The following is a 72,089-nucleotide window of genomic DNA, read 5'->3' as shown; positions in this document are numbered from 1 at the left end:
TAATTCGGTTAATTAAAGATTTCCCATACCCAAACTAAAAACTGAATATTCGAAATTATCCAAATCTCAAACCGAACCTATATATATTACCAAGCTGAACTGATCGAACTCGATCGGTTAATTAGGTTAAACTCAAATTATGGTCACCCCCATCTAATACTGATAGTAGCTCAAATTCCTTATTTATTTTTCTTGGTCTATTTTTTTTTTTCTAAAATTTTTTATTTTTATTTTTTGTATGATTCACCGAAGTCTTCGTTAGACATGTAACTCGTTTTCTATTTTCTTTTTTTTCTCAAGATTTGAACACAATACCTTTTACATGAAAACCTCAAACTAAATCCTTTTTGTCCCAAAAAGTATTAAAAATTATTAAGACTATCTTATCACATTATATCTTAAACAATTAATTAAAATTTTAATTATTCTAGTCATAGGAACAGATATATCGTGTGACCTCATGAATTAGTGAAGAGAGAGAGAACAAAAAGAAAAAAGAAGAAAAAAAACAGTAACCACTGAGGGGGTTTTACATTGTTGTCATTATTTTATTATTATTATTATTTTCTTGGGTGGAGAGGGATGAATGTGGTAGGGCATAAGCCCATCGAGTAAATAACCTCATATACCACAAACACTAGGAAGGATAGGTGGGTTAGGTCCTTACCCAAATAATGTAAATGGAGTGGAACAGTGGGACATCTCACTACCCACCATGATTTCAGTTACATTTATTTGGCATTTGTGAGGGGTCGGCTCACATTCCCATTATTACTTACTAATAATCAACAATTTAAAAAAATAAAGCAAAAAGTGCGCATTCAAAAGGAAAAACAGTGAGATCTATACCTTGTTCCAATTGCAGAATTGAAGCGGAAAGACTTTAGTTTGTAGGAGATTTTACTAGAAAAGGGGCAGAGAGATGGGCATTTTTTTTTAGGGTACCCCATTCTCTTTGTTCTTATTTCTAATATGTTTTGCAGAGCATATGAACACATATATGAACAACATACATCTCAAGAACAAGCCCACCACCCCTCCCCTACTTACATCTCTCTCTCTCTTCATCTTCATCTTCATCTTCATCCTCATCCTCCCCCCTACAACTATAATACTATCTATAAATACTCCATCCCCTATTCATAATTTAAAACCCTAATCCAACTTAGGATAAAGAAAAGAAAAAAAAGAAATTAAAGGAACAAAGGTAAGAAAATTAATTAAAAAGCTAAAATAAAACCATTTTTCATGTATAATACTGCAACAGAAATTTCAAAGGAGCTAACGGCCGGCACAAACCCAACAGACTAAATGTCAAATTAAAGGAGGGGAGGGGGTGGTGGAACATTCCGGCGACTTCACATCACATTGCAACTTGAGGTGTTCTCGTCGCTGAAGAAGTGGGTGTAGTTGTCCTGCGGGGGCGGTGGCGGGTGGACATACGGGTGGGGCTGCGAGTACGGGTATGGGTACGGCGGCATGAAGGTGGTCGCCGGCGGTGGCCGCGCGTACATCATCTGCTGGAACCTCTCGTTCCCGTTAGCCCGTTGCTGGTTCATCATCATCGCCGCCATCATTTGCTGCTGCTGCTGCTGTTGCTGCTGTTGCAGAGGCGACGGCTGATGGTACGGGTTTCCGGCCATCATCTCCGGTCCCGCTCCTTGGAAGTACCCGCCGCCACCGCCGTTCATGGCCGCCGCAGCCGGAAGGCCCTGAACGGCCGGGATATTGCCCATTTGGCCCATATTGGGCATGTTTCCCATTTGGCTCATTGGAATACCGCCCATCTGACCAGCGCCGGGACCCCCACCTATGTTAGGGAACCCGTTCCCTAAAGGTTGAGCCCCTCCTCCGCCCTTCTTCCCGCCCGCACCGCCGGCACCACCACCGTTGCCGCCGTTACCATTCTTGCCACCATTTTTAGCATCCTGCGGCGCCCCGCCACCATTTTTGCCCCCGTTTTTCGCAGCTTGATTCTGATTTCCCCCTCCGTTGTTTCCATTTCCGCCACCCGCGCCGCCGCCTTTCTTCCCCCCATTGGCATTAGCCTGAACAGGGGCACCACCGCCCCCACCGCCACCGCCTTTCTTACCATTACCGCCAGCGTTACTACCATTACCACCGCCCTTCTGAGCATTAAGGGCGTTCATGAGCTGTTGATTTTGGGCATTCATCATACCATTAAGCATCGCCATATTAGGGCCCGGTCCTCCATTACCCACGGCGGCCGGCGGCTTCATCTTGTTAGCGGATGGAGGAGGAATATCATCCAGGTAGTCATCATACTCATCATCATCATCAAAATCATCATCATCAAAGTCATCGTAGTCATCGTCGCTCCCATCGTCATCCTCAGGCACGTTGAACTTGACGGATTTGGGGTTAGGATTGTTAAAGGGCATTTTGAGGTCCTTGAATTGGGGCATGTTCTTCAGATCTTGCAGCCCTTTCATCTGTTGCTGAAGATGCTGAAGCTGCTGCAGCTGTTGCTGATTCGGAGGCTGCCCGCCGCCCTTGGGCTGCTGCTGCTGCTGCTGCTGCTGCGGAGCGTTTCCTCCGCCCTTCTGCGGCTGCCCGCTGACCTTGGCCTGATTGTTGCCTTTTCCATTCTCAATCTGCATGTTCTTGAACTGGGCATTGAGATTGTTCTGCTGATTGTTAGCGGGCTTTTGAGCACCCCAAATCTCCGCATGCTTGCCGGATTTTGTGAGCCTCTTGATCAGAGTCGCCGGGTCTACATTTCCTGAGATAGTCACTTTCCCTTGTTCTGCGTCTATTTTGGTAGTATAAACTCCTGATAGGAGCAAAAGAAAAAAAAAAAAAATTTACATAAACAGGGTAAAATTCAGTAAAAAAAAATTAATTAAACCATTTCAGAAGCATGATGACAAGAACTAATTTTTGGGCAAGGACAAAACAAAAACAGGACCTCAAAACGAAGAAAATAGGATCTTGGAATGGGGCATACCATCAATTTTTTGCAAGATTTTCTTCACTTTTTGCTTACATCCGTCACAGTGTATGTTCACTTTAAGAACACAAGTCTGCATGCAGAGGCAACCCAGAAAAAAAAAATCATCAATGAATTAAGAAGAACAAAATGCAGAGTTTCAGAGGGTGGATCCACCGATTAAATCATGCAAAAAATAATTACAAGGGAAAGAAAAGTAAGAAAGAAGAGTGGAAATCCGAGTGGAAATCCGCAGAGCAGAGGAGGAAGCCAGTGAATTGAGGAGTGAAAATGGGGTACCTGGATCTTCAAGAACTCTTCTTTACTCATGATTAACTATCTGGAGCTGAAATAGAAGAACCGCAAGGAATACAGTGAGAGAGAAGGGAGAGAGGGACAGAGAAAAGCCGTTGCAGATCGACAGCTAGGTGTGCAGGTGGCTAGATCTGTGGGAACAGAGGCAGCTAAACACCACACAGAAGGCTAATTACATAAACTCTCCATAAAGACTTCTCCTGTGCTCTTCCTTTTGGGCCTTTCCCACGCCCCACTAAACAAACCAAAAACGAAGCACAACACGGCAAATGGGCCTCTGAGTCTTTGCTGCGTAGAGAAAGTGTAGCTGTAGAGACCACAAGCCTCAATCAATATCCAAGACAGATAGAAAAACAGAGTAAGAGAGAAAAAGATAAGAGAGATAAGAGAGCTTCAGAGGCGATGGGTGAACATTAAACGCCTCTGAGTAGTGTATCCCCTGCTTCCTCTATTTCAGGGAGAGAGAGAGAGAGAGAGAGAGAGAGAGAGGAGCTCCAAGCCTGTGAGGCGGGGTAGAGCAGTGGAAAGCGTTCCAAGGCCAGCACTCTTTGTTTTGGCCTTTATTTATTGATTTTTCCCCCACACAAATTTTTTCACGCTTATTTTAATCCCTCCCATTCCCCATTCCTTTATTTATTATTATTAAAATGAATAATAATTTTGTAAAATGCCAAAGTTCACAATTAGGGGATGCCCCCATGTGGCTCCGGCTCCGTTGCTCGGCTCCAAGCTTGGATTTGGCTCATCTCGGACTCGAATAGGCATGGTAAATTAATTAGCCGGTAAAAAAAGAGAGAAAAAAGAAATTTACAGAGTTAGTCAAGTACAAAGGCTTGCTTTTATATTTATTTATTAATAAATTTATAAAAGAAGTTGGCATTGAGATGTAATAATTGGGGGCGATGGGGGGGTGGAATTGGAAGTGGGTGTCAGGGCAATGGTACAATTTAATTAAGTCATTTAATGTACCTTAGTTGGACATTTGTATCCCTACATCTTACTACACTTGGTTGTCTTCCTAAATTACCATTATGCCCCCCTCTTTCCTACGCCTGTCCTTTGAATATGCATCACCTATAAAATAATATATACTTATTTCAATTTAAATTTTTTTTAAAATTATTTAAATTAAAGTGCCATTTTTTAAGGAAAAAAATTAAAAAGATTCAAAGTGAAAAATATAGCATGACCTTAATGCTCGTTTAGTTGTGAAAAACTATTATTTGTAATTTTAAAAATAATTATAAAATATCAACTTAATATTTAATTTTCTAGCATTTGTATATAAAGTTCAAAATGTCATTTAATTGTTTTTCCACTTTTCTATATAAATAAGGAGGCACTATTGGTGAGAAATTCTTGTCAAGTAGTAAGTATTAAAGAGTATCGATTTCAAAAATTAAATGTGGATTTGTATGAATTTGAAAGAAACTAGGTACAATTTTATATTAAACTTTGTCCAAATCGATCCAAATTCAAATTCAAGTTTCAAATTTTATGTTCCCAAATGTAAAGATAGGCGCGACCCTTTGTGCAAGAGTTGAACCCAACAATTACAAAATCATGTGTTAATGGTTGCACCTAGTAAAGTTGGGGAAGAAAAAATTAGGTCCTCAATCATGTTGGTCATTCTGTTAAGGTTTCGTTCTATGAAATCACTCCAGTTAATAAGTGTTAGGGTTTCGTTCTATGAAATCACTCCAATTAATAAGTTCCATGTGATAGGGCTTACGTGTCGTTTGATGAGCCCCACTATTTGGAGATATTTCATTACACTGGGGACCATGCTTAATTTTTCTCTTAAAGTTGATGATAGACTCACTTCATTAGGACTCATACCAATATCACATGGATTCAAATGTTTAATGTGAAATTTGCAATTAATGATTTTAAATCTTATGTGAAAGGACCATCCCTTGCAAATCTTTTTGACTTCTATAAATATCAATAGCACTTTTACTTTTAGGATAAAAGACATTGACCTCTCTTGAGGTTTGACAAAAATATACTAACCTCCACTGAGGTTTCAAAATTTTCAAAAATCTCCCCTATACTTTAAATAATTTTGGGGACCTCACTTGAGATTTCCCAAAAGACAAACATTCCCTTGTATTTTACAGAAGGACAAGTATTTTAAAAGAATTTTTGTGTTTTTTTAACAAATTTTAAGGAATGGTTGTGATATTTTTGAAACTTTTAAGGAGGTTAATGAAATTTATGAAATCTGGTCCTTATTTTTTCGTCAAATCTCAAGGAAAGTGAGTACCTTTTATCCTTATTTTTAAATACATTAATGACATCCTTATCGATTTTGCATTTATACGAGGAACCCTCACTTTTGGATGATTTAACATCAATGCCTTCATAGTATGGTACTAATTACATGTTATCATTATATTAAAATAATAAGTTATTAATGCAAATGTAAGTATTATTATTAAAATATGGAAATTGTATTGCCCACTCGTTTAGTGTTCAATTTTTAAATTTATGATTGTTGAAAGTTTTATGGTATGGTTTTAATAATGCACATAATTTTAGTATCTAGGTTTTTGTTTTAAAAATACAATTATTCTTTACATTTTTATTTATACATATTTCAAGAATATAATGATTATCTTCTTTTAAATGTATTAAGATTTTCATAAATAAAAATAATAACATAAATATTCTTTACACATTCCTAAAAATCTTAAAGACACAAAGTGAATCATCTTATTACATTTCTAAAAATATCACACCCAAACGCTTCATTTGGGATCAATAATTTTGTTTGAGAAGATACAAAAAATAAGAAAGAAATACGTATTTTATTGTTTATATTTTATTTTTCTTAATTTTATCGCCGATTAAAAATGAAAAAACAAAATTTGTAATATTTTTTTTTTTCTAGTCTTCTTTTGGGCTCTCAATGTATCCAAATGGGTTAGACATATGGGTCTGAGACCCAAATAGCAACCCATTTAGGGAGGGAGGGAGGGAGTAGGGATAGATTGGTAAAAACACAGAGCAAAGGACCCGAGATTTTCGAATCATGTCTCAGCTAAATATTTGAAAACAGTGATATAGAAAATTATAAAAGTTTCTTGAAAATGATAAAAACCACTTTGCATATTTTGTGATAGGGTAGGAATAGGCGTAGGCTAGTGCCACTGAAAATGAGTCCCCTCTTTGTCAACCCTCCGCACCCCCCACTACATTACTTCATTGGAATTATTGGTTCAATAGATCATTCTCAAAGTGGAAAAAAGAATTTGGCCCTGTTTTACTATGTAGTCAATAGTCATATATTGAACTACTTGATGATGCATGAAGTTCATCACCATTCACTAAGATGTGGTGTCATCATTTCACACATGAGGATGTTTTTTAAATTATTATTTTTTCCAAATCAAACTATGAAGATCAAAATAGAAATTAAATGCTCCATTATATATTTAGTTTTGACGGTGTAAAAATTACTTGTATATTGTTGAACATTTCATATTTAGGTTATCTTTTAGGTTGTTTTACAGCCTGATATCACATTTCGGCTATTATTTTAGGCTATTTTACAGCCTAAAAGTGAACAAAGTTGAAGTGATTTTGGGCCGCCAAAAATGAATCAAGTAACTGTTAATTAAACAACTTGCTTATTAATGTGAATGAGTGAAGATTTGCAAAAGATCTCTCTCTCTCTTATTTGTGGTGTAAATTCATCATAATCTAAATAAGTTGCATCATAAAAGTGAAAAATCATGAGGTGATTGACTTAAAAAATTTATAATTGCGTTATATTTTATATCGTAAAGAGACAAATAAACTCAAAAAAGAAGAAGATGACTGGGCCTTCTCTCCTTTTTTTAACAATTTGACAGTGAAGGGTTTTGGACTCTTTGTTATAAACGTATGAACTTTGCTCGTAGTTGTACCCGCGCTATTATTTGTCTGTGTTTGTATTTGTAAAATCATCAACTACTCGGGTCATTGGGTTTCCATCTTAACTTATAATGACTCATTATTTTTTTAAATTAGTATTCTTTTAGGAAAAATATCATGGCTAAAGCTAGCATTGCAAGGACTCGTGCTAAAATTTCAAAGTCAAGCATTGTGCCATAACAAAAAATAAATTCAAGAAATAAGGATCATAGCGAGGCTTTTCTCCCTTCGTTTTCATATTCTGACAGCAAAGAGCATTGACTCTTCATTATAAGCTTGAACTTTGTTTATGGGACATGTTAAGGCAACCATTATTGCAAATGAAGATTCTACCAAGACCTCCTCAAAGACAGCTTTGATCTATAAGAATATATCATCAAAATCAAAAATGTCCGGAAGGATTCCATCTAACAAGAAATGTTGATATGTCCTTCCAGGTGTCATATGATTCGAATATTATAGAGTGGCTACGTGAACTATATATATTGTGTAATGATTGTAATAGTGGATATACAATAAAACAGAAATAAAAAAGATGAATGGAAGAAATTCTATCTGAGGCATTTTAGTGAAATCCTTCTTCGTTTTCTTTTATTTTTGTTTATTTACTTCAACATGGTATCAGAGCACCCTAAATACCTACGTCTGCTCTAGTCCAACTGCCATGGCAACTCCAGAACCTCCAATACCCCCAGAGAAAACCACCAACACCACAAATGCCTCATCGTCCACCATATCTCCTAACACATCCATACTCACCTCCGCCCCTCATTTTGTTACTCTTAAGCTCACCATTGATAACTACCTCCTTTGGAAGGCACAAATTGTGCCTTTTCTCAAAGGTCACCAGCTATTTGGCTATGTTGATGGATATATTCCCATGCCGCCAACTATGATCGATGGTAGCATCAATGTCGATTATACAAAATGGGCATTACAAGATCAGCCCATTATCTCCACTATTAATTCTTCTCTTACTGATACTGTTTTGGCTCAAGTGCTCGATTGTGCAACATCTCACCAAGTTTGGAGTACCCTTCATAGCTTATTTGTAGCACAGTCTTCTGCCCATATTATGCAGACACAGTACCAATTGGCTACTCTTAAAAAAGGCTCCGAGTCTATTATAGAGTATTTCCACAAAGCCAAGTCTCCTGCATCTACTTTGTGAGTTGCAAGATAGCCGCTATCTTCTTCTGAATTCATTATTTATCTTCTTGCAGGTCTTGGAATGGACTATGAGTCCATTGTAACCTCGATTACTACTCAGCCAGAGCCATTGACGTCTTCACAACTCTATAGTTTTCTTTTGAATCATGAATCGCAACTTGCCCATCAAGCTCAATCTTTACTTTCTGGCAATCAACTCACAGCTAATACTGTTTCTGTTCGGCATTCGACATCACCCTCATAGGGTCGTGGTCGAAATTTATCCTATCATGGTTGGAGAGGAGGCTGTGGTGGTAATCACGGTGGCCATTCTCAAAATTATTTTTCTCAACTCTTAGATAAACACCCAGTATGCCAAGTTTGCCAAAAACCTGGTCACACTGCCATAACTTGCTATCATCGATTTAACCACTCTTACCAGGTGTCTGCTCCTCTTGCTTTCTCAGCTAATTACACAGTCATGCCTCAGTCTTCACCCATCTCTGCTGCTTGGTTTCCCGAAACAGTGCTACGCATCATTTTACACCTAATTTGTCACATCTTAATTTGGACTCTACCAATTATCAGGGCTCTGAGCAGGTAAGCATCAAGGATGGCTCTACTATTCCCATCCAAAACATCGGCTCTACACACCTTCATTCTCCTTTTGGAAAATATCTTCTTGGCAAACTTCTTCATGTCCCTTCTATTGCACGCAATTTACTTTATGTTCGTCAATTTTGTTTTGATAACTCTATGTTTTTGGAGTTTCACTCTTCTTTTTTTTTCTTATGAAGGATTTGCATACCAGGGCGGTGCTCCTTAAGGGCCACGTTAAAGACAGTCTTTATGTCCTACCATCAGATGCTACAACTGCTCCAGCTGCTCCTTCCTCCATGTCTTCCTCCTCACCATAAGCTCTTCTTAGTGAAACCACTACTCCCCAGAACTAGCATTCTCGTTTGGGCCATCCTTCTTCTCGAACCACCTCTTACACCATTCGTCGCTTCCAGCTTCCAGTCTCTCATGAGGATGCTGTATCTGCTTGTCTCGCTTGTCATCAAGCAAAATCTCATGCTCTTCCTCACCCTCCCCCCCCCCCCCCCCACCCCTTCTTCACCTCGTTCTTTGCATGCCTTTGAGCTTTTATTTTTAGATGTTTGGGGACCAGAACCTGTGTCGTCCTCTTCTAGTTCTCGCTTTTATTTATCTATTGTTGATGAATGGTCTAAATATATATATGGCTTTTTCCCCTTTCTTCTAAATTTGATGTCTCCTTTGTCTTTCTTGCTTTCATTCAGTATGCCAAAAATACTTTCTCTTCTAATATTATTTTGGTTCAAACTGATGGTGGTAGTGAATTTCGTTCCCTTCACAAAATTTGTCAGTATGCTAGAATTACACATCAAGTCACTTGCCCTCACTCTCATGCGCAGAATGGTTCTGTCGAACGGCATCACCGTCATATTGTTGAGACTGGGCTTTCTCTATTGGCCCATGCATCTATTCCTTCTCATTATTGGGTTGAGGTTTTTTGGACTGCAGTTTTTCTTATTAACCGCATGCCCGCTCCCATCCTCCATAATATTTCTCCCCATCAACTTCTATTTTCTTGTTCCCCAGATTATACATTTTTGCGGACCTTTGGGTGTGCCTATTGACCCAATTTGCGGCCCTTTAATCATCACAAAATGGACCTCCAGTCTAAGCTTTGTGTCTTTACAGGTTATAGTCCGGATCATAAGGGTTATTTTTGCTATCATATTCCCACAGGCTGCACCTTTGTTTCCCGGGATGTCCTCTTTTATGAATCCTCATTTCCTTTTTCCACGTTGGGTTCTTTTGCAACTCCCTCTTCTTCTGTGTATTTGATCCATCTCTTCTTCCTGAGCCTTCATCTCCTAATTCTTCTATCTTTCCTCCTGTGGGTTTCCCTTCTATGGACTCTTCCCCTGGGCTTCCCTTTTCCTCCCGATCATCTGGGCCCTCCTCCCCACTTCGTTCTTCTCCTTCGGCCCATTCTCCTCAATCCTCAATTTCTCACTTGAGCCCACCCCATCTCCCTTCCCCGAGTCCTCTTCAACATCTCGTGGATCTTCTCACACTTCGCCGCCTCCGTCATCTTCTACTCAGCCTCTTTCTCTCCATCATATGACCATTTGGTCCAAGGCTAACATTTTATGCCCTCTTCTTCATTCCGATGGTACAATACCTTGGCCTTCCTCAAAGACATCTCTTTTCCACCCTCTTCTTTGTTCTGATGGTACAATCCCTTGGCCTTCCTCAAAGCCATCTCTCACTCTCACCACTACATCTCCTTCATCTGATTCCTCTGTTCTTGAAGAACCCCACTCCTTTTCTGAAACTTCTAAATACCCTGCTTGGCACGACGCTATGGCAACCGAATTCCATGCCCTCCTTCAGAATCAAACCTGGGACTTAGTACCTTACACCTCTGCTCTTAATGTTTTTGGTTCAAAGTGGGTTCTTCGTACCAAACGCCATGCTGATGGCTCTCTGGAGTGCCGCAAGGCATGTCTAGTGGCTCAAGGCTTTCATCATTAGCCTGGGCTTGATTTCAATGAGACCTTTAGCCCTATCGTTAAGCTAGTCACCGTTCAGCTTCTCATCTCCATTATTGTCACCTCCACATGGTTGTTACATCAATTGGACATTCAGAACGTGTTTCTTCACGAGGGCTTCGAGGAGGCTGTTTACATGCAGCAACCCCCTGGCTTTGTGAATTCGGACTTCCCCAACCATGTCTGTAAGTTGCATAAATCCCTATATAGCCTTAAACAAGCTCCTCGCACCTGGTTTTCTAAGCTCAGTATTAAGCTGTTGTCTTTTGGTTTCATTAGTTCTAAATCTGATTCTTCTTTGTTTATTTTATGCACCAATTTTGCTTCTCTTTATGTCTTAATTTATGTTGACGATATTCTTGTTACTGGTTCTAGTTCTTCTTTAATTTCTGATTTTATTGATGCTTTGCGTGCCTTATTTCCTGTCAAAGATCTTGGTTCTTTCCATTATTTCTTAGGAATTGAGGTTTTTCGTCATAATCATGGTTTATATCTGTCTCAGTCTAAGTATATCTCTGATTTGATTAAGTGTACTAATATGCACAATTCAAAGCTTGTTTCCACTCCCATGGTTTCTTTTGCTCACCTTACTACTATTGATCATGACCCTTCTTTTGAGGATCCTCATCTATATTGTAGTGTGGTTGGCAGTCTACAATATTTGGCTTTCACTCATCCAGATCTATCTTTTGCTGTAAATAAAGTCTGTCAGTACATGCACTCTCCCCGCCAATCTTATTGGCAAGCTGTTAAACGAATTCTTCGTTACTTGCGCTCAACTCAGCATTTTGGTATTCATTTTTCTAGCTCTTCCTCTTTCACTTTTTCTACCTTTTCTGATGCTGACTGGGCTGGGTGCCCTGATGATTGCAAGTCCACCGGAGGCTTTTGTGTTTATTTTGTTTCACACCTTGTCTCTAGGGGCTCCAAGAAACAACCCACTATTGTCCGATCTTCTACTGAAGTTGAATATAAAGCTGTGGCTAATACTACGTGTGTACTTCTTTGGCTTCAATCCTTTCTAAGTGAACTTGGTTTTTTTTTTTTACTGATTCTCCTAAAATTGGTGTGATTATCTTGGTGCTACATATCTCTCGGTTAATCTTGTTTTACATTCACGTACAAATCATGTTGCTACTGACAATCACTTTGTGCATGATCGTGTGACTGCCAAGGCGCTTAAGGTCTCATTTGTTTCCAGCAAGGATTAATTGGCGGATATACTCACTAAGCCACTTTCTACTGCTTGTTTTCATCTTCTCTGATCCAGCCTCACCCTTTGTCATGTGCTGCTTGGATCGCAGGGAGATGTTAAGGCAATCGTTATTGCATATGAAGATTCTACCAAGACCTCCTCAAAGGCACCTTTAATCTATGAGAATATATCATCAAAATTAGAAACGTCTGGAAGGATTCCATCTAATAAGAAATGTTGATCTATCCTTCCAGGTGTCATATGATTCGAATATTATGGAGTGGCTACATGAGCTATATATATTGTGTAATGATTGTAATAGCGAATATACAACAAAACAAAAATCAAAAAGATGAATGGGAGAAATTCTATCTGAGGCATTTCAGTGAAATCCTTCTCTGTTTTCTTTTATTTTCTTTTATTTACTTCAACAGGACACACTACTAAAAATGGACAATTGTCATGTACATTTCAAATTATGTTGCAATTGAATCATTAATTTGTCAAATTAATATGTATACAAACACACATACACACACATATGTAAAGGAAATATATATAGGTTTTGGAAAACAAAAACATTTCCATTGAAAAAGTAAAACAAATGAAAACCTTTTTCAAGAGATACTTTGGTTAGGGAGCACCGTTGTGAATAAGGAAAGTAGGCCTTTAAATTTTTTTTGGGTAAGGTTCAAAAGCCTAACACCCTAAAATACCTATTCTATGCAAGGTGATTGCACATACCTTATGTGAGTGAGTGTGTGTGTGTGTCTTCGATTTTGAAGTTTATTTTTTTAAGAAAAAGATTAAAAAATAGGGAAGAAATTAGGTTGCAATAATTGTTGATCGACCGCTTGTAGAGAGCTGGTTAACCTTTTGCTACTAATTTCCCTCCCTTAATAAATTTTTGCAAAAAGAATTTTGAACCTTTAACCACTATTGAAAAAGATTTTGTATAATTTATACAGAGGACTTAGTCTCATGGAAACTGTACTACTTTATGTTCTTTCAAAAACTACACACATTCACCCCCCCAAAAAAAAAATGAATGAAAAGAAGAGAAGAAGGTATGTTTCTTTTTCATTTTCTTTTTTCCTTTTTTAAATTTATCTCTAACTTTACATTAAAGCGCTTGAAACCACTTGAAAATATTTGTTGTTTTGATTGAAAACCTTTATTTTTGTCCGCCGTAAATAAAATGTGAAATTCTTGAGTAGTCTACTTCCCCTCGAATAAAAAATTCCCTTAAAGGAGTACCTTGGAATTCATAAGGGATTTACTTTTCTATGTATAGTTCCATTTGCTCTTTTAGATCCTGAGATTTTACCATGACGGTTGTGCTATGATGTCCTAAACCCTGTAATGAGCACTTTGTAAAACAGATATTTAGAATCAAGTTTAACTTTAAGAAATCTCCTTGTTCACTCTCAAACTACGTCATTGGTGATTACTTTGAAAAATGACATTTATTTGTTTAAGCTTTAAGAAAACGTAGATTTTTATGAGAGAACCACAAATTCACCTTAAAATGTGATTTTAGAAATCTAAAAGGTTTTACAAAATATCCAAAATCCACATCATGGGCAATGACTCTAGATTTTGTTGAAAAGTGTTGCAAATATTTGAAGGAAACATCTTGGAAGTTTTTTAAAAATGAATTTTTTTTAATGAAAAAACTATGAAAACATTTGGAATATTAGCAATCAGACTTGACTAATACACTCTACAGAGTGTTTAGACTCTATTACAACATATCTCCAAGAAAAATTCACAAAAAAAATGAAAAAAATAAGGCCTCTGGATTTATCAATTGACTGCTTATAGCAGTCGATCAATTATTGCCTGCAACCTAATAGCTACTTTTTTTTAATAGAGAAGGGGGCAATTGATCGTGCTTGCAAGCTAATTGACCATTCGCATGTCAACTTTTATAAGAAAAAAAATGTAATTTTGCTATTTTAAACAAAACTCTTTCACAAATTCATCTAATATCCCTAAAAGACATATTATCTACTCAAGGAAATATAAGAACATGCATGAAATAAATTTTAACATCACATATGTACAAACATGCTTCAAATGCAAAATACAAACAAAAACTTAAAAATTAATGGAATAATAGGTTTATAAGGTAGACCTTATATTGTAGCAAATATTTTAAATCAAATGGAGGATACCCTAATGAATGTACACATCCAAAAGAACAATCAAAGCAAGAATGAGAGAAGATGAAATTGTTCTGAAATGCAAAGTTAAAATCCCCTTTTTGACCTTCTAAAGATGCAAAAAAAAAAACTCTTCAAATTTCCTTTCCTTACCCCCATTTTTAAATTTCAAAAATTCAAATTCAAACTACAAACCATCAACTTTCAAATTCAAACTACCAACTACCATATTTGCTGACATACGGCAATCTCTATGATACTTGGCATACCTAGATTCATTGGCTAATGAAATGGAAAAAAATTAAATTTTAACATTTTTAATGGATCAATCAATTGCCTGAGAAAGCCGGTTGACCGCTATTGGGTGGCGCCAAACTGAAGAAGGGAAGAAGTTTGGTTGACCGCCAAAAAGTTGTCGATCGAGTGCCTTATGTTGCAATTTTTTCCTTTATAGTTTTAACTTAATTTTTCATGTTCTCAATTTGGTCTCTTTTTTTTTTTTTGTAGGTGAAAAATGACTATCTACACATCATAATTAATCAATTAGAATATATGTGATATTAAAACTTAAAAAAAGAAAAAGGAAGAAAGTGTCTGCTGAGGGAAATGCTACTTAAGCCTCCATGTTGATACGGATTAAGAAAATAATTAACACAACTAGTGCTTGATTGATGATTACATCTAAAAATAAAAGTTGAAAGATCTACAAGTGCAAGATGAAACATGAAGTGAAGGGAAGCGAAGAATAACTTGCTAGTGTTAAAGTAGGTTTAATTGAGGGCTGTGTTTGAAAATAAAATATGAAAGATGTATAGTGCAAGATAAGAACGTGTAGAAAAGGAAAAATAAAATAAGTTGTGAGTGTTATGTGGAACAAGAAGATTATAGATCATAATTGGTTATCATATATATATCGATTGCTTACGAGGAACTTCCCTAGGGTTGAATATGTCTACAAAAGGAGAAGATGTCATGGTTCTACTATCAAACGATTAAAGCTTAGACTTTTATATAGAAGGTCTCGTGTGAGGGGCAGAAAGAGATGTGTTATAGGAGATAGGCTACATCCTATTGTGAAACTAAAGTCCAATTTGGGCCTCTTGTAGATAAAAAGAAAATGAAATTGTGTGTATATGTGTGTTTGTGTGTTTAGTAGCATTCTATCATTTTAAAATTAACCTTCATTGTATTGCCTCTTTTTATTCTAATTTCCTTTTCGCTTAATTATTTCGTTTTAGTTAATATTCTCCGCAGCTAATCGTTATTATACACTAATTAGTACATAATGTCTATTAGCCAATATTATAGAAAGGCAATCTACAAGGGCAAAAGAAATTAGTGAAAAAGAGCAATACCATCTATTTATAGTTACCTAAGCAATCTTCAACATTATTTATTTAGCTAGAGTCACTTGTACACTTTCATTTAATTGTTTGGTAATTATCTTTAAGTGCATCGGTTACAATTTAATGGTTGTTCATTAATGTTTTTCTATCAATTTTTAATTAGAAAAACTAAAAAAAGGAAAAGGAAAAATGTATCTCAACAACCAAACTTTCATACTATATTGGTCTCTAAACAAGTAAAGAAAATAGGTGGTCATCTCTCTAAATTGGTTGACCATGGATGAAAAGCCTTTTTCATATTGACCTAATACAACAACATCACTCATCCTTAGGCACTAGCTCACAGGATGCATAGATATAATTACTTCTTGCAATTTTTGTGGTTATCATCTATCTCCTCCCATCTTTGGTTCATCAACTATGAAAAAATTAAATATAATATATAAATAATAATAGTCTCGGTCAAGGCATTAAAGGTTCTTGGGAGTTCTTCATCTTAAAGTGGATCGATCAAGTAATTAATAAAGATGAGCAAGATTTGACTAAAGACTACACCTTAAAATATCAAATAATGAACGGGCTAATATCTAATCAACATAGTTCTAAAATTAGTGGAATATGACTAAATGTTCATCCGTTGAAAAAAGAAAGAAAAAAAAAAAAAAAGATTAGCACTATGATGACAAATACTAATTCTCCCAAAAACAAAATGCCTTAAGATTTACAGTTGCTGATCAATTAAACCTTGATCTTCTTAATTTTTCATAATTGCTTTTTAAAATTTCCTTTTGCCTTGCTTGTAGTTCATGGAATTAGTATTGAATGTATTTTATACTCATATATCAACCAATAGCCAAACCACATTAAAGAAGCTACTAGATATGAAAAAATTGAATTTGATTTACCGTCAAAGTCTTCACTTGAGGTGAAAGTCCTTAGGATCTCAAGTTGAAATGGGTGACGAGTAGAAAAAATTGACTATAGGATTCAAATGAGACCATACCTAAAAAAATCAGACGAAGACAAGTGATACCATAATATGTGGATGAGAAAAATAGGACTGAATTTCAAATGTAAATGAAGGATAAAAAAAAATCCACTATTTCATGAACATTAATTCTCTTAGAAAACAAGATAGATTCGAGGATGAGAAAAATAGGATTAAATGTCAAAATGTAAATTAAGGATAAAAAAAAAAAATCTACTATTACATGAACATTAATTCTCTTAGAAAACAAGATAGCATATATCGGTGCCAATTAATTAAACCCCGAGATCCCTTTTGCTTGCTCCCAGTTCATACTCGATTAAGTGTTGTTAGCACTCATTCTTTCTCAACTTGCACTCAATCACGTTAACAGGCTACTTGTTATTTCAATTTTGAGTGTTATTCTCAAGTAATTGGCACCTTATTGTATTTGTTAGTTCAAACAAATCCTCCTAATATTGGAGGCAAGCAAGAAGGTAGTAAGAAGGATAGTCCCTTTCCTTTTTAACAACAGCATGAGATAAAGTTACTCTATTGTTAATACATCTATGACAATAATGATGATAAATGAAAACCTGTCCATACCAGTAGTATACTTTCTTATACATGTGCCCGCTTGATCAAGTTAAAAACTTAAAATTATGTTCCTTAATAACAAAAAAAAAATGAACCATTCATTACATTGATCTTAAAAGTAATTTATATAATTAAAAAGAACGTGCAATGCCTTTCAAAGAGAGGTAAGTATGGTCACTTTTAATTAAAAGTTGTTCGATGAATTAGGTGCATAAATGATTGTTCTCCTCCCTGGTTGCAAGTAGGGCGACCACACCATTAGATCTGCTACCAAAACTGCACCAAAGCCTCAGTTCTGGTGTCTGGTCCGCAAAACTTGGTTGGCTTATGGGATTATTAAGAAGCGCATGAAAACTTGGCGAGCAAAAAAAAATGGTCATTTTCTTTTCTTTTCTAAAGGAAACTACTAGAGCTCTTTTAGCTTAACAGTGCCCTTCTTTAATGACCATTAGGTAAGAAAGGACATCCCGAGCAGCCCTTTTTTTGGCGGAAAAGAATCACCTCTGTGTAGCTATCTTCTTCAGTTGTCTCTCTTCTCTTCTAAGCAAATTATTATTGCCCTTCTTAAAAGCCTAACCAGTGATGAAACCCTTGTGGCTCTGATCTCTCCTCCTTTTACCTTTTATCATTGTAGGGGTCCCCTTCCCACAAAGAGAATGTGAATAGGCAAAGGACCCCTAGCAAAATACCTTTCCTGCCTTCATTTAATTACGCAACTGGACAATGTGCCCTGAATCATCCCTGGTCCTTGGAGCCTTATTCACATTTACAATGAATATATGAGTGTCCTTCATAGGATTCAGGCTAGCTAAGATTTAATTCGTTACTCCATGTCCCTTTGGTGGTATTCGCCATTTGGTAGCTACGACTTTGGTAACTATAACCATGATACTGTATGATTAGTTTTTACTTTTGGATAGTGTGACTGACGTAACTTTTCAAAGTGAATAAATGGAATTAGTCAGTTCTTCTATAGATAAATTAACACATTTCACCGTGAATAAATGTAATGTATAAGTAACTGAGGTCATGGACTAGCTCCATCCCTATCAGCCCATAAGGTTGGAAATGGGATGATTAGGGCTGGGTAGATATCGATATGGTGTGAGGAACTCAAAAACGACCAAGCAAGTAGGTTGAGGGATTCATGTTGAAATAGAGTGCTCCAGCTGGTTGAACTTGATTTCAATGCTATATACTCACACCCTAGGCTGGCAATGTAGTCAAAAATATACTGCTTATTGTTATTACTTTCGTATTTGTCTTGGGGCAAAAGTATGATTTTGGGGGAATGAATTGACATCATTTTTGTCTATATGGTTCGTAGAAGGAAATGAAGTGGGCAAACTTGCAAAGCCCATTGCCTTATATGTCCAGACTACCACATGAGCATCACATGGTGCATGGATAGCGACTGTTACTGAACACAACAGAGAGAGAGAGGGAGAGAGAGAGAGAGAGAGAGATGCATATTGGTATCAAAAGTTGCATGCATCAAATGCTGCCTCAGTTAGTGCACCACACGGCTTTTGCTATCTATAATCGTCTATGGGAAAACTATAATTGAAAGCAGATGAAGATAAGTTTGACGCACAAGGAAATCCTTCCGGAAATGTTCCTTTGATTTTGTAGCGTATGCTATAGCCACATGGGGATGGGAATGGGGAGATGATGAGTGGAGTCAAATCACTCTGTTCCCATTTTGCCTTTCCCGCCCACACTCCAGAATTGAGGAAAGTGGAATTCACCTTTCTGTGAAAAACCCCCACTGTGGTTCAAGCTCACCCATTGTTTTCGAGGCATGGGAAGGGATTGGGCCCTCACCAATTTCTGAGTTCCTCAGTCTGAGCATTCCCAATTCCTTCCCAGTTCAATTCCGGTTTCGGGTTTTGAGAAAAAAAAGTGTAGCAGTGGAGGAAACGTTTAGATGAACTAGTTGGGGTGAAATTTGATTTGAGTGATTACCAAGCAACCCTGCTTTTAGTTATGCTTTCCCCTGTTTTGGTTATTCCTTCTGCAAATAATTTCTCTTGGATTGTTCTTGTGATCCCAATTCCCAAACTTTCCTACAATTTCGTCCGAAGAAGGCTCCTCCACCATATGCAGCTACACATGAAAACAAAAAAGGGAGGAATCTGCACGGACTCACATTTTCAGCAAAGGCAGCTAAGAGCCCTGGCCCATTCCATTCCCCACATATATTTACACAGAGATCTCGTTCTGGGTGCCAAGTTTCAAGTGATTTCGTTTTGAGTGGCATGGTTAGTGGAAGTCATTTTCTTCTCCATGCCCTGAAAACATTATGGCAAAAGTTGCATTCGACCAGAAAAGACATGTTTAGATTGGTTTTTGAGTTTCTCATACAAACTTTAGAAAACTAGAACTAGAAAATGGAAATGATTTCTCAAGTAAATCGAGCCGTAAATACTCCTATAACACATGAAAGGGGTGAATTTGTTCGCTACAACACAAGAAAAACAGATGGCTGCCCAAATGTTGGGAAACGGTGATTTCCATGGCATGCTTTTCAAATGGGACAAAGTGTTTTAACTGCTGCAAGAAAACAAGTTATAGCTTCGTTTTCAGAGGACCACCCTGACTTTGCTGTCCCCGGAAATCGTACAATGAGCTGGTCCATCTCCAACCATCACCTACTCTCATTCAGCAACCCAATCTAAAGCACAATCCATCTACTGACGCAACTGACGGAGTGATTTTATCATTTGGTTCATTAGACAGAAAACCAGTGAACATACCATCTTCCCCTTCTAGGTGGTCACAAAAATACAATAGTAAAATACCAAACACTCCAATTCGTCATACCAACATAAGACCACCCATCATAAGACCACCCATACAAACACACTACCATCGTGCTCGAAACTGCCTTGGTTTTGTTAAAATTATGTAAATAAAAAATGCTCGCTAGATAAAGAAATAAAGAATGTTTGACAACAAGTGTTTCTATGGCGACAAGAAGCATTGGATTCTGCAGACATATTTTGGAATACAAAGATGAACCCTACACCTAAAAAACAAAACGGAGAGGAGAGCAAGACAGCATGGAAGTAAAAGAGGAAAGAAAAACAGGAACCAACATACCCTAAAGCATCCAAGTAATTGTTTCAACTACAGATGATCATTAACATGAGAATTAACTTGCATTTCAAATATTTCACTGGATCACTGAGGCACAATATTTACAAAGTATGCATAAAAAAAATTATAATCAGATCCATCAAAACATATTGACTATATCCTCCTCCACTCTCTGATGAACTAAAGAAGCCATCAGAGATGCCATATACAGCTGACATTCTTAAAGTTACAAAAGAATAATTAATATAATTGCAGAACTACATACTTTCTTCCATTCAAAGGGACCAACCACCCATCCAAGCTCTGAAGATTCTGAGTTTCTCCCTCTTTAATGGTAACTTCTCAAGTAAATATTCCCCCTCTGCCTCTCTTTTTGGCTGTTAGCAGACCAAGGGGGAAAAGGGCACCATACTACACCTGGAATGTTCATCCAGTCTAGTAGCCTTGCAACCACTCTCTTTAGCTTTTTGAATCTCCACACTTCACAGCCGAAGGATAAAAGAAAATATATACTGAAAGTTCAACAAAGGAGCAGGATTAGGAAACTACTCAAATGGGTAGGAGAAATAAAGCAAAAGCAGAGACACAACTCTCGTATAGAAAATTACATGTTACTTAAAACTTCAGCTGCTGATGCAAAATGGTTGGGACATGGTGTGGAGATTATTCCTCTACTTCACTAGGATATTTAATCGAACAAGAAAAATGCCATACAACTACCCAGATTTACAGCACTTGCAGACTCATGCATGCCCAGCCATAAAATTAGAGTTCACACAGAATTCAATTTAACATAACTGTAGGACTTAAATGTGTGACTAGAAAATTGTAAAAAAAAAAATCAATTGCATATGTCAAAGGTAAGATGACATATGAACAGAAAGAATGAGTCTTACCATATAATAAATCTCATAAGAAAAGAATCTCACTGATCGCCATTATTAATTTTGATCTCTATAAGTTCCTCAATGGGCTGGCGGCATATTGGACAATTGTTTGACTGAAGCCTCAATGCTTTTGCACACTCACCGCACATACACTGAAAAACACAAAAATTCAATTTGAGAACAAAGCATCCAAGATTTTGAAGAGGTAAAGCAAATGAGAGAAAGAAATGACAGCTTGGGTTGCTAATGAAGAAAAGGAGATGCAGAAAAATACTAGAAAACTTTCTGAGGTTAAAAAAAGTTGGACAAACTTTTTAAAAAAAATGGACAAATTTTAAGAAAATGAATTTGGTAAATTGCAAACTCAAAAAAAATCACTTATTTTCCTTCGAGGGAATTCAAGTCTAAACATTGCAGTTATTTCATCAATACAGATAATTACATACCAAAATTGTAAAATATAATATAAGCTTCAATATAATTTTAGTATATAATATTTTAACCTACAATAAAAGAACTCTACAGTAATCTTTTGTCGAAGGTAACAAAGATCACCAACCAAAAACCCACAATGGCTTTGGCAGATGGCAGAATTGCCAGAATGGAATTAATTGATGGCAGGCTGGTGATTAGATCACCCAAGCTTCTGTAAGCATAAGGACATGTCAAGACTAGCTTCATTAGATCAACCAAGTCTATCCACTTGCCTCACATTTTTGCTGATTTAGACAAGCTCAGACCAGATCGGCTCAAACACACTGATGAAAACCATTCAGACCAGATAGGTGCACACACAAACAGTATGAGCTTGACTGATTAATCACCAACAACAGCATGCCTTCCATGCTGTATTAGGGAATAGGCATCCATATAGTCACTATTTGAAGAGAAAACGAACTACAATAGAGTTTTAAAATAATGAAAGAAGTTTTAGATGAACCCTCACCATATGTCTGCAAGGTAACACGGCTGTATCCTTGGGTTCAGTCATGCAAATCACACAATCCTTTCCTGTGTCACTGTCATTAAAGCCTTCAGCAGCTGAGTTTCCGATTCCAAAAATCTCACGCAGCTCATAGCGAACCCCATCAACCCACAAAATCTGCCTGATTACCCTTACTTGGAAAGGGTCTCCATTGTTCTTCTCCAGGACGGCTTGAGTAATCTGCAGATGAGGGGATGCACCTGGGATAGACTCACTCAGATGTTCATCTGAAGGATGAGATGGCGGACATGTTTCGGCAGAGATCACAAGAGGAAATACATCTTCTCCTGGGGATGATTTTGAAAGATCATCCAGCTCAAAGAACCCTAAATCAATACCAGTTCCTGGAGGCTGTCGAAATTTCTGCCCAAGCCCCATGTGAAATGGAATTCTCACCGGCATAAAAGCTTCAGGATACAGTGGGATGAACTTACAGTTGGGCTCTTCTTTAGCAAAGTAAAAAATAGTGATGCTGTCAATTGGAAAACACAACAAAAAAGAAAAATAGCATTAGATAGACCCCCAAAAAAATTGATGGTGCCCATAATGTATATTAAGATTGCTATCATGTATTCATGCCAGTAATAATCATGAATGTGATGATTACACTTGCACCTAATTGAATACATGATCATTTTTTTATTTGAATCAAATAACAATTCATCATCATACCACCATTAAATTGCCATAAAATTCTTCATTCTCGAGCAATAAGCAATTTAATGGTACCACTATTAAAATTTTCCAAGTCCAGCAGTCATAAATTGATTTAAAGCTTAAATCAGTCAAAATATGATTAGAACAATGAAAATGCAAAGAATATATTGTTGGAAATAGAGGATACAAAGTAGATGGAAAGAAGTGGATAAAGGATATAAAACTTTGATGTTTTTAATCCACTTGATGCATATAACTTGACTACACGGGTATTTATAGGCTTCACTTAGAGCCTAGGTACAAGAATCCATAATTATTACTATTAACACACTTATTATAGCATATATATGTAGTTACATGAATCTCCATAGATACATCTCCCAATTCAAAAGACCTTTTAGATACTTGAACTAAACATAATGAATATACATCAAGCTTAATTAATTATTTTTTAAAAAAGTTTCCAACAACAACCCCCCCCCCCCCCCCTTAAGCTTGATTTTTTTCTTCACTTCGTAAAAACATTTAACTCTTGACCATTTTATGTCCCTTCAACAGAGCGATTATCTTCCATGTAGCATTTTTCAGAATTCCAGCAATATCTTCATCCATTGCGATTCTCTACTTCTTGTTTTGCGCCACCTCGACAAACTCTAGTGGGTCACAATCAACAAATAGACCTAAAAGGTTTAGATTGTCCATATTTTCTGTTACCTCATAGATTTCTTGAAGACTTCTCATCCGAGGTAGTCTTCTTTCCAATGATTAGGGTGACAATGAATGCTCACTAGTAGGTGATAATGGTGATGGTGGTAAAATAGTAGGCACTTCAATGGATTGATCTTCTTGTTCCTCAAAGGAATGAAGTTATACTTCTCCTCTGGAGTGTTCAAGTCCCATGTGCTTACGTTGTTGAACTCAACATCTCGATTTATGATAATTTTTTCAGTGCTTGAATTATAGAGCTTCTATCCCTTTGAATTTGAGTCATACTCGATGAAGACACTTCTCACTTTTATCATCCAACTTGAAACGTTTGATCTACTACATGTGCATATGCTATGCTCCCAAACACTCGCAAATGGGAGATGCTTGGCTTCTTTCCACTCCAAGCTTCATGTGGGGTTCAATTCCACACACTTCTAGTCGCACACCGGTTTGACAAATATATTGTACAATCAATTGCATCGGCCCAAAATTCTTTAGGCATTTTCTTTCTTTTCAACATACTTATTGTCTTATTAAGAAGTGTCCAATTTTTGCATTCTATAATGCCATTTTGTTGAGAAGATCCTGGAGCCGTCAAAAGACGACGAATTGCATTGTCTTAATATTGGTTGAATTCATTTGATGTGAATTCTCCCCCTCTATCTGACCACATAGCTTTGATTTCATAACCACTTTATTTTTTAACAAAAAAATTGAGTTTTTTGAAAGTTTCAAACACCTCTGATTTTTGTTTTAAGAAAATAAACCAATTCTTTCTACTAAAGTCATCAATGACGAGCAAAAAATACTAATTCTTACCAAGTGACGGGGAATCAATCTATCCGCATACATCAATGTGGATAAGCTCCAGTAACTTTTTCGCCCTTGTGCTTGCTTCTTTAGGAAAACTCTTCCTAAACTATTTATCGAATATACATCCTTTACATAATTTCTAGGGAAGCTCAATCGAAGGTAAATCTTTCACCGTTTTTTTCTTCTTCATCAATTTCAAACTATTAAAATTGACATGGCCATACCTAAGATGCCAAATCCAAGAGGAATAATTTAAGCAAGTCTTCAAATATTTAGCAACATTAGTTTGAATGATTAATCTAAACATTCTATTTTCCGTCATCATCATTTTTGCCATCAAACAATTTTTAGGATCTCTTATCAAAACATTACGATCTTTCATGTGGATATCGTATCCTTTTTCTAAGAGTTGTCCCAAACTTAAATCTTATTCTTCATATTTGGCGTATTGTATACATTAGGAATGAATTGATGTCTTCCACCTTTTACACAAATTAATATTTTACCTTTCCCCTTTAGTTTAATCATTGACAAGTCTCCAAATGTAACATTCCCACTTATCAATTCATCTAGCTCCATTAACAAATTCTTGTTTCCACAATTATGATTACTCACTCTAATGTCAAAATACCATGTGTTGTTTTTTTCTCCTCCATCTCCTTTGTATGCTAGCATCAAAGTAGGCTCCACCTCTTCCTTTTCTTCTCCAATAAAATTGTTCATTTCTTCAATATTGTCAAGAGTTATGCACTCATATGAATAATAGTCATACTTATTGCAATTATAACATCTAGCTCGAGATTTTTCATACCTTTTTCTTCTCAAATTTGATTATTTTCACTTCTTCTTCCACTTCCACAACCACAACCACGACTACGACCATGAACCACGACTACGACCATGACCACAGCCATGTCCATGACCTCTTTTTCATAACTTGCTTCTCTCTCCTTGAAAGAAGCTTTGGTTTAAAGAGCTTGCTCTAATGGTTCCTGCTGCTTCTTAATAACCCTTTCTTCATAGGCTTGCAAAGACCCCATGAGATGATCAAATGTAATGGACTCCGAATCATTGGATTCTTTAATGGCAACAAACACTTGAATTTTGGGTCCAATGATCAGAGGATTTTTTATATCACTCGAGAATCTTTTAAATCTTCACAATATCTTCTCAATTGGTCAACAATACCCAAAACTCTTGAAAAAATAATCAGAAATTGATTCATATCTTTCATGTGTAGTGTTTCAAACTCAACTCTTAGTGTCTGAAGACAAACCTTTACCATTTTATTGACTCCTTTTTGTGAGTTTTATAGGCTGTCCAATGCTTGTTTTGAAGAAGTTGCACTAGCAACTTTTTCAAACATAACTTCATCCAACCTTGATACATGAGGGTGAGAGCCTTCTAATCCTTCTTTCTTGAATCTTTTAAAGCATCCTTCTATGCCTGATTCAAGGTACCCTAATTTTTATGGTTCTATGTAGCCTTTTTTAGCGATCTCCCAAACATCTTAAGATCCAAGTAATACTTTCATTTGAATACTCCAATTATCAAAATTATCTTTGGTAAGGAGAGGAACTTGAAAGTTGAAATGGACATGCCATCATTTGAAACACTAGACACACACTAAGCTCTGATACCACTTTGTTGGAAATAGAGGGTACAAAGTAGATGGAGAGAAGTAATAAAGGATATAACACTTCAATATTTTTTATGCCACTTGATGCATATAACTTGACCACATGGGTATTTATAGGCTTCACTTAGAGCCTGTAACATTATAACCTATTTATGTAATTACTCCGTAGATACATCTCCCAATTCAAAAGACCTTTCAGATACTTGAACCAAACACAATGAATATACATAAAGTTTAATTTATTTATTTATTTAAATTTCTAACATATATATTAACTCCGCCTGTGATGCACTTAGTGTCCTAATTTTTTCACACACAGCTGGTCCCAAGCCCGGATAAAGGAGGAGGGTTGCGTTAGGTAGTTGACAGTCAGCGTAAAATTTGTCAAATCACTATGATATGAATCCTTACCGAATATTTTCTGGAGCATCCCCTACAAGCAACGCGTTGCACTTGTACCACTCGGGTGTAGCGAAAAGTGGGCAAGGGTGGGCTAGATCATCGCCCCGAAGCGACGGGCCGTGTCGACGCCCGGGTATGGTGTCAAATATACAAGGGTTCCTGCATCATTCTGGACGTGGGTAGGTAAATACGTTAGTTCAGGAAACAAGGATTAGATTAGCAACTTGGAATATAGGGACACTTATGGGTAAAAGCATGATAATTGTGGATATAATGATCTGAAAAAGAATTAATACAATTTTCCTTCAAGAAACTAAGTGCGTGGGGGAGAAGGCTAGAGAAATTGATAAATCAGGATTTAAACTTTGGTACACTAGAAAATAAAAGCATAAGAATAGAGTAGGAATTATTATAGACAAAAACTTAAAAGATAGCGTTGTTAATGTAAATAGAGTAGGGGATAGAATTATAAAAATCAAGATGGTACCAGGACAAGAGATAATAAATATCATTAGTGCTTATGCTCCTCAAGTTGGCTTAGCAGAAAATCTTAGGAGACAATTTTGAGAAGATAAGGATAGTATTATACAAGGCATACCAAGGATTGAGAAAATATTTATAGGAAGAGATCTAAATGGACACGTTGGAAGGGATAATAAAAATTATGAGAGGATAAATAGAGGATATGGATATAGAGACAAAAATAAGCCTAGGGAGATGATCTTAGACTTTGCTATGTCATATGATTTTAGTATAATGAATACTTGTTTTAAGAAGAGAGAAGAATACTTAATAACCTTTAAAAGTGGAAAAAATAAAAGTCAAATAGATTTTTTTTTTTTTAACTAGGAGGGTAGATCGATTATCATGCAAGGATTGTAAAGTTATTCTAGGTGAAAACCTAACCACACAACATAGAGTCTTAGTGTTAGATATATGTATTAAAAAATGGAAGAAAATGAGAAAAGGAAAAAATATAATAAAATTTAAAGATAAAATGATCAAAGATGGGGACTGGACTATAGAGGATGTGATAGATACAAATACTCTTCGGAATAGATTATCTAGCTCTATTAAAAAATAGCAAAAGAGATTTTAGGTGATCAAGGGGAAGATTCTCAAATAGCAAAGAAAGTTGGTGGTGGGATAAAGATGTACAAAAAGCCATAAAGACAAAAAGAATTTGGTATAAAACGTAGCAAAAATGTAGAAACGGGGATAACTTTGAAAAGTATAAAGAGGCAAGAAAAATGCAAAAAAGGCCGTTAATGAAGCTAAATACAAATCATTTACTAATTTGTATGATAGATTAGATACAAAGGAAGGGGAAAGAGATATATTTAAACTTGCTAAAGCTAGAGAAAGGAAGAGTTAAGGACTTAGGTAATGTAAAATGTATAAAAAGTGAGGATGATATTGTCTTGGTTAAGGACGAAGACATTAAAGAAAGATGGCGAAGTTACTTTAGTAAGTTGTTTAATGAAAACTAAATAGAAGGCTTAAACTTAGAATTATTAAATGAGGAAATACTAAAAATATGAGATTTATTCGCAAAATTAGAGTTAACAAAGTTAAGTTTGCACTAAAAAAGATGAAAAATGAGAAAGTTAGGGGACTAGATAACATCCCAATTGAAGTTTGGAAATGCTTAGGTTATAACAGAATTATATGGTTAACTAATTTATTTAATACAATTATTAAAACTAAGAAAATTCTAGATGAATGGAGGAAAAACACTTTAATACCTATATACAAATATAAAGAGATATTCAAAATTTTAATAACTATTGTGGAATTAAACTTATGATTCATACGATGAAACTATGGGAAAGGGTAGTTGAACAAAGATTAAGGTTAAAAACAAAGGTCTCAAAAAATCAATTTGGTTTTATGCCTCGGAGATCTACCACATAAGCTATATATCTTTTAAGAAGATTAATGGAAAAGTTTAGGAAAAAGAAAAAGGACTTGCATATGATATTTATTGACCTTGAGAAAGCATATGATAGGATACCTATGGAAGTTCCATGGTGGGTTTTAGAAAAAAAAGTGTGTATGTAGTAGGTATACTGATGTCATTACGGATATGTACGATGGAGTAATGACTAGTGTAAGGACTATAGATGGAGAAACTAGAGAATTTCCAATCATCATAGGTGTACATCAAGGATCTGTTTTGAGTCCTTATCTTTTTGCTTTAGTGATAGACCAATTGACTAAGAGTATTCAAAAGGAGGTTCCATGATATATGTTGTTTGCAAAATGATATTGTATTAATTGATGAAACTAGGGACGGAGTAAAGGCAGAGTTAGAATTATGGAGAGAAGCTTTGGAATCTATAGGCTTTAGAATAAGTAGAAATAAGACAAAATATATGAAATGTAATTTTAGTAATGATAGGAGGAATATTGGAGACAAAGTTAAACTTGATGATGAACAAATAAATAGCACTTGTAGATTTTGATACCTTGGATCTATTATGCAAGATGAAGGAGAAATTGAAGATGATGTAATGCATAGAAATAAAGCATATTGGGTAAAATGGAGAAGTGTTCAAGTGTACTCTATAATCATAGAATACCCTTAAAATTGAAAGGGAAGTTTTATAGGACAGCTATAAGACCAGCTATGCTATATGGATCGGAATGTTGGGCGACGAAAAAACATAATATCCAAAAAGTAAAAGTTGTCGAGATGAGAATGCTTAGATGGATGAGTGGTATAACATTGAAAGATAAATTAAGGTTGAACATATTCATAGAAAGTTAGGTGTAGCTCCTATAAAAGATAAGGAAAGGACAACTCATATGGTATGGACACTAGCAACGTAGGCAGCATAGTGCACTAGTGAGGAAGAGTGAGTTACTATAGGGGGCATTAGGGTAGACCTAAAATAACTTGGGAGGAGATAGTAAGTAAATATTTAATATCCCCAAATCTGTCAAAGAAATGGTCCATGATCGCATAAATTGGCGAAAAATGATTCATATAGCCAACCCCACCTAGTGGGACTTAAGGCTTGGTTTTGTTATTGTTGTTGTATGTTAAAAGAGATTATAATAAAATAATAGACACCTCATAATTATAATTTAAATTTTTTAGTATCCCAAGATACTAAGATCTTTAGAAGACTTCATTACTCTTCAAAAAATTTTGGGAAAGATTTTTACACATGGCACATGATTGCTCAATGTTTGTCAATTGGATAAAATGTGTGCTTATGTAGGATCATTAAACCTACACGTTGGCCCCAATAAGTAGCAATAAGAACATGTTAATGAGAAATATGATATACAATGATTTCATCCATAACCAAAAGGATTTTGGACATAATGTTGTGCCAATATATTGACACAAATACTAAAAATCAGCAATTGAAACCCAAATTATGGCAACAATAGTTGAAAATGAACTACAAAACAACACAACTGCCACCACCAAGTCTAAGTTCCACTAGGTGCAATCAATTGATTAGCTATATGAATCATTTTCTATCATTCTACACAATCTAGGGTAATATCCTCAGAAAATTAGGGTTGTCAAATCTTCTCCTACTACATTAGTTAAGTTATTCTAGGTCTACCCTTTCACATCTTACAACCCCTTAACATCAAATAAATCACTTTGTTATTAGAACATGACTTCATATAAATGCCAAACCACCTCAAACACCCTCCTTGCCTTTTCTTCAACAAGTGTTACACCTGGCCTAATATTCTCATCCTCCCTATCTTTTGTTCAAGTGTTACACCCAACCTACTATGAATATGCTCATTCTTTATTTTATCTTATAGGATTAGGCTAGCCATACATCTTAATATTCATATTCCAATGCATAAAATGAAATTAAAAATTTACAAAGAAAACAAACATGTTGAGTTGTTTCCTTCACTACAACGGAAAAAGGAGTAATACCAAACAGCTTCTCAAATTATTCTAATTTAGTTAAAACATAGTGATATCCATGCGTGCATTTCACCTATTTTTGTACTCTTTTACATGTTCTGAAGCATTCCCCTAATTGGTAGGATTAAAAGCATAACTGCACAAGAGATTGGTTCAAGGCCTCTAGGATCATAAACAAGGGGACAAACAATCCCTTTTCCTATTCAACTTAGTTGTTGACACCCTTAGTAGCTTGCTTCTCCACGCTTAGGCGGGGAGGGAAATGGGTGATTGGAGGCCTATTTGTGGGAAAGGAGGATGTGGGGATCTTGCACCTCCAGCTTGCTTATGACACACTGCTACTCATTGAGGACAATCTAACAAACTTCAAGAAAGCCATTATGTTGGTTAAAATCTTTGAGAAGATCTCAAGTTTAAAAATCAACTTAACCAAGAGTGGTACTGCTGGCATCAGCATGGGAGAGAGATCACTTCAAAATTTCAAATTGCATGTGGGTTTTATGACCCCCTTCAATGGCCCCTAACATATCTCAGTCTCCCCTAGAGAAGAAACCCAATCTCCAAAGCCTTTTTAGATCCCATTCTAGGAAGGGAGGCTAGGTGATTGGAGATTTGGAAGAGGTCTTATTTCTCTCTCCGGTGCAGAGCCACTCTCATTAGTTCTTCTCCCTCTAATATCTCAATTTATTACCTCTCCTTGTTTAATCCCCTCTAGAGTAGCCAAATCTTTAAATAAGCTAATGCATGAATTCCTTTAGTTGGGTCTTGGGGAGGACAGGAGAGACCATCTAGTTAGTGGGAAGTCATCAGCAAACCTAATTTTGAGGGGGGCTTGGGTATTGGGAATGTGATATCCAAAAACATCTCCCTTATAGGTAATGGATTTTGAGGTTCCCTCTAGAAATCAAATCTAAATGGCATAAGGTGATTAAAAGTGCGGGATCGAACGGAATGGATGGGAGATGAGGGCAGCGGTATCATCTCCCATGCATCCTTGGGCCACAAGGATTCCGACTTTAGGGGGAGGGTTGTCACAGTGCACACAACCTGACTCCCACATTTTCATGCAGACAGGCTGTTTTCTTAGACTTAAACCCGTGACTAGAAGGTCACAAAGGAGCAACCTTACCCGCTTACGTTGATCCAAGGCCCACCTAGAAATTTGTACCCAGGTAGCCAATCAGTAATTTCATATTATCAGGTTCAAAGTAGGTAATGGCAAAAAAGTTTGTACCTGGGAAGATGTGTAGGTGGGGAAAACTTTGTTGGAGCTGAAGGTTCCTCGCCTTTTTAACCTTTCATCATTTCATAATGCTCCCATCAGCTCCTTTTTTTCTTTTGAGGGGAGTCCTTTTTGGAATTTCTATTTCTTCAGGAATCTCAATGAAGGAGAGGCTGATGAGCTCACTATACTTATTTCCTTGTTAGACCAGATGATTCCCTCTTCCAGCGAGGATAAGAGAGTGTGGGAAGGGGGATCTTCTTTAAATATGTTTACCTCCAAATCTTTCCTCTCCAACCTTCTGAAAGCTCATACCCTAATCTTTTTCCTTGGAACCACTTTCTTTGAAGGGAAAAGGTGCCAAGGAAGATTTGGGCTTTTGTTTGGACTGTGATCCTAGAAAGGATTAACACGAATGATTTGCTGCAAAGAAGAAAACCCTAAAAGGCTCTTAGTCCTGAATGTGCTTCATGTGTTGTGAAAGCAACGAATCCAATGCCCATCTTTTTGCACATTGCAAGGTGGCATCACAGTTCTGGAATTCCCTCTTTTCATTGGTGGGGAAGAATGGGCGGCTCCAGGAAAGGTGAGAGACTTTCTTTTAGTTAATTTCAGGGGTTTTGGAAAGAACAAAAATGGCAAAGCTCTGTGTTGTGGGATTGTTTTCCCCCATCCTCTGGACCTTCTGGATAGAGATGAATGCTAGGATTTTAAAGGTCAATCAACTTGCTCACGGTTTTTGTGGGATGGAGTGACTCTCCCAGCTTGCTTGTGGGTGCACCCTTTGGGATTTTTCGGGGTCTAACACTGTCCAAACTCATTAGGGACTGGAGGGCAGCATTTTTGTAATAAATATCAATAGTGTTTTTTTTTTTTTTTTTTCTTGTTCGGTTCTTTCTTTGCCGTATTATAGTTTTCTTCCGCTTTACCAGTTTTGTTGGGGTGGACTCCTTGTCCTCTAGATCATGTAATCTGATTCTCAAATCTAATAATATTGTCTTCTTCTTCTATTAAAAAAAAACAAAAAAAAACAAAAAATCACAACTGCAGAGTTGGAAGGCAAGAAGGCATCTCATGCCGGCAAAGATGACCTCTAGTGCCTCGGCACAAGACCCTATCGCATGATTTTACCTTAAAAAGAATGCTACATGAGTGACAACCACACTTTATGAACTTGGGCCTAACATAAACTGGTTCTCATAAGCTTTAATGGTTTTGTAGGCCTAATCCGTAAAGACTAAAATGAGATAAATAAGTTAATATCAACCAGATCACTATCTGATAATTTATTTTTATGACCAGATACATTTTCAAATAAATCATAACATGTAAGCATATTCACACAATAACTCTTACTATCAACTACAAATAAAATTGCATCACCTCAGAACTCACACTAAGACCCTCCATTGCATCTCTCCCCATCACAACACTAAGCATCTTGCTCAAAACATCCACCACAATAATGAAAGGAAAAGGATACGATGGATCACTGTGACAAACACCTTAAAGGCACAAAACCAAGTTAGATTCACCACCATTAACCATATCTTCAAAAAGAAATTGAGAAAAGGCAGCCCTCAATCCCCTTTCCCCATCAATATCTAAAACCTTTCATTTCTAACACCCCATCAAGGAACCTCCAACAAACCTAGTCATAGGCTTTTTCAAAGCCAAGCTTAATCCCTTTTCCTTTGACCGTGCTTAATCACATCCATTACTTCATTGGTCACTAAAACAACATCCAAAATTTGATGTTCCTTCATAAAGGCACTCTGAGAGCAAGCAAAAGGATAACCTAAGAGAGCACTCAATCTATTAGCTAATGCTTTTGCTAAGATCCTACACAATTTTCACAAAACTAATAGGCTGCTCATCCCTCCTCTCAATTGATTCATCTTTTTTGGGAACCAAATTAATGAAGGTTCAAGCCAAAGCTTACATGCTTATGTTCATGTACATGCATGCTGAACAATGGCAAGGGCCAAGGGTGACATAGACCCCATGCAGCACATAACACATGACATGGAAAAATATAGAATACCCCATGCAGCACATAACACATGACATGGAAAAATATAGAATACCCTTACTGATCTTACCTTGATAAAGTATTAGACTACAGGATAGTGGCTACGCAACTTATGAATAATAGCCATCCCACTGTCACCCCTTCCAAAACAATGTACGCTCAAAAAATTGCTCCTTTAAAAAAGAGTTTCTTAGAAGGCTATTGATTATAGGGGAAAAACTTTAATTGGATAAAATTAACAATCAAAAAATTGCTCAATGAAGGATGAGAATAATACGCTTTGCAATGACCTATATCTGAACCCCAACTCATCAAAGACATCCAACACGCCATCACCATCCCCGTCACAGCAAAGGCATGCATTGGCCACTTCTTGAAGGCCCAAATCCTTGTTAGTGGCGTGACTTCTGTTCCCAGGGCTGCCACGCACACAAAAATCCTTTCCACGCTGGGTTGGATAGAATAATGGACATCAACACTGTGTGAAGTATAGTGAGTTCAATAAATATTTAATTTTTAGTTACCTCCATGAAATTCAGTTAAAATTTTAGTAACCACCAATGGAATTTACACTCAATACAGTACCAAAGGTTCCGACTTATGGATGTCGCATATGGCATTTTATCTCTTGTGTCGAATTCATTCGTAAATATCATGATTGCAGAGAGAGAGAGAGAAAGAGGACAATGATGGTGATCAAGAGACAATGGCCAATATTGAAGGTTCTAGCTGCTATATCAGGCCAATATCCCATGCTCAAGTTTGTGTTCTATGAAATTGACATGGAATATCCTGCCTAAGGTGCCAAGAATGAGCAACAAAGGTTACAACTTTAGTTTCTATAAGGTGAAAAGGGTGAAAAACATGACTTCTGTCGTGATAGAGTTTAGAGGGTAGGAAACCACATAACTTACAGCAGCACTTATTGAGCAAAACACCAACAAATAATGAAGAAAATGTCTTATGTCCTCCACATGGAGTCTTGAGTCTGACAACATCATGACAGGAGTAAAAGCCATAATGTTATCACTGTTGGAAGTAACCAACTCATAAAGGCAAAAAACACCAAATATGATTTGCTCAAAGTAGTTGAAGATTAAATTAAATGGTTGGTCATCATTAAGAATGGTTAGTCTCAATCTTTCTATGTTCAAATGGACTACTAACAGAACGGTATCCTTCCATAAATGACCATGATCATATTGTTCCTCAAGAAATGTACAAGGGCGCAAAAATGCTCATGGCTCATAATGGTTTCTTTCTGTCTCCTTCACCTAGTTAAGAGCCTCAACAACTGGTGGATCCATCTACTCAACCACTACAACCTTGCATCAAATTAAATAATAGGGCGGTTTTTTTTCCCTATGACACAAGTCACACAACACATTGTTCCATAGTTGTCCTTCACACCCCCCCCCCCCCCTCCCCCCCTCCCAAACAAAAAAGAAAAGAAAAGAAAAGGAAAGGAATCATATTCCATGTTCCTAATGAAAGTATAGTCTAGGTTATACCACTTTTTTTCATAGTAGTTAATTCAATTACTTCATTTGATCCATGTTCCTAATGACAGTAAATAGTCTAGATTTTACCACCCCTTTTTCAAAGCAGTTAATTCAATTACTTCATTTGCACCCACAATTCAATAATGTTTCTTCCAACAAATTTTAGTGTGCAAATTGTAGACTTTCTAAACATCTTTTTCTCGCTAAAAGTTAATGTTCATTCAATAGAAAGAATCAAAAGGGTGCCAGGCCACGTACAAAATTACTTACATGGCATGAGATCCATCCATGCTTTCTCATCCACCAAACCAAAAACATCAACAAGTCTATCCACTTTATTTAAGAACTGTGATCAAAGATTCCTTTTGGAGAAAAGCTTTCTATTCCTCTTCCACTACACTAACCAAAGAACTGTAGGAGGGATCAAATATAGGACTTTCTTCATTTCTATACAAGTATCAACACCCTTGCAAACCTAAAACTCATTTCCAAGCCATGTGTTTCCTTTTTTTGGAGAACTTCTTATTCAGCCTTTATCGAACTCTTCTATTTTTCATAATACATCTTCTACTCCCCCCCCCCCCTCCCCCCCCCCCAAAAAAAAAAAACAAAGAGAGACAATGGCATCTGGATCCTCTTTTGGGCAAATAATTCCATGCCTTCATCAGTGAGGCGACACACAGGGTTTTTCTATTTCTTCTTCTTTCTTACAAAGCTTCTTGCTCACTTGTACCTGTAGGAGGTTGGTTTGAAAACTTTTGAAAGATTTTTAGAAGGGCTGAATTCATTATGGCATGAGTGGGCAACAATTTGAATTCATCTCACTTGTACCTGTAGGAGGTTGGTTGAAAAACTTTTGAAAGATTTTTTGAAGGGCTGAATTCATTATGGCATGAGTGGGCAACGATTTGAATTCATCTCATTTAAGTTCTAATGGAGCTGAGCTCCTTATCATAGAGTTAACCCCCTTTGTGAAAGGGTTGAGCTTGTAAAGAGTCAGACTCATTCTTAGAAGAGTTGAATTCATTTCTCAAACAAATTGATTCCATTTTACACTTGATCAAAACTCATTCTAATTGTGCAGAATCATTTCCTCATTTAGTTCTTATCAGTTTGGATTAATTTTTATGATACTTTGTTGGATCTAAATTGATATCTTGGGTGAATGTTTTGTTCATTAAATATGGGCTGACCTTGTCATACTTGGTTAATATTGAGAAATTAATATCCATTACTCGAATAAAGATCAAAATTTATATCAATCGTGTAATTGATATTGATTTTAAATATCTTTCTTCTTATAGCTAAGTTGACATAAATACTTTTGGAAAGCAAAATATTCCAGCTCATTCTCTTGATCTTGCAAAGTAAAATATATGTCCTTCATGATTACACATCAAGCCTTTACATAGGCTTTCTCCTAATACTAAAGAAGCAAACAATCTCTAGGAATTAATATCAGACCCTAATTTATTGAAACATAAAATCAAATCCTAAAAATTAAAACTTTCATAAATGTAACATAAAGACCTTAGATGGGATTCATTCACTTGCATTCCTGCTAGCACTACAAAAAGCTCCGGTCTTAACGCCCCTACTACTGCTGCGCAGCCTTTCCTCGGGTTCGTAGATAATCTACTAGATTATTAGCTTATAAAAATCCTACTATAAAAATGCTGCAAAAATTGGGGGAAAAAAAAAACTTCAATAAACTACAAAAGGGCATCCCTAGGCTGCAAGGCACCCCACTTTGCAAGGGTAAAGGGGAGTCGTCACAGTGTACGCAGCTTTACCCCTGCTTTTATGCAGAGAGGCTGTTTCCTTGGACTCAAACCCGTGACCAACCAGTCAAAAAGGAGCAACCTTACCATTGATCCAAGGCCCACCCTCAAGTTTGCCCAAAAATCCTAAAATTCCAAACATTTTCATCACAGGCCTTGAGCCTCATATTGCATCATTATCACCTGGTCGGTAAAAATTCAACCTCGAATGCAAAATGCTTGAAAGATGAAAAATTGACCAACCAAACAAACTTGTATTGGAGTGATATAATCTGCAGACTTCAAAAATAAGTATGAATCTGAGTAAGAAAGGGCATTGAAACAAATCTAACAAGAATGATAAATTCCAAATACACAATCTCACTCACATCTTCAACCTTGAACTCAGTGGACTTACCTCCATGAATGGTTTAATCTCGGAAATTTCCACCTCCTCAAGTTCCTTGATGGATTCTTTTGGCTTAATTGTCAATTTTGGAAAGTCCTTTGAGCCCTTCAATACTGGGGCTAATATAGCTGCTTGCAGCTCTGGTTCTGACACAAGCTCATTGAGCATCTCCACAAACCTCTCCTTTTCTTCTTCAACAAGAAACTCTTTTTGGTCAACCATGTTGTGAGTATTAACGATTTCAGGTTGCCTACTTAGCTTAGTAAGTGTCAGAGTAGTTTGCTCAGTTGTAACTGTGGCTTCTTCTATCCCTGTATCTTGTTGACACCAAGCTCGGGTTGGCCCATTTGGTTGCAACAAGTTTGGTGACCATTTTGAGAAAAATAAGTATAGATAACCGATTAATTATCCAACTTAACCTTTTTACTTTAGAAAAAAGAGTTGCTACTTTATTTTAGTTTTAAAAGGCAAAAAATCCTTTATGAAAGAGTTTTAGGTTCGGAAGTACCATTGTGAATTAGGAAGGTAATTTCTTAATTTATTTCAAGTGGAATCAAAAGATTAGCACCTTAAAGCACCCATTCCATGAATGGTTACTGCTTTGACCTCGTGTGTGCGCGTTTCCATCAAGAAAAATCAATTTTTTGTAATAAAATATATCAAAACTTATGAAATATGGGAGGCTGCAAAGGCCGGTGGACCATCTTTAGCCAATTGACCCACCTTGCTCTCGAACAAGGGGGCATTTGACCGCCTATAGCAGACAAACACTCCCCTTGTATTTTTTTACAAAAAATGTTTCATTTTCCAATCCCCTTCCAAAAAGGCTTTCATAAGGTCCATGTAAAGGACTTAACCTCATCAATACCTTACTACATTGATGTCTCCCCAAAAAAGTCAAAACAATCACATAAACATAAAAAAGAAAGAAAGAAAGAGAAAAAAAAAAATTTGTTACTATGGTTGAATCTACAAAGTAGACTGTGGTCACAATCCCACATCAAATGTTACTAGAGAAATCTTGGGCTTATAAGGTTGGTCTGCGCTCTAGTTATGTGAGGTGCCTTTTATTGTACAAATTTGTGAGCTAGTGGACCAAACTGGACATACTTCACTAGAGTTAGACCCAAGACCGTTACATTTGGTATCAGAACCACCCTAGGGGTACATGTGGAACCCTGCTTGAAGGTAGTCTGATGAAGATGTTGAAGATTAGATGAGGGTGAATATCACAATACCACATTGAATGTATACTAGGAAAATCTTGAGCTTATAAGGTTGGTTCGAGCTCCAGCTATGTGAGACGTTTTTATTGGAAAAACCTATGAGGCTAGTCTGCCAATGGGCCAAAACGGACAATACCTCACCGAAATTGAGCCCAAGACCGTTACAACTGCCTACATATCCTCAAAAGAGGAATCAAGTCATCTGTAATTCATCAAAATATTTTCAAATTTAGAACTAGAAAATATTTTGATGATTCTTAAAAACGCTTGAAGTCTTTGATTGAAAAATCCATACTAAATTAAAAAAATATTGATTTTTTAGAAAACTCTCTACAAAAGCAAAGCCTTGAAACCACCTTAAATTTAGAAAATCAAACATTTCTCCACCCTTGAGCCACATCATAGGTGATGTCATTTTTTTCTAATTTAAGTTGAAAATTAATTTTTTTGGTGGGAGAACTGCAAACCCGCCTTGAAATCTTGTTAAAAGTGAACTTGAAAACCTCTAGAAAATACCCAAAAGCCACATCATGGGCATTCATTCCAAAATTTTTAGAAGTCTTTGAAAAAGACTTAAAAAAAGGATTTTTTTTTTCTTTATAGAGTAAACCATTAAACGACATGAAAATATCAGCAACCAGATTGGACCATACAATCCAGTGTGTGCTTTGGCTCATCAACATCTTTAAAATTCAAAACAAGTCCAAAGAAAATGGCTGAAAATCAGCCTCTGAACTAGGAAATTGACCAGCCTTTGACGGTGCCTCAGAGGCTTGATCGACTGTTTGCAGAGGACAAAGGACAATTGAGACCAGTCAACCGCCTACATGCAGTTATGATTTTTCTTTCAAATTTTCATGAAATTCAATGATTCTAATGCACTAACCTTACCTTCTCCTATCCTAGATGACATGTTGATTCGAAAATATAACATGCAAACATGGGAATCAAAAGAAAGAAGCAATGAAATTGATTTTATCAAATATGCACTTTTTTTTTGAAATATGGGGTGCCAAAATCAAATGTGGTTTAGCATAATGCATGCAGACCACTTCTAAACACTAAAGACAAAATACACGAATACACAGAGAGATTCCATAACACAAACAAATTATTCAATGACATGCAAAATCTCACGAAAAATCACTATTGAACTTAAAAATAAACATAGAAGGATGATACGACTGACCTGAAGACATGCACCAAAATATTTTCAAGTGGGAGATACACTCCCTACGTGCACACACAACAAGGCCCAGGAAAGAATGAGAGAAATGAAAAAATCTCTCTTCAATACATCTCAAATAAGAAATATTATCATCCCAAAGAAACTTGAATTCTCTCGGTATTCTCACCCAAACCCCCCACTTGGACATGCAGAAAATAGACCATGCATGGTAGAGAGAGAGGGGGCTTGAGAATTTTGAATTTCAAAATCAAAATTTCAACCTCTATAACCACCAACTGTCAACAAACAACGGCCTGGGTCGTTGCCTGATACATGGCAACGACCAGGACACTTGACACATCTGAACTCATCAACCAATCAAATACAAAAGATTCAAATTTTGAAAATTAACTGAATTGGTCGACCACCCCATAGGGACCAGTTGACCGCTATTGGGATGGTGCCAAAATTATTTGCATATGGCGAATAAACAGGGAGAAAAAGGACCGGCCGACAGTCATAAGTGGACAATCGAACGCCCTAAAAAAACCTCTTCAGTTTTGTTTTAGCTTAATGTTTTCAAATATTCAGCTAAGTTAAGAAACTGTTTGGGCAAAAAATGACTATTTGACATATCTAAATGAGACATTACTTTTGTCAACTGATTGCTAAAATGTATGATTTTTTTCTTGAAATATTTCAGAAATGATTTTTTTCTTGAAATATTTCAGATCCAGATTTCTCCATCCAACAAGGACATGGACATCTCTCCAAATCTTCTATTCAAGCAGATCTCACAGAATCAGCTAAAATTGGTCCTTGGTCACCATGGTTGTTGGCAAGGATTGGGTATGGTTGATGACAGTAAAGATGCACAAGTGATGGTGGGTGATGATGACAGCATTGAGGATTCAATTGAGCCTGTGGATTATGTATTTGGGAAGTTCTCATGTTCAATAGAAAGAAAAAAAAGAAAGATGGAAGATGAAAGAGCCACGACCCACGAGTCTGTAATGTTGGAGAAGCACATCAGGCAGCTTGCAGTGCAGCAGCTATTGCTGACGAGGCTTTGATGATTGATTCCGGAGTAACGGACAGTGGTTTGATGATGTTATCAAGAAAGGATCAGGATGACACTCTAATACCGAATTGATGCAAGATCGATTGACAGGAGAGGGATGCAGGAGAATAAGAGCAAATAATATGAAAATAAATGAGAAATTAAAAGAGGGAATAAAAGTGAAGACAAAACTCAATTAGGGCTGAAGTGCTCCACATTCCAATCTATCCTTCATGGTTTCACATCAAGCCATTGTACAGGCTTTCTTCTAATACTAAATAAGCAAATACTTTCTCGAAATTATTATCAAATATCAATTAAGGAATATAATATCAAATCCCTAGAAATTAAAACAACATATAACATAAAGTCTTAAAATCATAAAGCCCTAAGAGAATCATAAAGACCCTAGATCATCTACTACATTTTTGGCTTATAAAAACTTACTATAAAAGTGCTGCAAAAAAGGAAAAATCCTAAATACAATAAACTACAAGGCTGCCCATACATCCTAAAAATGGCAAACATTTCCATCACAGACCTTGAAGCTCATATTCCATCAACTCTTCTTCAAGTTATCCTCCAAATAAGCAACCTCCTTTTCTACATCCATAGTGGTCAAATCGAGATTCGAATTGTGAATCAAAAGGCGTTAAGAATCGAATTGAATTGTAAGATTCAGTACAAATTTCTAAAATCAATTCTAAATGGCATGCATATTGATAATATGATATATGATCAAGCAGCAAAATAGTACAATACATTCAAATTTTGACAATAAGACAATCATATTTCATGTGTATACTACCATCCCTAAACAAACGGAAAATAGGGGAATGAGTCGGGAAATATTAATTATAAAAAAAAATGAACTTTATGTTGTTTAAGGGAAAGAATCAAGAAAAATAATAAAAAACTGAACTTTTGGTGTCAATCAACGGTTAAAAAAATAATATTTCATGCACATTCTTTCTCAAAGGAAAAATAATTAACTTTAAAAAATGATAATAATTGAACAAGCTACTTAAAAAACCAACTTTTGAATCTTAACAACACAATGAAACATGAATACCACCTTGGCCAATGAGTGTTCAGCCCCCTCTTCTCAATGGCAGAACACTATAATCCTCCAAGAGTGAAGAATGGTTTTGTGATGGCAACATAAGACCTAAAGTTCTATTTTCTTTTCTTTTAAGGCACAAAACTGACATAGACAAGGAATGGAAGGTGATAGTGTTAAAAAAAAAATCAAAAATAAATCAGGTTTTCAACCAATTGGGTCTGTTAGGATATAGCAATAGGCCTAGAATTGTGTGAATCGAAAGATTCAAATCGATTTGCTAGATTCATAAGGTGAATCAACAGATTCCGCTATGATTCAATTGTTTTCAGATTTGATGGTAAGATTCAGATCAATTTGGTGAGGAATTGAAACAAATCGTATTCAAATTGTGAATCTTAGGATTCTAACAACTATGTCTACATCCTACATTCTTCGCATGGAATTGATACAAATCATATTCAAATTCAAAATCAAATGATTCTAACAATTATGTCTACATCCTACAGTCTTCTCATGAGCTCCAGCTTAATCAATGAATCAAAATGCTGACTATTGTGCTTTATTTGGATCCCATATTGCAATAACCCAATACATCAAATAATCTGTTGTTGCCCACTTTTTTCAAAGCAGCACCATGTGATGAGTTTGTGTAACTCTTGCATATATTGAACATCATCTTTTCTATGTTGGGTATGAGAACATAATCTAGAATAGACCTCCTGAGAATATTTAACAGGAAAAAAATTGTGGATCGTAATGATTCCAACCAGTTTTATGTCCTACATATGCTTTCTATATTGTAATTCAATATTTGCGCACCATGTCTGAGCATACCCCAGGAAAAAAAGTAATAGCTAGACTCACTTTTGCTTCATTTCTTAGCCCTTTTTAGATATATATACTTCCCACTTGACTAAACCAATCATATAGATTATATGGTTCACCCTACCATGGAAGTCAAGTGCAGTAATTTTAATACCATAGTCGGGTCAAAAGACATGCTACAAGTTATCTGGATATATCTATGAGACTTGATTGGTTGTCACTGTCATAAAGCCAAAAGTAACACTTGCATCCAAAATCTCCTTCTCCTTTAATATATCTGGCAGGCCATTACAGCAGTCAATTTTTCTATGGAGTCTATGAATATCTGCAACACTCTGATGAAGGTCTTCGATTTCCTTGTTATTTTGCTGATGAGCCATACTAGTCTCTTCTAAAAGCACATAGACATGACATCTTCAACCTTTCAGGTCAATAACGTTTCCTTGAACTGGCTCAAATAGATCCTTGGTTTGGTACTGTCAGGCTGGTTCACTTTAGGTTTAGATAACCTGATTGCTTCAAGATTCAACCAGTCGTTCATGACTGAACTGATTTAATAAAAGAAACCCTTCTTCTTTTGGCATGTTGTCCTCCACGAACACTTCAACACCTCCTTGAAGCAGGGAAGTCAATGAAGGTGTCTGGGTGACCACTACTAACAGCAACTAGGGACATGGAAAGGCTGGTCAGAGGAGACGAAAATTTACCATGACTGAGGATTTCAGCGATTCAGATACTGACCTCAACCAATCTGGTGATGGCAAGCACTGATATAGAAGGTCAGAACTAGGCAAAGTGATGGCAACTGGGAATCGATGGTGCAACTTTGGAACTCAAAAGAAGAACTGTGATTGCTAATGATGATGGCATTCTAGATGATCAAAGATCAATGTAGTTGCAGCGGCACTATATGGGGGCTACAGAAAGTGTTACAGCTTCAATTGGCAAATCAAAGCAAGCTTTAATGTGGTAGACAGCAACGCAATGGAAAAAAATACTAATTGCTGCAGATGCACTGCAAGGGTAAAAACCCTAGAATTCAAATACTCAACTTCTTCTAATTCTCATAACAAATCTCAATGTAATAACACCTAAATATTAATATATATATACGTATATATATTTATAGTCCTAAAATGTACTTCCCAAAGTGAAAGAAATATACTTTCCTATAAATGAACACAAAATAATCAAAACTTCCTAAATTTCATCATGACAAATATGATTTCCAGAGTCATCTCCCTCACTTTGGTCAGCTACTGCTCCCTCCATCAATGTGAGTAGGAATGTCAAAACAATTTTTCCGCACTGTTGCTGATGAACTCAATAGGTCTTTATCTTTGGTTGCTTATTCAGAATAGATTTTTTCCTTTAATTAGGTATAATTGTATAAAGAATATTTATGTGCGTTCACAAAAGGAAATAAGAGTGTATTCAATGATCAGACCTATGTTTGGACCACAATGGAACAGAGCTAAAGCTGTGCCAACTAAGAAAAGCTCTCTATAGTTTAAATCAATTTCACATTGCATGGTTCAAAAAAAATTGGAGCTTTGATTTTCCTTTAAAAAAAATTAGGTACATGCAAAGTCAAGTAATCATACACTCTGCATTAAGCACCACAACAGAGAAAAATACTGAACTTATGGCACATACTGAAAACTGACAATCTAAGGACCAATCTGAGAAAAAAAAATTTAATATCAAACTTGGGTTGATGACAATATTTCCTCATAATAAAAGTAGCAAGGTAAAAGTAGGAATATGTGTTTACTGAAGGGCATGAATTCTTTCTCAAGGAAACCATGTAGCAGAGTGCGTGATGTAACCCAAAAAACATACTCAGTAATACAAATCACAACCTGAGTTATTAAAATGACAAAACTCTTCCTCATTCAGAGCAATACCAACAGTAGATGTTCCAGTTGATGTATCTTTCTTTCACTAAAACTTAAAAACAGTTTACATAGTTGCCCAGCTGTTGCTTGAATCGAATTCATGCACTATCCTAGAACCCAGTGTTTGAATGCAATCAATAGGATTGCACTTGGAATGGGAGTCTTGAGTTCAGAATTGAGAATTGTGAATGCTGTCAGGGTATCTCAACTTCTAATAAATCAAAATGGACAGTGTATTTCAGAGGGAATCTATTATGAGAGGATGGTCAGACTTGACAGCTGGCAAGTTTTTATCTTGCAAGTGTAGCAGTCTGCGTTAAAATCGGGAATCAGCCTCTTCAGTAATGGGGATAAGGCAGCCAACAGCAGACTTCCCCATGTGTTATTATGGACTGACCTTTTTACAATCTAGCATGAATGGAATCTAGTGATGTAGAAGAGTAAGAAGCAATACGGGACCAGGTCAAGTGCTTGGGTAGACTTTCACACGATGGCACACAGTGGCTGCGAATTTGGTGGGAAAAGGTTCCACCAAAGAAGCTACAGTTTAGCACATCATTAGCAAGGAACAACATGCGACCACTAGTATGGCAAGTTAAGCATGATGGAATCAAGCACATTGAGGTCTACGGACACTTTACAAGCGAGATGCTTAAAACTGCAAAAAGAGTAGTGGTTATACCATACAACCTAGTTAAGCACAACAGATCAAGAATGTTAAGCTAGATGGATACTTCATAGCATGGCAACTACAACATTAGTCAGTTTTGCACCCCTATCGATTACACTAAAGCCCAACTTGCCATATCTAAGAGCACCCATATACTGACCAGCTTGAAGGGGAGAGTGTTGTGAAGAATTCTATATTTTTAATGGCCCTTACTAGATGATTTGCATGGAAGTATACAAGATATACAATTAAACAAGCACATGGTCTAATGGCTTAAATCATTAGATTGAGGCATAACAATGGTTTCGTACTACCCATCAGTGCGAGCCCTCCCTCGCTAAAAGATTTTGAATTATGGGGGCTGGTCTGAAGATTTGAACATTAGACCTTGAGGCCATAATAGCCCTAATATAATGGTAAATAACCAAATTATCTAAAAGCTTCAGATATCAAAATGAAATGTAACAATGGTTACACACACAAACAAACACAAGTAGTTAATCAGACAACAAAGGAAACAGGAAAAGAAAGGACATCAAGATTTGTTGTGGTTCAGCTAGCTACCTATATCCATGAAGGAAAAGGAGATTGCTTTGCTATCAAGAAATAAAGAATTCAATCATCACTCTCAACCTCTCTACTCAGTTATATTGGCCGCTTTTGTTCTCTCTCTACAATACAACCTTAAAACTGCCTTTTCAACAAGAGGGCATAAGCCTATTGAACCAAGTCATGAACTAGGAAACTCTAGTTGACTATTAGGCTGGGAACATTGGCCCAAGCCCTCTGTTACAACTAAAGGCTCCGTTCACCATCCTTTTTTTTTCATATCAAGCAGGTTGAATCATGAAGTTGCCAAGACTGATCAAGCAGGTTGAATCATGAAATCGCCAAGTCTGATCAAGCAAGTCATCACCAACATGAGAAAAAGTAGACATCATGACAACATAAGGATAATTCGCAACATAGTAAATCTGGGAATGGAGAGAAAATTAATACACCATCCCATCTTCAATATTTTCCTCCTCTTCTCTTCTCTGTTCTTCAATATTTTCCTCTTCTTCTCTTCTCTGTTCTTCAATACTTCATGTCAACATCTTTACAATCTATATGTGTTCATAATCTCAAATTATTCCTGTCAAAATTTCTCATGTGCGACATAAGTTACAGCATCACATTGAAGTGGAATTGTCAAAAGTTAATTAAATACGTCCTTGATTTAAAAGTTGCACCAGATCAGAAGATTAGTTAGCAGTGACTAAGTGTGTAATGGTCTATTCTTAGTTCACTAGCACCTAACTTTCACCGCAAAGCAGAGGTTCAAACATAATCAATTTTGCCCCTATAAACTCTTGCTGCAGCAACTAATCATTTACTGCAAAGAAGAAGTCAATAAATTACTGAAATTCAATTTAAATATTTTTACACTACCAAATTCACTTCCAAAATTCTTCCTGAGAAAAAAAAAATGTATGCTGCAAGGATCTATTGTAGCAGCTATTTGTAAAAGACTCAATGTCACTATTTATCACATAAAAGGCAGAGATTTTTTATTGATTCTCACTTCAAATGCCCTTTAAAGAGGCAGACACCACCATTTGCTTTCTAAAATCAACAATTTATGCATTCATTTTGCAAAATTATAATAAAAAAAAAAAAGCTCAATGGAGAACCACCTAGGAGCCTTCATACTCCTAGATAGCATATGCAGCAACTGGTCAGGCAATTTTACTACATCCATTGAAAATTCCTAGCACATTTCTATTGAAAGACAAATTAAACACTAGAATTGCCACTGGGTTATCGGTCATCCCCTTCAAATTTGATCCCCAAGGTTTTAGAATTGATAAAACTTTAAACATTTTCTGCGCATCAACTAGGAACCTCCATCCACCAATATAATTAAATTCAAGAACACAAGCATATGAAACCACCCTCTGAATAACATGTAGCTTAACTATACAAGATAGATTTGACTTTCATCTTTGTGTTGAAAACCTACTATTTTTCTTTATTTCATCCATTGCTCAAATCAATACAAAAATATGAAATGGCAAATATAATGGGTTTTTATGGGAAAAATAACAAATATGTCTTCGCATAGTTAAGCAACTCAAAGAGCAAATTGATATAGTGACCAAAGTTGAAAGTTTGACTATTAATAAACTCTAAATACTAAACCAAATGCATCTATGTGAATAATGAAGACATAGTTTCTGGAATAAAGATACTTCCCCTTTCTTCTTCTTTTTTTCTACTTAAACATATGAAGTTGGAGCTTGTTTTGATGTAACTCCGCAGGGGAGTCAAGATATGAAATAAAAGACTGCTTCAAACTCTCAACAGAAACACTTGAACTCTAGAAGCTTATAATTGAAAGGAAAAAATGAAAATTGAACCATTAACCTTGCATAGAGATAGAGAATCTCAAATATGGAACTTAGCATCAGTTGCAACAAATTATGTCTCTCTACAATACATAACACTTCTTGTTCGTGTTTTTTTAGCTTAATTGGTAAAACTATGACCGTCTACAATTTAGAAAGCCTTCCTGCACCCTCGACAATACAAAACCCACGCAGAAATTTAGCATCACAATCTAAACTCAACTAAAAGAATCATCAAAAAAGGCCAATTATTCATGCCGTCCAATTGTTCTACACATCACAAATATAATAATAAAAAAAAAACTAGAAATAATAATGCATTAACAGGGAAAAAAGGGAGGAAAAAATAAATAGTCAACAGAGCCATTACCTCCCATCATATATCGCATCAAAAACAAATGAAACCAGATGATGATCGGGATTCTGCTCGTCCACCTCAATCCGAAGCGTATCCTTATGCACGTTCACATCATTCCTGACCTTCTTAGCATTCTGGTGCTCAACATAAGGCGGCGGCGGCGGCGCCGGAATCACCGCCGGCGCAGGCCACCCGCTGCTCTGATTGGCGTAATAAAGAGGGAAATTTGGACGAACCATCATAGCATTGCCATAATTGCAAGAACTGTGACCAGAAGAGGAATAGAACGGTGGAGGAAGGGGAGGATGTGCAGCATAGAAATTGTGAGTTGGGTTTGGGTATGGAGGCGGAGTAGGCGCAGGGTAAGGGGCGTTGGCGGCAAAAACGTAGTTATGAGGAGGCGCAGGGAGAGGGGTGGGCTCAGAGGAGTAGAAGTAAGAAGACGACGCAAGATGAGGAGGCAGTACCGGGGGGTGGCTTTGGAAATAATTGTTGTTTCTCCTTCTATTGCTCCACGAGATCCCCATTCTCAGTACTCTCTATAATTCAGATGTACACAGAGAAATTTCAGAGAGAGAGAGAGAGAGAGAGAGAGAACTGAGAAGATCGATGAGCCGAGGAGTAGGAGTAGAAGATTGAAGACGAAGGGAAAGTTCAAGAATAGTCGGTCCGCGTAGTTTGCAAGCTGTACAAAAATTTCTATACAGCAGCTGACGAAGCGCAGCAATGACGGACCAACCGCTCCCGCACCTGGACCGGCCTGTGTGTCCGTGACTCTCTCTCTCTCTCTCTCTCTTCTCCCTTCACTGTCTTACGTCCATCCGTACTTATCACGGGTCTTTGATAAATAGTATAATTTAATTTAATTTAGGGAATAATAGAATGGGTTGTTGGGATAAATAAAAATTCAAGTTGAACACTTTTTTTTAATTATACATAATAAATACTTCAAAAAGTGTAAGGTAAGGGTATTATTAATTTTTGAATAAAATTATATTTATGTAGATTTTTTAATTATTAAATTACTAAATTTAGACGCCTATTAAAAAGGTTCCAATATTTTTTTCATTTAAAAGAACTAATACTTAAATAAACCTCTTTCTCGAACATACAAATAATGCTGAAGTAACATTATATGTTGTATTATAGTTCAACATTACAAATAAAAAAATAAATAAATAGAAGAAGAAGAAGAGAAGAAATTTTAGTCATAAAGTGATCATGACTTCTCCTTGCTATTATAAGTTTAAAATTAATGCAAAGTTAATTTCAAAATTATATATTCATTTTTTTTTTGTAGCCAATGGTATTCAATTCTTTGAGGATTGATTAATACGAGGGATCGAGGAGCATTTCCTTAATACCCACCCTTCAATTTATAACCATAACGTTTGATAATGGATTTAATTAAAGAAAATTAGTATATTTAAGTCTTTAATTGTATTAGTGGTTCTTTAAAAAAATAATACAAAACCCACTAGCATTCCATTTTCTTTTTTTCTTTTTTCTTTTTCCTTCTTCTCATACAATAAAATGTCAAATCTATCATACAATAAAATGCCAAATCTATCCTTTTATTTTCTTGCCTTCTCACTTGCATATTATTATGAAGTGATAAAGTTGTCATTTAATTAATTAAAAATTGAAGTGCAACGACATGATATGTTTTAGAGTATTATTAACACTTCCTTATATGTTTTAAAAATTCAAATAAAATGAATTTGATAATCTTCTCCTTACAGTGACGTCTATGAGAAAAAATCACTCGCTAAGAATGCGATATTTGATTTTTGTGAGTCATTATATATAATCTAAGTATTATTTCTTTAATGACATAAGAAAAGCTTTGCACAAGATATTTGACTATTTTAATTTTAATATTGTATACATATTGTATGACTTTATAAAAAAATTATTATTATAAAAATATAATTTAAAATAAAATAAATAGTAATTATTAATTTATGTATTTTTCTAATTATTATTCTATTTTTAGAACTAGTTGCACGCAATTCAATTTGACTAGTGAATCTCTAAATAATATACCAAAAATGTATTTTTTTATTACGTCATCAACTAACAGTGTGTATCTTGGGATGCATATATTGTGAATGCTATATAAAAAATTAAATTGACAATTTTAGAATAGTTTCTTAACAAAACATTTGACTAATCTATGTGTGAACCCATATATTTATTAATATGTTTTCTTTTCGAAGAAAAAACCCTAAAAAATACATATCTTGAAATGTATAGGCTATTGTAATAAAATATTTATCCTTTTTTTAATTGTATTTTAAGGGTTGATTGATTCTTATAATTTTATTCTATTTTAAAGAGAGGCACTTACTCTTCTTTTATATATAATCAAATTTGGTCCAATACTAAGTGAAATAAAATAAAACTAAAATAGAAATTAGGGCAAAGGATGCTAATCTCCCTTGAGGTTTGGAAAAAAAAAAAAAAAAAGACAAGAACCTTCCTCGAAGTCTCAAAAATCAAATAGTCCTTCCTAAGATTTCAAAAATCTTGTAGACCTCTATTGATATTTGATTTTTTGGACACTTATATCGCTTAAAGTATTTGTCTTTTTGTCAAATATAAGGGAAGATCTATGTTTTTTCAGCAAATCTCAAGGGTGGTCTGTGAAATTTTGAAAACTTAGGGGTAGGTCCTTGACTTTGAAACTTTGAGGGAGGTCATTATATTTTTGTCAAACCTCATAAGAAATTAGTGTTTTTTACCAAAAAAATTATATTTAGACCCATAAAAGTTTTGAATGGACAATTTAATGATTACGATATGAACTTTTGCATTATAAGACTTCAGGTTCTAATCATGGAAATGGAGAGAGGAGATTTGGAATGGGGGATGGACAACCCCTTTTCGTACAGTTTAACAAGTCTCTTAATTGATTAAAAAGAATAATAAATTATAAAAATGTTATTAATGAAAAATTTTATATATTTCAACCAACATTAAATAAGAAAGAATCGACATTCTCATAGTAACATTTCGACATTCTAATATTCATTCTTCTCTATACCATATTATAGACTAATATTTGAAAATAAAAAATTACATGGTCATGTGCTTTACATGCTCAAACTATTTTCCTTTCTTAGTTGTTATATCCCTATACTGTCATCATTCCATTCCTAAAATATTTTCATTCCATGAATAAAACATAATTTTATTTCTAATAGCAAAAAAACTATTAGGGTGCCACTATGTCCATAGCTTGAACCTTGCAGTTGTTAGGAGCCTGTGAGCATCCAGAAAGATGTGACACTAGAAATTTAACGTGGTTCAATCAATATCGACCTACGTCCACGGAGCACACACCAAATATTCACTATTTCACCGAAAAATTACAATTCTCACTCTCTCTCTCTCTCCCTCCCTCTCTTCCTCCTCTTTCTCCTCTATGCTCTCTGAGCTTGTCACTAGTACATTTCTTGTATTCCTTAGCCCTCTATTTATAAGTCTGATATTTAAATCACTATTTAATCACAATTAAACATAATCAACAAAACATGGGCAGTTACAATGGAGAGATAAAATGGAGATAAATTTCACCGCGTGAGATTGATTGCACTGCGTTCCAACTCAGCACCAGCTCTCCTAGCTGTCTCTTGGCTCCAGCTACAACAATCTCCTACTTGGAGACAGAGACGCCTCTTCAACCAGTATCATGAATGAATGATGTGCTCAAAATATGTCTTCAAGTATGAAAACCAACTGAAGTTGAACACAACTTCAGTTTCTTTGTAGTCACCACCTTAGTTAACATATCTGCCGGATTTCTGCTACCTTGAATTTTTTCAAGTATCAACACACCGTCCTCTATCAAAGATCTGACGAAGTGGTAACACAATCCAATATGCTTAGTCTGGAATGAAATACTAAGTTCTTTTCCAGATGTATCGCACTCTGACTGTCTCTGTACAAAACATTCTCTTCCTGCTTTAATCCAAGCTCCGTTAACAAACCCTGAAGCCAAATCATCTCTCAACTGGCTTCTGTCACTACTACATATTCAGCTTCTATAGTGGATAAAACAACAATCTTCTGTATCTGTGACATCCAACTAACAGCTGTTGAGCCAACAGTGAATATGTACCCGATGGTGCTTATGCGATGATCAATCTCATCTGCAAAATCAGCATCTACAAATCCTCGGATTTTCATATCACTTTTGCCGAAACATAGGCACTTATCAATAATGCCACAAAGATATCTCAAAATCCACTTCATTGCTTCCCAGTGTGTCTTCCCTGGATTTGACATATACTTGCTGACAACTCTCACTGCTTGGCCAATATCCGGTCTGGTACCAACCATAGCATACATTAGACTTCCAACAACTGAGGCATATGGTACCTTAACCATAAAGTCTTTCTCTTCATCTGTCTAGGGAAACTGATCCTTTGAGAGACGAAAATGACCTGCCAATGGTGTATTTATAGCCTTGGCTCTGCTCATGTTGAACCTCTGTAAAACACGGCTGATGTACTCTAACTGAGATAACTGCAATGTGCCTTGTTGCTTATCTCTAAAGATCCACATCCCAAGAATCTGCTTTGCAGGACCCAAGTCTTTCATATCAAATTCCTCTAACAGTTGTTGCTTCAATTTCCTGATCTCTTCTATATCTGATCCTGCGACTAGCATATCATCAATATATAACAGTAGAATAATATAGCTAGCACGATACCTTTTGAAGTAGCAGCAGTGATCGGCATTGCATTTCTGAAAATTGTTCCTTTGCATACAGCTGTCGAATTTCTTATACCACTGTCCAGAAGCTTGTTTAAGACCATACAAACTCTTTTTCAATTTGCATACAAGATTCTCTTTACCTTTTTCTGAGAAACCTTCTGGATGTTGCATATAGATTTCCTCATCAAGATCACCATGAAGAAATGTCGTCTTCACGTCTAATTGTTCAAGGTGTAAACCCTCTGAGGCAACAATACTCAGAACAGATTTGATGGTTGTTAGTTTCACAACTGGTGCAAAAATGTCGGTATAGTCAATTCCTTCCTTCTGCTCGAAGTCTTTAACTACCAACCGAGCCTTGTACCTTCTGGAGTCGTCATGCTCCTCTTTGATTCTATAAACTCATTTGTTGTGAAGAGCCTTCTTACCATTGGGCAACTTAGCTAGTTCCCATGTTTTGTTGGAGTTAAGAGACTTCATCTCGTCTTTCATTGCAAGCTCCCACTTGCTCGCATCTCCTACCTGACATGCTTCATCATAGCATTCATATTCTCCTCCATCTGTAAGAAGTAAGTGGTTCACATACCTCCTGTTTGGTACGTGATGCCAAGAAGATCCCCTAAGCTCTGGTGCTGGAGTAGGAGGTGGTGGTGCAACAATCCACTCCACATGTTCCTCTGCTTGAGGAATCTCAGTAGTTTGCTGAGGATTCTCTATGTTTTGTTGACGCGTCCTTACAACTTCTAAAACATCATCAACATCTACAAAGGTTGTTTCAGACTCTGTTGTGTGTCTATCCTTGTACATCATCTTTTCATCAAAAATCACATCTCTACTTCTGATCACCTTTTTGTTTTCATCATCTCAAATGCGATATCCAAATTCATCTCCACCATAACCGATGAAAGTGCATTTTCGAGATTTCGGATCCAGCTTATTCCTGACATGATCATGTATATATACGACACAACCAAAAAATTTCAAATGTGAAAGTCTTACCTCTTTGTTACTCCAAACTTCTTCAGGTAGACTATAATCCAATGGTACTAAAGGACTTCTATTAATCAAATAAGTTGATGTGTTGACTGCTTCTGCCCAAAACATCTTTGGCATGCTTGACTGCATACACATGCTTCTGGCTTTTTCTATCAACGTTCTGTTCATCCGCTTGGCTACGCCATTGTGTTGAGGCATACCTGGCACATTTTTTTCCATTCTAATACCATGCTCATAGCAGAATTTCTTGAACTCGGTGTCAACATACTCACCACCGTTATCTGTTCTCAGCTTCTTGATTTTCAAACCAGTTTCGTTTTCTACCATCGCTTTCCAAATTTTAAAAGCATAAAAAACATAAGATTTATACTTTAAGAAGTAAACTCATACCTTTCGTGAATGATCATCAATAAATGTGACGAAGTAATGCTTTCCTCCTATAGACGAAATGGTTGTTGGTCCCCATACATCTGAATGGTCTAGCTCAAGTCTCTCCTTCTTCGGGGTACTGATATTTGTCTGGAAACTGACTCTCTTTTATTTCCTAAATATGCAATCCTTACATGTATCAATCTTCACTGACTATAAATCACTCAACTTACCCTTTGAGTGCATCACCCTGAGTCCCTTCTCACTCAGGTGTCCGAGTCGTTGATGCCATAGGTTGCTATCATCATTTCCTGTAGCAACTGTAATAGACATACATGCATCAGGAGTTATATAAAGAGTACCACTTTTCTTACCTCAAGCAATTGTGTAATAACCCCAAAAAGGGTTATAGAAGATTAGTAGAGTGATTTTCAAAAAAAAAAAAAATTAATTAATTAATTAAACAGATTTATAACAAAAATAAAAAAATTTAATTAAAATTAATTTTATTTATTAAATATACTATTATTATTATTATTATTATTATTATTATTATTATTATTATTACATCACCTGAAGCTTAAGGAAGCTTCAGGTGATTCCTGGAAGCATTCACATCCCCCCCTTTCATTATCTTCTTCTTCTTCTTTCTTTTCTTTTCTTTTCTTTTCTTTATTCTGCTACAGCGCAGCTCTGAACTCTCTCTCTTTCTCCTCTCATTCTCTCTCACTCTCTCCTTAATTTCATGATGGATTTTCACCCGATCGAAAATTCGAAGATACCACTGGACTCCATTCGTCGTTGCCGTCATTTCTACCGGAGCGGATCGGTGGTAGGAGCAGCGTAAACGTATTCCCTGGGGTAAGTCATTTTCTCCTTTTTCTTTAATTTCTTACAAAATATAAGCCCAATTGACGAATGGACACCACCACGAGAATCTTGGGATGATTCTCTACAAGTCTAACTAGACGAAATTCTCGTAGGGGTGTCGGGCCAAAACCCCAAATTTGGGGTACGGGGGTTATTAAGGGGCTTATTTTTAATTAATTAGCATTAATTTAGAAATACTAAAATATTGAACATCTGGGGCTGAAGTAGGATTTCTGGAATTTAGGATTTGAGTAAGCGCCGCGGGTGTAATTTTGGGACCCGCAGACAAAATTCAGAAAATTAAGTGAGGGTATTAAATAATAGTTTAAATATTAATTTGAGGTATATGGAGTTCAGGGAAGGCTAAATGAGTATTATTTTGGAGAAATAGATTAATTAATTTGGGAAAAATGTAAATTGCAAGAGTTAAATTTTGGGTGCCAAAGGCGTGAGATTTTGGGTTCTAGCGAGACTCTCACTAAGCCAGGTAAAGGGAATAAATTATAACAGTTTTTTTTATGAAAATTATGGGTTGAGAAATATGTGAAAATGGCGTATGTTATTTGACCTGAAATTTATTATAATATAAATATCAGATGAAATTTGTGTGGCATATGATTTATATTAAGAAATGTTTAAACTGAGATGATTTACCCTATGAAATATGTGATACTGAAATGTGTTTTAATATGAGAATTGAAATGTGGGAAAATGATGAAAGTAAAATGTGCAAGAAATGTATTTTCTGAGAAAATGAAGAAAGGTGAAATATGGAAATGTGTTTTGAGAAATAGTGAGTAATTGTGAAATAATATATGTATATGATAGTATGAGATGAGATGAATTATGAACTGAGAAAATATCATTTAAATGATGAAATGTGTTGAGAATATTGATATTGAAATATGAGTATGTGAAATGAAAATATTGTAATGTTAATTCTACAATATGAAAATGAGAAATGTGGAAATACGTGAAATGTGAATGATAAAATGTCAATACCGCATAATGATTGCGGGTATGTGGTGGTAAACCCTGTTGGATGGTTATGATATTGAGCACGTTACCGTTGCAAGTGGTGTTAGTGCAACCACACGGACTATTGGAGCGTGTGGCGTGACAGTCGACTGTGCCATTGTGTAGGGTTGTTGGGCCCCCTGAGTCTGGATTAAGGTTATAGGCCGGCTAGTCGTACTACAGACGCGACATGTGATATGATATTTGATCTAACCGGTTCGGCCAGCCGTGGTTAGATCCAGCCTTCGGGCCGCACAATCTTGACCATGGGGGGAAGCATGGCATATATAGAAAGATCCTTAGGGTGGCCATGAGTTACAAACGCGATGTTGGTATTTGATACCGAGGATACTCATGAGCCAGAAAGAAAAATGGAAACCAAAAGTAAAAGAATGATAACATTGGCTAAAATGAGAAATGAAAGAAAGAATGGAAATTGAGAAATAAAGAATGATAAAATTGAGAAATGAAACCATGTGAGTTAATAATATAAATAATTAAAGCGAAGTGAAACTCTCCGCCTGAGGGCTTACTAAGTAAGGTGAGTGCCCTGATAGGTATCAGATGTGGCCATACATGGTTGCATAACATGTTAGGGCAGAGGGAAGCTACCTGTATGGGCGGGTAATCTTCCCTATTCTCAGGAACTTCCGCGGATAATCATGTGTTGGATATCATTGAATTTGATAAATGATTTTTAAAGCTTATAAAAGCTTGTGTTGTATATCTATACGATTATAAGAATGTGTATATCAGTGTATTTTCTCAGATGAAATGGTGATTTGAAAAGTAAAGTGTATTATAATTGTACTCATATGACCACACACTGTAAATAATTTATTCCTTCTTACTGAGATGTGTCTCAGCTAAATTATCTAATTTTTCAGGGGACAGAGATAGGCCAGGTGGTAGAGCTCCGTGATCATAGGGAGCTGGGACCTTGATATACAGGGTGAGTTTGGACTAGGGAGGTGTGATTCCCTAGGGTTGTATTGTTTTTGGATATGAGATAGTATTGTGTATATGTGTGTATGGATACTCTAGGTATTGTATTCTGACTGGTATGTGTATATTATTTTCCGCTGTTAGGTTGTATAATAAAATAACTTTTTATCCGGTACCCAATGCGGGTCGGGTCGTATGAATGATAGTAGGAGTGTTGACATGGCCGATTTGTGAATGTTGTGGATTTATGACGTGTAATTATTTATTATTATTGAAAAAAAAATTGTACGAAAATTGGGGCATCACAAATTGTCAATGCACCCTTTGAAATTTTCCACTTATCACCAATGAAATATGTGTTAAAACCTTCATCTGCCAATTGACCGACTGAGATCAAATTTTTCCTCAGGTCTAGAATATACCTGACTTCTCTCAATTTCCATACTGACCCATTCATTTTGATCTTTACTGTCCCCTTACCGGCAATGTCGCACAGTTGATCATTACCCAGATAAACTTTACCGAAATTACCTAATGTATACTCCTCCAGACAATCTCTGCTGCAAGTGGCATGGAATGAAGCTCCAGAGTCTTAACACCCAAGACTCCTTTTTGCTCTCCAAAGAGCAGATCAATAAATCATCATTTTCGGAAGCAATATTTGCTTCTGTCTTTGCCCTCGTCTCGTATTCTTTTTTCTAACTTCTACACTGGTTCTTGTAATAACCAGTTTTTTCACAGTTCCAGCACTTAATAACTTTTGTGCTTTGGGAACCTGTGTCTTGCGTACCTCTGGTATTTCTAGATTTAGACCGCCTGGGCCTAGATCTACCGCTGTTGTTTGATCGTCCATGCTTATTTCCTCTGCCTCGACTCTCCATGTTCAAGGCCGAACTCAAAGAGCCATGGTTTGACTATATTCTAATTTCCTCCGTCAGAATCATGCTGACGACCTCATCATATACAAGTTTCGATTTTCCTTTGGAACTACTGATGGCAGTAATGACACCATTCCAACTTTCAGGCAACTGACTAAGAATCAGTAGGGGTCGAATCTTATTATCAAACATTATCCCGATTGAGGCAAGTTGATCTGACAACTCATTCAAAATATTCAAATGTCTGCTGAAACTTTCACCTGCAGACATGTTCATCGTAAATAGTCTTTTCATGAGATGTACCTTGTTTTTGGCTGAATGCTGCTCGTACATATTAGATAGCGCATCCATCAGAGACTTGGTGGATGTTATATGATTGATATTGAACGCCACAGATTTCGACAACGTCATTTTGATGGCTCCGAGGGCTTTTCTATCAAGCAACTCCTACTCATCCTCGTTCATGGATGCTGGCTTACCCTTCAACGGTAAGTGCAATTCCTTCCCAAATAAATAATCTTCTATTTACATCTTCTAGAAACCGAAATTGTTGCCATTGAACATTTCGATTTTTGAGCTCTTTTCATTCGACATCTCGATTTGCTAATCTAGAAATGGAATTAGATTAAATGGATAGCGTGGTTAGATCCAGAACGATTGAAAACCCTAGAAATGGTTCAAGTCGCTCGAAAAACGGATCCAAAACAACTCTGAAAAGCTCAGTCAAAGTAATGGTAAAACCTTGTCAAACTTGGTCAACTCTGATGACGTGGCAGCTGATGTGGCACCTACTGACGGGGTAGTGGCCTGTTGACGTGGCAGTGGGGCCCACTTGCTGACATGTCCGTGGGTCCACCTGCAGACATGGTGGCTGACATGGCACCCCTGGCTAATGTGGTACCCACTCGCTAATGTGGCACTCGACTAACATGGTGCACTGATGTGGCGCTGAGGCGGCGGGTCGGATCCGGGTCGGGGACCGGTTCTTGGACTAACCTGGTTTGAGTCTGTATCCAGGTCGAGTCGGGTTCACTCTGAGTCGGGTCAATTCTATCCGAGCGAGGAAGATGCGTGCAATTGCATGCAGTGCGTGACCAACATGTGGTGAAGCGTCCTGCTCTAGCAAGGCGCGTGAGGGCACGTGAGGCTTTGTCTGGACTCCGTTCGACCTTCAGGTTGCACCGTTCTCTTTGTATCGGCAAGCTGAATATGATGGTGGCCTCAAAACTTAGTTTTGATCCACTAGACAGAGTTCTGATTTCGGGATCACTTCTGATCTAGCTTTTCTGCTCCAACTTGGCTCTAATACCACTTGTTAGGAACCTGTGAGCATCCAGAAAAATATGACACCAGAAATTTAACGTGGTTTGGTCAATATCAACCTACGTCCACGGAGCACACACCAAATATTCACTATTTTGCCGAAAAATTACAATTCTCACTCTCTTCCTCCTCTTTCTCCTCTCTGCTCTATGAGCTTCTCACTAGTACATTTCTTGTATTCCTCAGCCCTCTATTTATAGGGCTGATATTTAAATCACTATTTAATCACAATTAAACATAATGAACAAAACATGGGAAGTTACAACAGAGAGATAAAATGGAGATGAATTTCACCACGTGAGATTAATTGCACCGCGTTCCAACTCAGCACCAGCTCTCCTGACTGTCTCCTGGCTCCAGCTACAACAGCAGTTAATTTTTCAAGAGAGATAGTCTTACTTTTACTTTTCCATGGCCTATTAGAACTTGCACTTAACACACATACACTTGCATGTGTGCACATAATTGTAAGCAACATTAGCTCAATTTATGAAATGTAATAGGATAAATTGGTGAATTAGGATGGAAATACTTATTAAATAAAAATAAAATAATTCATAAAAAATAATATCCTTCTAAAAATCAATGATCAAATAGAAAAAAAAATTTATTATTTCAACCAACATATGATAATAAGATAGTACAAGAATAGGTAGTTTTTAAGAATAGTTATTTATAATTTATTTCATATTAATTAAAATAACACTAAATTTATTTTTTGTCTTAAAAAAAATGGCATCAGGTTTTTTTTAGAAACTAGTATCTTCATATACAATGGTTAATACTTTTCTACTTTTTCTCATTTTGCAAATCATGCATAACATAAAGTGATGGATGGTTGATCTGCATATGAAAAAAGAGACTCTAAGATCTTCTATTATTATTATAAGAAGTTATGACTTTTATACATACTATGAATAATGCGTGAGAAATTCATCAAGTCAACTTGGGAGACCCACAACTCAAAGGGCGAAATTCGTGTGGATGATGACAATGATGATAAAAATTTTCAGCATGCTACAACATAATGTCTTAGTTAGGTTTGTTTCTTCTGCCACATGCATGTTCACTGCGGATTATTTTTAGGTAACATATATATATAGTTGATATTTGATTCAATTAGCTTTCTTATTTCTTTTGTTTCCTAACTATATTGTTATGCAATTTTATGCAAAACATGAAATAACATTATTTTATTTGACTAATCTAATCAAATACTTTGAGATGTTTCGAGTGGATTTGTATCATTTTTACTTATGCCATCTATATCACTACGAGAAAAGAAGACTAGTCTATCCCTTTTTTGTAATTATTAAGTAAAATATTATTTCAGACACTTTTTTTGGTCTTTGTGTTTGAAAGAAATCAGACGGGAAACAAAAATGTCATAAGAAAATACTCTAATTTCCAAAATTAATGAAAATACTTACCTACTACGAATATTTTTGTCAAACTTCTTTTGAAAAAAAAAATTGATTATGTAGAATGTTGCGGTGACACAAATTAAATATGCTTAAATCCTAGTGGGGACATCATCACCCATCCAAGCTAATGTATATCCTTGTAGGGTAATGAATAAATTGCTTCAATGTGCACAAGCAATACTTCAAGCCAATAAGGCCCTAGTTTGGTTGTAGCATATGGTGGGGTTTGAATTTCAACTTAAGTTTGATACCTAGAATTAATGTACTTTGAGAAGTGATTTATCTCAAAGGAAAAAAAAAATGTTCATTCTCCAAATTGCTATTAAAAACTCTCACTCGCTCGTGTGGTCATTGGTATCTTATATCACATCATTTATAAGGTCATACTACTTCTTGTTTTTCATAGAACTACCAACCCATGATAAGAACGTTATATCATCTAATTAAAGGGAAAAAAATGAATGCAAAATAGGCATGAACAATATTGTTTTATTTCAAAATATGCAGACAAACACAATAAGAGGGCATAACAAGTTTGTTATTCAAAGTATTAACGCTAAAAACTTTGTTGAGGGTTAAAAATATTGCTTTATCATATGGACAAACAAGGACAATGAGTATCCAAGGGTAAAATGAAAGCTTGACAATGCCATTTGAATAAGGTTGATTGAATTATTGTTGTATCATAATCTCACAAAGATTCTCATTTAAAATTCAAGATATGGTTAGAATTAGGGGTAATCGCATAATTGTGATAACAATAAGAGGCAAACATATTTTAATGAGGACATTTACTTACAAATCAAGAAAACCTTAATCAAGTCATTTTTATTTATTTATTTTACAATAATATTCTTCTTCAAATTAATTATCTTGTACTATTTATTTCTATAGTAGTTATCTTCTTCTCCTCCTCAATTTCTCCTGGTGTCTTCATATTCTTAATTTGTCGGATTTGTGGCTCATATTGAGTGGAACGCGTACGCCGTGAAAGCATGGTGAAGCAAAGAATAAGGAAGCTGGTTACAATATTAAACCATCAACTGTTTGGCCGATGGTGATTGACAGTTTTGGCCTTGGGAGATAACCGTTGATGGTTTCAGTCTATACCATTGACCGTTTTGTTTGGCGCAAATCAGAAATTTTGAATCTGGAGATCAGTAGATTGAGAGATTTCGGAGGATTTTCCTTCAGGGATTGCTACAGAAGTGTTTTAAATATAGTCTAAGTCTTCTGTACACATAGGGTTAGATATATAAACTATATTTTTAACCCTTAATGTAAGCTTGACAAGTTTGACAATTTGATAGTGAAAATTAGCCACTTGTTCTCATGGACGTAGGCACATTGCTGAACCATGTAATTTCTTGTGTCGTGTGTTCTTATTGCTTTCCTTTATTCTCATTATGATTGCTTGTTCTTTATATTTATCGTTGGGCGCTTGCATTACTTGTTATGGGTTCAAGTTGTGTGTGTTTCACTACGCATTTGAATAAATAATTGGTATCAGAGCAATTGGTTGCAATGGCTGGGATTTCTTCTACAAAGTTCAAGATTGGTAAGTTCGATGGAATGAGAAACTTCGGACTTTGGCAGAGGAGGGTTAAGGGCGTGTTGGTGTTGTAAGGTATGGCAAAGGCACTATATGGAAGGAAGATGGAAGACATGGATGACACAAGTTAGAAGGAGTTGGAAGTGAAGGTTATGACTACTATCAGGCTTTGTTTGGACGATAACGTGATGTATCATGATTACGCGTCAAAGATGCGTAATTAGGTATTTAAAATCATGCATTAATGATTATATTTTTTAATTAAACGCCTAATTATGCTCAATATTTTAACATTGCACTCTATTTATAATATTTGGGTTTTATTGAATAATTTATGAATTTTTGATATTTTATTATTGCAGAGCAACTATTAGATGTTAAAGCCGACATTACTTTGTAATTTGGGCATAATTCTCGCATTTGAACTCCGATTGAGGTGATTCAAAATGTAATGGAAAGTCCAGAAAATGCTCTACAACTTTTGTGTTTTGAGCTTTACGAGTTACGGGCTGTAGGAAGGTCAAAATCTGGCTTGTACGTTGGGAAACAAAAAAAAAAATAAAAAAGAAGAAACAAGAAAATAAATAAATATATAAAGTGGGATGGGTCTTGATGTGACCCGACCATGCAAGTGTGCGTGTGAGGGCTTCCTTGTGCATTGGGTAGGGCTTCAAGAAGTGTGGGGGTTTCTTTTATTTTTCTGAAGCCAGCATCTCACTCTCCCTCTCTTATCTATCTCTCCCCTTCTCCAGTTCTCTTGAACTCTCTTCTCTCTTAACTCTTCTCAGCCTCCTCTCCTCTCTCCTTTTCAACTCTTCCCTTCTCCAGTCCTCTCTTAACTCCTCTTGGCACCCCTCTTCTCTCTTCTCTTCTCTCTCAATTCTCTTCTCTTCTCTTCTCTTCTCTCTAACTCTCCCTCTTGCCCCCTCTGTTTTCTTACCCTTTCTCTATCTCTCCTTCTCCTCTTCTCTATTCTCCCTTATCCTCTCTACCTCTTTGTCTCTCTTGTCTCTCCTCAGCTCTCAAGTTCTCTTCTCTCCCTCTCTTTTCTCTCAGTTCTTATCTCCCCTTAATCCTCTCTCCCTCTTATCTTAACTCTTCCCCAGCCCTCTCGGTTTTCCTCCTGAGAGCCAGCACTGCTACTCGTTCTGCTGCAACTCGAAGCCCCTACTACTACAACTTCTGGACCTAAGCCCTCTTGCTCTGCTGCTGTGCCTTGCCTCCCTGCTATCTCCCTCTCTTTGTGCTGTTGCGTGGGAAAAACTCGAGAGGTTGCTATACTTCAATTCCTGCCAACCCGAGAACATCCTAAGCAACTCGAGTGCTTGCTGCTATGTGCAGAAGACCCATATGGCCAGCGCTGCCTTTTTCTCCTTCTTCTCTCTCTCTCTCTCTCTCTCTCTCTCTCTCACACACACACACACACACACACATATCTCTTTTTTCTTTCTTTATGTTATTTCAAAAGTTTAATTTTTTTAGTATTATTATTTCTATATTGTTTTGTTTATTTATTGCTTGCATTAAAATAGTTGAAGCTTTTAAGTTTGTTAGGGGTTGTTAATTTAAGTTGTCTTTTTCTTATTTAAATATTGTTTTAGGATTCGAATAATTGTTTAGGTACTTTATTAATAAAGTTTGTGTTTTTTTATTTCATTATTCATTAATCGTGTTAGACTTTAATTTTGCTTGGTCTAAATATAAAATCGGGTATTTTTATTTAGTGGAAGCTCATTCATATTATCAAGTTTAGTCTTTTATTATTGTTGGAGAGAAATCATGTTTGAGTTAATTACTAGTTTAATTATTTACTAGAGTTTTATTTATAGTTTAGTGTAGTTTAATTTTATTTATGTGAATGATTGCAGGGTCTTTCTTTCATTATTTTGGTATTGAGTCTAGTTTTTATTCAGTTATTTTGCGTGTGTTTAATTTTTAGTTAGGGTTTAAATTTCATTGTAAAATCTCAAACATCCTAGAAAACCCGAATCAGAACTGTATTTAGTAACCTTTTTGTTTCTTATTTTCTATTGGAATTACACGAAATTTGGAATTAAACTGCATTCCCTGAGGAGACGATCTGGGCTTTGGGTTAAGTATTATACGACTGAACTCCTATACTTGGGATAGCTTCCAAGCTGCTTATTTTTAGAGTGAGTCATATCATGTCATGGATGAGGAATCGCCAGCTGCAGTTTCGCTGAAACTGGAGAGCTGGTACATGTCCAAGTCTTTATCGAACAAGTTGTATCTAAAGCAAAGACTCTATGGGCTTAAGATGGTAGAGGGTTCGGATCGGAATCAACACATCAATGTATTTAATCATATCATCAGCGATCTGAAGCGAGTTGATGTGAAGTTCGAGGACGAAGACAAAGCGTTAATGCTTCTGAATTCCCTACCTACGCCTTCTATGTATGAGATCTGGTTACAACTCTGATATGGGGGAAAGAAAGCCTAGAGTTGGAGGATATCACGAGTGCATTATTGGGGTTCCATCAAAGTAAGAAAGTTAGCAATGAGAGTTCACAAGGCGAAGGGCTTGTGGTGAAAGGTAATCAAGATCGTGGGAGAGGCAAGTTCTAGATCAGATTGAGCAATAATAAAACTTAGTTAGAGCCCAGGAGAAGGAAAGACATTTGGTGTTTTAAGTGTAGAAAAATTGGGCACATAAAATCGGAGTCTCTAGAGTGGAAGAAGGGGAATGCAGAATCTCAAGAGGGCTCATCACAATCTACGAATGTAGTGAAAGAAGGAGATTCGGGAAGCAGTGATGGTGATATGCTTTCTATTTCATTGGGTTCAGAATGCCTCACAGATTCTTGGATCCTAGACTCGGGATGTTCTTATCATATGACGTCCAACAAATACTAGTTCACCACTTCCATATTGGTGAGTTCTGGTTCCATTCTGATGGGAAACGATGCTGCCTGAAAAGTTGTCAGAATGGGGAATATCAGAATCATGATGTATAATGGTGTGGTAAGGACGTTATATGATGTAAGGTATGTACCTGATCTATGGAAGAATGTGATTTCATTAGGCACTTTAAATTGTAACGGTATAGTTATAAGTTTGAAAGTGGGATTGTCGCGACGTCCCGGGAGCGCATGTACCCCGGGAGGCGAAATAAAAATCAATTTTAATTTTCAAGGAAAAATATGAAATGTCGGAGTCACCACTAACCTTTTAGTGTGGTTAGAACACATGATTACTACCCCGTTCGGGGTAGAGTGGGTCTTTGTTACCAAAACTGGGGTCGGGAGTTCGGTTACGCGAGGGGAAGGTACAAGCACCCCCTATGCGCCCGTTCTTACGAACGGTACCTAATTAATTTAGAATTATCTCTAAGTTAATTTAAAAAATCTTTAAATTACTCCTTTTATGAATTTATAAATACACATGGAAAATAAATAAATAAATAAATAACTAAATAAATATAATATATACATATATATTCCCTCAGAGCTTAAAGATACGTGAAGCCCGAAAGCTCATACCCTAGCATTAAAATCATAGGGATATACCCACACAAAAATACTTACTAAAATAATACCAAAATATTAGAAATAATGGATGTCTCAATACAAAATATAAACATAGGATATAGTTGAAAATTCCATAAATATGTGAAAATAATAGCCCTAATATATTATAATGATAATACATTACCTGTAATAATAATACTACTATAATAATAACACATATATATCTCACAATATTAATAACACATAAATACCAATACAATATTATAATACCACTTTAATATTTATATATATATATATATATATATATATATATCATAATAGTAAATATTAATACTATACCATAATAATACTACTAGACTAATAATACATATATATATATATATATATATATATATCATAATTTTACTAACTATACAATATGATAATAATATATCTTAACAAATACATGCAAAAACCCTAACTATAAATAATCAAAACTTTAACATAAGACTAATAAAACCCTAATGTTAACAATAAAGGAAACATTTAAGAACAACAAATCAAATCCTAAACGTTGAAGGTAATATAAACAAACATGGAAACAAATAAGATGAAATTATGGAATTAGAAAAACCCTAAAATAAATATACAATGTCAATCAAACCCGCAATAATATACAATAATATGAAAATAATCAAACGTGCAATAATATGGACATAAATCAAAAATCCTAAAAAATATGTACTAATAATTTGGAAACATATGAAACCCTAAAGTTGAAATGTGATAATAATATGGAAACACTCATAACTCTAAAATTAATTAACAATCTATATAGAGACAATTAAACCCTAAAAATATTAATAACATGGAAACCAATCAAAACCCTAAATATAATAGACAATATGTATAATAATAATAATAATAATAGCTTGGAAATAATTAGAGCCTTACAATTAATGTACAATAACAATGTGGAAACAAATTAAACCCTATAATACACATGCAATATATACAACAATGGAAACTAGTACACAAGTAATATTATGGGAAGCAATTTAAACCCTAGAGTTAACAAATAAAACACGCGACAATAATTATGGAAATAATTTTCAAACCTTACCATTAATATATCATGAAAATATGAGAGACCAATCGAACCCTAAATAAAGCATATGATTAACAAAACCCTAAATATACCATTAAAACCCTAAATGCAACACGTAATAATTTAAACCCTAAATACACAATATATACTAAAATAAATAACATACCACAAGATAGTATACAACAATAACATAGATACCCTAAATAATAAATAAGTACATTACAATGATTGAAAATACAATGATAATATAAACACTTTACACCGATATTCAAACAATAAATATGGACATGTAATAAGGTATTAAAAAAAATAATAATCCAACAATAATACTAATACATATAATAAGAGTCTAAAAAAACTATATATTACAAAAAAAAAGACACTAATATTACACATACCTGCATAAATAAAATAAAAAAAGAAAAAAAAACTGAATATTAGATATTAGTAATGACCAAAACCAGAAGAGAAATAAATAAAAATAAAATAAAATAAAACAAAATGACGAAAATAAAATAAAATGGCATGTGTGTGTGTGTGTTCTGTACATGTGTGTGTGTGTGCATGTATATACAGCAGAGGCATTTACCACAGGCCGTCGGAGTTGCAGAGGGTGGAGACTGGTTCGTGGCTGGCCGGAGTAGCTGCAGGGTTTGGGACTTGCGGCAATAGCTGCAGAAGGGGGGCTCGGCTATGCTGGTGTTGCAGTGGTTGGTCGAAGATTTCCCGGCTGATTGCTTGCTGTGATGGCCGAGGATGGGGGTTGGAGCTGGAGCTCTGCTTCTCGTGGTGCTCGAATCTGTGGCCTGGCAGCAGTGTACGATGGTTGCTGTGGTTTTGGAGTTGGCCGTGGGAGTTGCAGGGGCCGTTGGAGTTGCAGGTTCGTTGGAGTTGCAGGGGGCCGTCGGAGTTGCAGGTTCGTCGGAGATGGGTGTGGCCGTCGGAGTTTGTAGGGGGTGGCCTTGCAGCAACGGGTGCGTCTGTAGGAGTCTGCTGTGGGGGTGCTCGGTGCAGCAGGGGAGGCCACCGGTGTTGGCCGTGGGAGGCTGAGGCGGCTTGCAGCAATTGGAGGTTGCTGTGTGCAGGAACCGAGAGTCACAGAGAAAAGGGGGGACTGTGAGGAGCTGGGTGTGGGAATCTGGGAGAATGAAAGAGAGAGAGTGATGGAGAAGCCGTCTGGTGCACGGGAAGAAGAAGAAGAAGAAGCAAACAGTAAAGAAGGGTTTTTTCTTTGTATTTTTCTTGGCTCCGCGCGCCCCCCCTTGCTGCGCCTCCTTTTTATAAAACTTTCAACCCTAAAAATCTTTACTCTTTTCCTTTTTCATTTTTATTCTTTTTATACTTTTATGGTAATAATAGAAATAGTAATAATGATAATAAAAATAATAATAATAATAATTAGTAAATAAAGTAAAAATACAAATATTAAAAGCAATGATAAATAATAATAGTAAAATAAGAAAAATAATAATAAAGTAATAATAATATATGAAAATAATAATAATAATAATAATAATAATAATAAATATAAATATATCCAAAATAATAGTAGTAAAGTAATACTAATAATACTACTAGTAATAATAATAAATAATACAAATAATTATAAGAAAGCAATAATAAAATAAAGATAAAAAATACTAATAATAATGAGAATAAAAATAATAAAAATAATAAATACTAAAAATAATAATGATAATAAAATAATAATAATAGTAATAAAAATAAGGTAATAATAATAATAATAATAATGAAAATAAGAATAGACCCCTTGTTCTATCTGGCTAGGGCGAAAATAAGGTGTCTACAGGGATAATAAATGTGTGTAAAAGCGTTTTGATGGTGATGAAGGAACAAAAGTTAGCGAGAAATATATATGCACTGCTGGGTAACACAGTTATAGTTGGAGCTGCAATTGCAAATTCCGAGTCAGGTAAAACTATTTTGTGTAAAACAACCACACAAAAAATGAAGTGTATTCTAAACTACATTGTTTTGGATGCTTGGGACCGGTGACAATAGCATCACGGGCTGGACATAGGTACTTCGTGAGTTTATCACGACAGGTCTGGGGGTACTTCATGCAGCACAAGTTGGATATGTTTTCCAGGTTTAACTTGTGGCTAAGGTGCAAAATCATACTAGGAGAAAGATCCTCAAATCAAACATTGGAATTGAGTACGCTAGTGTTCAAGGAGTTTCGTGAGCAGCATTTCAGGTTGCATGCAAGGGTGTAAGGAACTTCTTGGTAAAGTCAGCAAGTAGGGCATATTTCTCGATTAATTAATCACTAAGGATATCTATAACAACCTGGATAATTATTGGAATTAAATAATAAAGAAAAGAGGAAGAAAATAATTTTAAAGGGGGGTCACGCAGGGCCTCGTTGACGAAAAGTCTTCTTAGACTCGTCGACGTGGACGCATGTCTCGTCGATGAGAAGTTACCAAGAGGGCGTTTTCAGGGTCTGAATCTTATCGATGAGGAGTAGGCGTTCGTCGACGGGACTATAATTTGGACTCGTCAACGAGGTGACGTGGCTCATCGACGAGGCCACGTGGACAACATTTTATATATAGCTCTAAATTAGATTTCCTATGAAAAACTTCATTTCACCAATTTCTTTCTCTCTCTAAAACGTATTCTCTCACTTCTTTCTAAGATTTTGGCTCCGATTATCTCCGGTTTGATGATCAGAAGCTACCACGATGATCTTGGGGAGATTCTCTACAACCTAACTGGAGCAGAAATTGGATTTGAGTAGTTTGGAAACCATCCTAAAATTTGGGTAAGTGAATTTTTTAGGTATTTTCAGTATTACCAGTATTATTTGGGGCCAGATTTTATATATTATGAGAATATACTAGTGTTTTGTGGAGTAAATTTGGGGTGTCATATTTTCAGGAATAGGGTATTTTGGGTCCCTATAATCATGGGTTGAAGACTCCAGCAAGTATTTGTTTTGGAGCCCAGGTAAATTATGGTTTAAGAAATTTATGAATAGGCAATTTCAGGAATTATGGGTGTATTGATTTTTTGGAGAATATGTATATGTAAATGCAGGTTTTTGAGGTTGGTACACCGAAGGTGCAAGAGTGGAGTAAAGTGGAGGCTAGCCTCCCAGTCAGATAGGTAAAGGAAATATGCTATGCTAGGAATTTTAGAAAGTTTACCCGAAAATTATGTATATATCAGTATTATTATTCAGTTTTCCAAAATATTATTATTATATCAGGAGATGTAAATTTTAGAACATGAGATTTTAACTACTCAATTGTGTGGCATGAGTTTATTACAATTTAGTATAATATTTATACAGTTTTACAAATATCATGTTTTACCGTTCATCAGTAGAAAATATTGATATGCGGTTTTCAAAAAATATGATTTATAACATTATTCAGAATGTTATGACTTCAGAATCATAACACTCAGTTATTCAGTCAAAAATTCAGATTATGCAGATTAGTTTAAAGATGTTATGATTATTTCAAATTCATAGTAAAAGCAGTAAGATAATTATATATATCAGTATTAAATAGTATCATACCCTAAGGAAATATTCAATTAGATTCAGACAGCAGAGCACGGTACCATTGCTATTTCAGATTAGAGTGCAACCACATATCTCAGATAGTGTGTGGATTCTATCTACCGTGTCAAGAGAGATTGTATTCTCCCCAGAGAGCTGGATTGACGTGGCCGGTTTGACGAGGTAAAGATTAGTAGCGTGCCCGGAGAGACTGCAGTGGGCTAGATTGTTGATTGTTAGAGTTTCAGATTGACTTACTTGGAAGGCCAACTAGAGTTAAGTCCCGCCTACGAACCGCACAACCCTGTCATGAGGGGTTAAATCATGACATTCAGTTCCCAGGGTATTATCACAACTATTTCTATAAATACAGATTTACAGTACATCAGCAGATTTATTATAATACTAAAATTATGTGTAACTAGAAAACTCATATATAGAGTTGTATTTTAAACTATAATAAATGTAATCTGTATGGAATACTAGACTATCAGTTTTACACTTTCAGTATTATATCAGTATATTAAATGTGTAATTTAGTTGCCACACACTAGTAATCGTATATTTCCTTTTACTAAGCGTTGTCTCATCCCAGAAACATTTTTTAGGTGATCTAGCTAGGCGAGCAGATCAGGCTCACAGATAGAGAAATTCTTGTGCTGCCTTTTTTGAAAGGTGAGTGTTTCTTGGGTGTTGGTTGTTTGGGTAGATCCCAGGGTTTTGATGGATGTCACTGGGTATTTTGTGATGTATATTTTGGGACTTTTAGATTTCTGGTATTGTAAATATTGTTTACAGTTTATGTTTACCGCTGCTCAGGAATGTACTATGAACTGGGTTTCCTCAGTGCTCCCTTGGGGCTTGAGATGTTTTCAGTAGGTAATATAGAGAGATTTGTTATATATGTAAAAAAAATGGCATGAAAAATCAAGTCATTATAGTTTGGTGTTAGAGCCTAGGTTGTTAGGTTTAGTAAACTCTAGAATGTAGCAGAAACAATATTAGAATATAGGAAAAAGGATTTGAGGTTATGTTATGTGGTTTGGGTATAGGATTTTCGTGGTGGTTTCTATGTCTTTCTTGGGGTGACGATTTCTGAAAAGCCATAGTAAGCTATTGACGAGTCGTGTGTCTAGTTTGCAGGATTAGATTTTGAATTAGGACTAGGGAGGGTAGTTAATAGTGAATATGAGATTTCAATTAGAAGAAATAAATTAGATCTATATGGGAGATAGGATCCTTAAATAGTGTTCCTTGTCTTTTCAGGATGGACCCAGGGAGCAGTGGTACGAATTCTGGAGGTGATAGAGTAGGACCCTCAAGTATGGGAGGTGAAGATACAGATGCAGTGTTGCGCAACGTTACCCAGCAAGTGATGGCTGAGATGGCTAGGAGCACGGGGGAGCGTGGCTGTGTGATTGAGCAATTTACGCAGATGAAGCCTCCATCTTTTTCTGGAGGAGCTCACTCGATTATAGCTGAAAATTGGGTTCAAGAAGTTGAAGAGATAATGGCGGTGCTTTCATGTACAGACGAACAAAAGGTGTCATTTGTGTCATTTAAATTGACAGGGGAGGCAAAATGCTGGTGGAGGTCGGCAAAGCTGATTGAGGAGCAGATGCCTAATTTCGTTCTAGTGACGTGGACTCAGTTCAAGGAGTTGTTCTTTAAGCAATATTTCGCTGCTATCGTTTGGAGTGCAAAGACAGCAGAATTCCCGCATTTGGCTCAGGGGCAGAAGACAGTATCACAATATGCAACACAGTTTGTAACGACCTGCTATTTAAATGGGTTATATATATATATATATATATACAATAATATTTAAAATGCTCTGATACCATACTGGATTAAACCCATCCAACAACCTAAGCAGCAAGAAGCAGAAACCAAATAAACATAACCATATATAATTATATACAATACCAGATTGCTAACAAGTTTCTCAAAATGTACATATATGACTGTTTCCCAATATCCTCAACTGGCGAGGGCTATACAAAAATACTCCCAAAAATATACTCA

General features: G+C 36.1%; 2 protein-coding genes across 4 annotated transcripts; both read right to left on the bottom strand.

The window, feature by feature from the left end:
* Positions 1-898: 898 nt before the first annotated feature.
* LOC131150217 (heavy metal-associated isoprenylated plant protein 32-like) lies at positions 899-3,914 on the bottom strand. Its single transcript, XM_058100816.1, has 3 exons — positions 3,251-3,914; positions 2,969-3,044; positions 899-2,794 (listed from the first exon to the last, which is right to left on the bottom strand). The coding sequence occupies exons 1-3, from the start codon at positions 3,278-3,280 to the stop codon at positions 1,359-1,361; spliced, it is 1,542 nt and encodes a 513-aa protein (XP_057956799.1). The 5' UTR covers positions 3,281-3,914; the 3' UTR covers positions 899-1,358.
* Positions 3,915-20,304: 16,390 nt separating this feature from the next.
* Positions 20,305-48,659, bottom strand: LOC131150215 (probable E3 ubiquitin-protein ligase LUL4). 3 transcript variants are annotated; one of them, XR_009135497.1, is made up of 4 exons: positions 47,874-48,642; positions 22,117-22,627; positions 20,892-21,322; positions 20,305-20,795 (listed from the first exon to the last, which is right to left on the bottom strand). XR_009135497.1 is itself a non-coding variant. In XM_058100814.1 (4 exons), the coding sequence occupies exons 1-3, from the start codon at positions 48,386-48,388 to the stop codon at positions 21,209-21,211; spliced, it is 1,140 nt and encodes a 379-aa protein (XP_057956797.1). In that variant the 5' UTR covers positions 48,389-48,659; the 3' UTR covers positions 20,305-20,795; positions 21,180-21,208. The 3 variants fall into 3 exon arrangements, 2 of the variants coding, with proteins under 2 accessions (XP_057956797.1, XP_057956798.1); XM_058100814.1 differs by having other exon boundaries at positions 21,180-21,322; positions 47,874-48,659; XM_058100815.1 differs by having other exon boundaries at positions 20,305-21,322.
* Between the last annotated feature and the right edge of the window lie 23,430 nt (positions 48,660-72,089).

The sequence above is a fragment of the Malania oleifera genome, chromosome 3 (assembly GCF_029873635.1).
Source record: "Malania oleifera isolate guangnan ecotype guangnan chromosome 3, ASM2987363v1, whole genome shotgun sequence".
NCBI lineage: Eukaryota > Viridiplantae > Streptophyta > Magnoliopsida > Santalales > Ximeniaceae > Malania > Malania oleifera.
Note: the sequence above shows the minus strand (reverse complement) of the source record. Positions and strands in the feature narration are given on the sequence as shown.

Bases quoted from the DNA above. Each gene is read 5' to 3' on its own strand.
- LOC131150215 (XM_058100814.1), bottom strand. From the start codon at position 48,388: ATGGGGATCTCGTGGAGCAATAGAAGGAGAAACAACAATTATTTCCAA. The intron at 22,628-47,873 runs GTAATGGCTCTG...TCCAATTGACAG, and splicing joins GATGCGATATATGATGGGAG to CATCACTATTTTTTACTTTG. The intron at 21,323-22,116 runs GTGAGGGTTCAT...TGTGTTTTTCAG, and splicing joins TGTTACCTTGCAGACATATG to TGTATGTGCGGTGAGTGTGC.
- LOC131150217 (XM_058100816.1), bottom strand. From the start codon at position 3,280: ATGAGTAAAGAAGAGTTCTTGAAGATCCAG. The intron at 3,045-3,250 runs GTACCCCATTTT...CTCTGCATGCAG, and splicing joins AAGAGTTCTTGAAGATCCAG to ACTTGTGTTCTTAAAGTGAA. The intron at 2,795-2,968 runs GTATGCCCCATT...TGCTCCTATCAG, and splicing joins AATCTTGCAAAAAATTGATG to GAGTTTATACTACCAAAATA.